Genomic DNA, 50916 nt, shown 5'->3' on the forward strand with positions numbered 1-50916 from the left:
CTGGCCAATGTAACACTTTTCGCCTGTCTTCTCCACATTAATGCGGCTAAAAAAGTAGCTTCCTTGCATTTAATGCGGCAGTTGTGGCTTCTCCCTGGACGTCTTACATTTTCCTCTTTCCTGCTGTGTGAGGCTCATCCTACTACCCACGTTTGTCTGGGATGGTTCTTCACTGTGGAGGGGGCGCACATTGGGCCCATATTTGTGTGTCCGAGGAGACATTCCTCCTCGAACGTCTTTTAAAATAAACTGGGCTCAACAGGATTGGGCCAGAAGTCTTTTGGTCTCCCTTTTCCCTTTTGGTCATGGTTGGGCTCTTTCTTTCTTGTCCGAGGAGGAAAGGCAGGATTTTGACATTCATAGGATCATTTATTGTGGATTCCTGCTTCACCCGTGTGGAGATATGCTTCTCACGTGCCTCATTAATGACGGAGGTGTTTAATGACCCATGAGGCGCTAATTATTGTTTTTAGCGGTTTTATATCTTTTCAATCCGACGGTTGGATGCTAGATCAAAGGTTGGTATCATTTCCATTTCTCTAGGCGGGAGTATGTCTGTCCAGCTTCTCCCGGATATATAAGATTTTTCAAAGGCATTTCCTTCTCATTTTTGAATAAGCACTCAAGCACTCAGAGCACTCCAGTACTTTCCCTTTCAAAGTGTTCAAGCCTTCGTAGTCGTCCCCTTGAAGATTTCCTGCAAGTTCCTCACCCGTAAGTGCACATTTCTTTTCCGTTCCCTTTTCCGGCGTTATTCTTTAAGTAAATCGTCTTCGCGTCACCTAGGATTAGGGGGATGGGTAAGCTTGAGAAAATGGTAGATTCCTAGGCCGGTATGGAGGGCTTCAGGGCTAAGTACCGTATCCCGCCGGAGGTAGGTCTAAAGTATTGTTCTCTGGAGGAAGTCTTAATCAAGAGAAGGACGGGGCAGGTTGCCATTCCAGTGATAGCCTTTGTGGAAGGAGGAATGACCATCCCTATGGGGAGGATAACTAGGGATTATTTGCGTGGTCATAGGTTGGCCCCTCACCAATGCGTCACGAATATGTTCCGGATTCTGGGGTGCGTAGACGTCTTGAACGATCAGATGAACCTTGGCCTTTCATGGCATGACGTGGTTCATCTATATGAATTGCACAGCCTCGGCGACTCATATTACTTGAAGTCCAGGTCCGATGAGGTGAGGTTGATATCCTGCCTTCCGAAGTCCAACAAAGGCTTGAAGGACAACCTTTTGATCGTCTTCGGACCATGGCACGACAGTATTCACTGCCCGGTCAGGGTAGGAAAACCAGGTGGGGCACCATAGAGTTAGATCCCTTGGAAGGGATCTTAGTTTTGATCTTTCTTTTTCTTCGTTTCCATTTTGACTTCGCTTGTTTACCTCCTCGGACTAACGTAACCTTTCTTTGGGCTTTACAGACAAGGCGCATATGACTCCTCGGCTAAGTTTGGTCAATGTCCCAGCACTCAATTTCCTTCTAAGGTCTGAAATTTATGTGAGTGCAGACGGGCCATTGCGGGCTGCACCTCTGAATTTGGACTACGAGCCCCTTTCTCGTGCTCTAGTGGACGCTGGTCAGGCAATCAGGGCTGGCAGTCCGCGATTAGCACGAATCGACGTCTCCGTACCAGGATTTCTCGCTTCGAGCAATTTACCACCCGTCCAGTTGCCTGCTCAGCGTGCTTTTCCCGCAGCAGTTGTCCCAGGAGAAGAAACCGGTTCCTCGCACTCGTCTTTGGAAGATCAGATAGACCAGTTCCATTTCGCCGAGGAGGGAGAGGTGTCGGCCAGGCCAGTAGAGCTCTCGGACTCTGATTCAGATTTAGACCGCGCCTCGACAACCCCTGATCTTGGTTTAGTAATCGCACAAGTTGATACCAGCCAAGAGGTTGAAGAAGAAGGAATGGATCTGAAATCAAGGTCTGGTCTCAAGGGCCTCCTTTCCAACAGGAACAAAGGGTAGTCCTCCAAGGATGTCTCGAAAGAACAGCCCACCTCCAAGGCTCCTCCTCCTTTTCCTTCCACATCGGATGCGGCACTGCAGCCTATACCCAATTTGAGGCGAAAAAGGCCTGTGGAAGAATTGGAAGAGGGCGAGGTTGGCCACGAAAAAGCCAAGCCTCAGAAGAAAGGCAAAGAGACCAAAGAGCCTAAGGAGAAGAGGACCAGGTCTATTGATAGCCGAGACGAGGCGGCTATTCGGAGGGAACAGCGGATATGGTCGCCACGACTTGAACTGGACGGCGCCCCAATTTCCTAGGATGCGAACCTGTGGGAATCCCAGCGAGGGCAGGCGTCATTCTTGGCTGAGGCCCTGCAGCAGCCTCTTCTTTTGCCTCGCGATATGAAGGGTCTCCGGGATACTCAGCAACCAAATCTCTTCATGTCGCTGAAGAGGGACATGGCTATGGTAAGTGAAAACTTCTCCTATCTCGTTCTCTTATTACATATCTATTTATTCAACATTCTCTTTTAATTAGGCCTTTACTTTTCTGGCGCAGGTCACTCAACAAATCTTTGTTGCTGAGGAATGGGTCAAGAAGGCTCGTGAGGACCTACACAGTGAGGCTCAGTCCCGCTGTGCTGCCGAGAAGACTGCTGGCGACCTCAGGCAGGAAAATGATCGCCTGAGCAGTAAAGTAAAGGAGGCAAAAAAGGGTCGTGTGAGCGCGGAGGCCGGCCTTAAAAATGCCACTAAGCAGGCTGAGGATCTGCGCCTACAGCTCCGCCAGTCCGAGGAAAAACTCATGACAGAGAAGCAGGCGGTTTCAGATCTCAAGGCCGAGCTTGCGAAGGTCAAGGAGGAGGCTCGCTTGGCAAGGGAGGCAGCCGAGAAAGCAGTGGCAACCTCTTATGATGGCGGAGTCAGGGACACTAAGATCAAGCTGACCGAGGAGGTGGCCGCTGTATGCAGGGATTACATCACCATGTCTTGGGGTGTAGCCTTGGATCGAGCAGCAGTCCCAACGGACTCCAATCTCCGGAAAGCTGAGAATATCTTTTTTCCGGAGGATATTCGTGAGATCCCCGACGTGGTTGCCCCTGAAGAGCCTCTCCCAACGAAGGCCTTAGCCTCGGACTCCCCTATGCCTGAAGCTGAGGATGTGCAGTCGGCCGTGAAGGACAAGTTGCCCGGGGACAGTCTTTCAATCAGGGAGGTTGTTGCACAGGCTAAGGAGACTGTTCCGGGACCTCAAGTAGTAGACGATCAACCCGGGCCTACTCAGGGTTCAGACTTGGAAAAGTAGTGCGGGATTTTATTTGTTTTACCCTTTATATTTTGTTCAGTTAATGTTTGTAAAAGGATCGCTTTTGGATTTTAAGGAAAAATGTCGTTTTCCTTTAAACCTTGTTTTACTTTCTCTTCTGTATTCATCATGAATGGATGTCTATTTTGCCATTAACTGTTGAAAACCAAGCATGAGTGAATGAATATGTGAAAAATGATAGTCGATAATTAGACAAAATGGCTGCGAGGTTAATTTCCCCCAAGTCTGTGGTCCGATGAGCCAGGCAGGGCTTGGGTTTTGTTTAACACTTAGTGAAAATAGCTGCGAGATTAATTTCTCCCAAGTTTGTGGTCCGAGGAGCCAGGAAGGACTTGGGTTCTGTTTAACACTTAGTGAAAATAGCTGCGAGGTTAATTTCCCCCAAGTCTGTGGTCCGAGGAGCCAGGCAGGACTTGGGTTCTATTTAACACTTAGTGAAAATAGCTGCGAGGTTAATTTCCCCCAAGTCTGTGGTCTGAGGAGCCAGGAAGGACTTGGGTTCTGTTTAACACTTAGTGAAAATAACTGCGAGGTTAATTTCCTCCAAGTCTGTGGTCCGAGGAGCTAGGCAGGACTTGGGTTCTGTTTAACACTTAGTGGAAATGGCTTCGAGGTTAATTTCCCTCAAGTCTGTGTTTTGAGAAGCCAGGCAGGACTTGGGTTCTATTTAACACTTAGTGAAAATAGTTTCGAGGTTAATTTCCCTCAAGTTTGTGGTCCGAGGAACCAGGCAGGACTTGGGTTCTGTTTAACACTTAGTGAAAATGGCTTCGAGCTTAATTTCCCCCAAGTCTATGGTCCGAGAAGCGAGGCAGGACTTGGGTTTTGTTTAACACTTAGTGAAAATAGCTGCGAGGTTAATTTCCCCCAAGTCTGTGGTCCGAGGAGCCAGGCAGGACTTGGGTTCTGTTTAACACTTAGTAAAAATGGTTTCGAGGTTAATTTCCCCCAAGTCTTAGTGAAAATAGCTGCGAGGTTAATTTCCCCCAAGTCTGTGGTCCGAGGAGCCAGGTAGGACTTGGGTTCTGTTTAACACTTAGTAAAAATGGTTTCGAGGTTAATTTCCCCCAAGTCTGTGGTCCAAGGAGCCAGGCAGGACTTGAGTTCTATTTAACACTTAGTGAAAATAGCTGCGAGGTTAATTTCCCCCAAGTCTGTGGTCCGAGGAGCTAGGCAGGACTTGGGTTCTGTTTAACACTTAGTGAAAATGGCTTCAAGGTTAATTTCCTCCAAGTCTGTGGTCCGAGGAGCCAGGCAGGACTTGGGTTCTGTTTAACACTTAGTGAAAATGGTTTCGAGGTTAATTTCCCCCAAGTCTGTGGTCCGAGGAGCCAAGTAGGACTTGGGTTCTGTTTAACACTTAGCCTAAGTAGCTGTACAGTAATACGGCGTCAAGAATTATGTCTTTCATTAATAACAATACCTTTTCAGGTTATTTACATTCCCAGGGCGTGGCACTACATGTTCATCCAAATCTTCCAAAAAGTAGGCTCCTATGCCGGCTACGGAAGTGATACGGTATGGGCCTTCCCAGTTTGGTCCGAGTTTTCCCCATGCAGGGTTTCTCGCGGTGCCCAGGACCTTCCTCAGTACTAGATCCCCTGGCGCCAATGGTCTTGACTTTACCTTGGCGTCATAACCCTGCTTGAGCTTTTGCTGATAGTATGCTAGGTGGACCATTGCACTTTCCCTTCTTTCCTCGATGAGGTCCAAGCTTTTTTCCAGAAGTTTGTTATTAGTAATGGGGCTGAAGGCAGTAGTCCTCTGTGTTGGGAAGTTTATCTCTAGTGGGATGACAACCTCGACTCCGTAGGTCATTGAAAAGGGGGTTTCTCCCGTGGACCTGCGAGGTGTGGTGCGGTATGTCCACAAGACATGGGCTAACTCTTCAACCCACCTCCCTTTCGCGTCGTCCAACCTCTTTTTCAGCCCATTCACTATGGTTTTATTGATGGCTTCCGCCTGTCCATTACCCTGTGGGTAAGCTGGTGTGGAGTATCGATTGATAATTCCCAGCTCATTACAGTATCTTCTGAAGGCTTTGCTGTCAAACTGGAGGCCGTTGTCCGAGATCAGGGTGTGCGGGGTCCCAAACCTAGTGATAATATTTTTCCAAACAAACTTCTTGACATCGACGTCCCTAATGTTTGCCAGTGCCTCAGCTTCGACCCACTTTGTGAAGTAATCGGTGTCGACGAGAAGAAATTTCTTGTTCCCTGCCGCTTTGAGGAATGGCCCTAGTATGTCTAGGCCCCATTGTGCGAATGGCCAAGGGCTGGACAGCGGGTTCAGTTCTCTGCCTGGCTGGTGTATGTTCGGGGCGAACCTTTGGCACTGGTCGCACTTCTTCACATATTCCAGAGCCTCTTTATGCATGCTCGGCCACCAGTAACCCAGCGTTATGACCCTGTGGGACAGGAACCTACCCCTCATACGACTTCCGCAAATTCTTTCATGTAACTCCTCCAGGATGAGTTCAGTAGCCTCTGGGTGCACACACAGCAGGTATGGCCCTGAGAACGAGCGTCTGTAAAGTTTGGAGTCCTCGGACAACCAGAATCGAGAAGCTTTCCTCCTAATTTTGTCGGTCTCAACCTTATCGTCTGGCAAGGTGTCATGCTTTAAGAACTGCACCAGAGGATCCATCCAGCTAGGTCCTGCCCTGACGTTGTGTACCCAAATTCCATTGGCCTTCTCTGTTATTGGGCGGTAGAGATCCTCTACTAAAATAACCCGAGGAAGTGGCTGAGCCGAGGAGGTGGCCAGTGTTGCGAGAGAATTAGCATGGGTGTTCCCGCTCCTGGGTACATGCGTTAAACGGAAGTGATAGAAATGGGTTTGCAGTTGCTTAGCCCGGACCAGGTACTCTTGCATTCTTTCATCCTTTGCCTCCAACTCCCCGTTTACCTGTCCCACGATGAGTCTCGAATCCGAGAACATGTTCACGAATTTTCCACCCAATTTCCTGATCATCGACATTCCCTCCAATAACGCCTCATACTCGGCTTCGTTATTCGTGGCTGAGAATCCGAGCCTCAACAACTTTTCTATGGTTATCCCTTCGGGAGAGATCAGAACGAGCCCCACCCCTGAGCCCCTTTGGTTCGCTGCACCGTCGATGTGTGCTTTCCACCAATTGTGTTCATGCTGAGAGACTGTGCTGATTAGTTTCTCATCAGCACTTAGTGATCCCGACACTTCTCTTCCTTCTAGTGTGGGCTCCGTAAATTCAGCTACTAGATCGACGAGGACCTGGCCTTTTACTGCGGTGCGAGGCATGTATCTAATGTCGAAGGCGCCCAGAATAGTTCCCCATTTTGCAATTCTACCTGTGTAGTCGGCGCTGCGGAGGACGGATTTCAACGGAAGTTGAGTTAGCACGACTACAGTGTGTGCCTGAAAATAGTGGGGGAGCTTCCGCGTGGCTTGTACGATGGCCAAGATAGCTTTTTCGAGGGGGAGATACCGGGTCTCTACCTCCTGCAATGATTTGCTCACGTAATAGACGGGTCGCTGCGTGCCGTTGTCTTCTCGGATTAGAACTAAGCTTACCGCATGAGAGGCTACTGCGATGTAGGCGAACAACACCTCGTTGGCATTGGGACTGGACATAATCGACGGTCGGGTGAGGTATTCCTTGAGCTGTTGGAAAGCTAAAGCACACTCCTCAGTCCACTCGAAACCCTTCCACTTGTCCAATAGGAGGAAGAAAGGCCTGCATCTGTCCGCTGAGCGGGAGATGAAACGGTTTAAAGTAGCTATCATGCCGGTGAGCTTCTAGACCTCTTTGGGATTCGGTGGAGGTTGCAGGCTATGAATGGCTCTTATTTGGTCAAGGTTAACTTCTATACCTCTGTGGGTCACCATATAGCCTAAGAATTTTCCTGATCCCACCCCAAATGAACATTTGGAAGCGTTTAGTCGTAGCTTGTACTTTCTCAGAATTTGAAAGACGTCGCCGAGGTCTCTGATGTGGTCGGCCAGCAATTTGCTTTTTACCACCATGTCATCTATATACACTTCAACGCTCTTACCCATTTGTTGTTCAAACATCCTAGTCATCATCCTTTGATAGGTCGACCCGGCATTCTTCAAACCGAAGGGCATCACCTTATAATGATAGTTTCCGACTGGGGTGACAAAAGCAGTTTTTTCTTGGTTTTCGGCAGCCAGGGATATCTGATGGTAGCCCTGGAAGGTGTCCAAAAAACTCATTCGGGGGTGTCTGACAGTCGAATCTACCAATCGGTCTATCCGTGGCATGGGGAAAGGATCCTTTGGGTAGGCCTTGTTTAGGTCCGTGAAGTCTATGCAGACCCACCATTTCCCGCTCTTCTTTTTTACCACAACGGTGTTGGCTAACCATTCAGGGCAGAATACTTCTTTGATAGCCCCGGCTTTCTTCAATTTTGCGACCTCTTCTCTCATAGCGTCTGCATGTTCTTTTGACGGTTGCCGAGGAGGTTGCTTCTTAGGCGTTATAGCTGGGTTAACATTAAGGTGATGACAGATGAGATCTGAGTCAACCCCGGGGGCCTCATAGGGATCCCAGGCGAATACGTCCACATTCCGTCAGAGAAAATCAATTAGTGTTGACTTCTCCTGGGGTGGTAATTATGAGCCGATCTGAAAAAACCTCTCAGGGTCTGATCCGATGAGTACTTTCTCTAGATCCTCACAGCTCACCTCTGTGGCTGGTTCTCAACCACCCACAGTTGGGACCGGGGTCATTAATTGCTATAAGCCGTTCTCGGCTGAAGTGGAAGGTTCACTATTTGGTCGTCATAAGATTGCCGACACCATGCATTGCCTAGCCATTCCTTGGTTCCCTATTATTTCTTTGACTTGACCTCCTGACGGATACTTCATTTTTTTGTGCAAGGTTGATGGCACAGCCCCTAGTGCATGAAGCCACGGTCGGGTCACAATAGTTGTGTAGGGGGAGTACGCGTCTACCACAATGAAGTTCACCTCCATCACGTCTGAGTCTGTTTGCACAGGCAGCTTAATCATGCCTTTCGGTGTGACGATTTTTCCTTCAAAGTTGACCAGAGGGGAATCGTATGGCGACAGGTCTTTTGGCTTCAAGTTCAACCCCTTATACAATTCAGGGTACATTACTTCCACGGCGCTGCCTTAATCAACTAACACCATTTTCACGTCATAACCTCTAATTCTGAGCGTGACGACTAGGGCATCATCGTGGGGTTGAAGGGTTCCTTGTTTGTCCTCCTCCGAGAACCCGATTAAGGGCGTGGCAATCACTCTGGCTCTCTTAGATTCCGTGTCGTCCGGCTCAGTTGGGAACCTGCCCACTGACATTACTCTAAAAGGACTGGAATCGGTCCTTCCAGGTGCGGCAAGAATGACATTTATTGTGCCGATGGGTGGCCTCAATGTACTTTGTCTGGTTTTGATATTCGACTGTTCCTGCCATCCTTCAGGGCAATGCAACAGATGGCTCAACTTCCCTTCTCAGACAAGCCGGTCCAAGTGGTTTTTGAGATTCCTGCAATCATCGGTGGTGTGACCTGGCTCTTGGTGGTACGCGCAATACAGATTCTGATTACGTTTCGAGGGGTCACCTGCCATCCTGTTCGGCCATTGAAAGAAAGGTTCGCACTTTACCTTCTCTAAGATCTTGTGCAATGGCTCTCGGAACACAGCATGGATTGCCTGAGCCCTAGTGGATCCAGACTGTTCCGCGTAGTCTCTTCTCGGCCTGTTACTGCTGTTAAAGCGGTCCGACCTGAAGTCCCTCCTCTCCTGAGGGACAACCTTCGCTTTACCCTTCCCTATCTGCTGGTCCTCCTCGACCTTTTTGTACTTGTCAATTCTGTCCATGAGTTGGCATACGCTGGTGACTGGCTTCCCAGTGAGGGACTTTCTTAAGCCATGCTCTGTCGACAGGCCCCTTTTGAACGTACTAATGGCGACGTCATCGTAATTTCCTTCTATCTCATTATACATTTCCCAGTACCTGTCTGAGTAGGCCTTCAGTGTCTCCCCTTCTCGCATGAACAAGGATAGGAGGGAATCTAGGGGCCGACGGACTATACTGCTAGTAATGAAGCGGGAACCAAAAGCCCGTGTCAGCTGTTTAAAGGAATCTATGGAATTTGGCTTGAGGGCATCAAACCATCTCATCGCCATAGGTCCCAAGCTAGACAGAAACACCTTACACATTAACGCCTCATCCCTGGAATGGACGGCCATCCTCTGATTAAATTGATTTACATGCTCTACTAGGTCAGTCCGACCATTGTATATGGTAAACGTTGGTTGAAGGAACCGCCGAGGAAGCTCTGCCCTCTCTATTCTACGCGTGAAAGGCGACTGGGAGATGCGATCCAGGGCTTTGCTCATGGCATCGTTGGCCAAGCCTTGGTAGGATGGGCTTTTGTGGCAACGTTTGCGAGGCTGCTCTTCCTCGTAGGAAAAAGTCTCGCTCGGTGGGGTTCTTGATCTCCGCCTGTATTCGTCATCCTCATCACTGCTAGTGTTCGAGCCGGGTGAAGGACGTTTTCGCTACGCTCAGCGCAGCTTCTTCTTCAAATCATCAATCTCTTGCTGTAGAGCCTTTCAATTGTTTTGCTTATGGGATGCATGACCTTTCCCTTTCGAGCGGCTTCTACTCGTGTGAGAGGTGTTCACACCGCCCTCTCGTTGCTTATCTTGGTCTTTCTCTCGTTCGAGATTCAAAAAATTGTCCTGCCGTTGGGAATTTGCACGTCCGGTTTGGCGCGGACCTGATCCTTCCATTTCTTACAGTTTCACTTGTCGAGACACAAGTTCTTCCCACAGACGGTGCCAATTATAGGGACGGTTTTTGGAGGCCCATGCCCAGCAAGCAAGTGGTTCTGGCCCAAAAGACCTTGGACAATGAATTTGTAGAGAGCGGGTTACAGAACTAGGGTTGGACGAAGTGAACGTTAATTAGTTATATGCCATGCAATAGTCTGAACGTGAGAATATTTAATTTATGTTCACAGGATACCGGTCCGAGGAGACGTATGAGTGCACCTCTTGCTCTGATTAAAGATTACAGAATTCTTTAATCTCTCTCTCTCTCTTTTCCCTCTAAATTTTCTGATCCCTTCTTCATGGGGATTTCCTTCTCTTATATAGCCTCCTTAAATTGATAAGAGCCTTACACTTGTTAACCATCTGGACTTTCACTTAAGTGCCTGTCCCATCGGACATCCACCTTATCTTTCTGTGAGTTGCACTGGCCAATGTAACACTGTTCGCCTGTCTTCTCCACATTAATGCGGCTGAAAAAGTAGCTTCCTTGCATTTAATGCAGCAGTTGTGGCTTCTCCCTGGACGTCTTACATTTTCCTCTTTCCTGCTGTGTGAGGCTCATCCTACTACCCACGTTTGTCTGGGATGGTTCTTCACTGTGGAGGGGGCGCACATTGGGCCCATATTTGTGTGTCCGAGGAGACATTCCTCCTCGGATGTCTTTTAAAATAAACTGGGCTTAACAGGATTGGGCCAGAAGTCTTTTGGTCTCCCTTTTCCCTTTTGGTCATGGTTGGGCTCCGTGCGGGGCCCAAGGCCCATTGTTGACTTTGGGAATTTTACCCCTACAGCATCAACTCAAAATAAACTGAAATAGACCAAAATGGATAGAATGCCAATATGTAATTAGGATAACTAAGATTGTGTTTTGATATAAATTCAAATTCTTACTTCCAAAATAATCTTCTTTTTTTATTATAAAAACTTCCAAAATAATCAAGTATTAGCTCAAATAAAAATCAAACCAAAACTCTGAGAGAGAGAGAGAGAGAGAATAACCACTTTTTCAACAAAAAATGTGAGAGAAAATAATAAAAAGTTTATAGAAAATAATATGAGAAGAAAAAAAAAAGTAAAAAAAAAAAAGTAATAAACACCAAATTATCCAACTCATGTTATGTTATGTAATAAAATAATATTATATTCTTATATACTATTTTTATAATGTAATAGGATAACATCTATGAAATTTAAGAGAAGAAAAAAGTTAACAACTTAATCATCAACCCAAAATAGAGTTCCAAATAATACAAAAATTCATCAACCTAAAGTAGAGATGCAAGAAAAAAAAATCTACCAAAAAATGGAGAAAATGTTTTGACAAAGAGAGAGAGAAATAACCTTTTGTGTGTGCATGAGAAAAATATGTATAGAATGAGAGAGAGAAAATTGTAAATTTATAGTAAGAGGAGGGGAATAAGAAAAAAAAAAAGGAAAATAAGTGGATAGAGACCAGAAAAAGTGATATTAAGGTAGATGGTAGTGGGGAAATGAAAAGGTAAAAGGAATGAGAAAAGTTTGAGAAAGTATAATAATAAAATTGTAAATTGATAAAAAAATTAAAAAATAAGAGAAAGAATATTGAAAATGGGTGGATGATGTGGCCACTGATGTGGCTCAATAGTAGTGTAGCAACAATAATTGTTATCCTTTAGCTTTTAGATATATCTAAATTTGATTTACAAATTTTTAGTTATTACATTTGCCCAAAGTTTGGATTAAAATTAAATCAGTAGGGTTCTGCCAAATAAACAGTATCTCACTTGTGTGGGGTATTTTTTTTTTTTTCTCTATAGATTTTTCTTCCTCCATTTTTCTTGTACGGATGCTGAGAAACTACAAGAAGAAACCCAAGAAGACATACTCTTTATTCTCAAATTTGTAAAGGAAATTAACCAATTTCGTAAGATAAGGTAAAAATTAAAAAGGTTAAAAAAGTTTTTGATCGAAACGTACTGACCAAAAATGAACGCTTCAAGTTTCAATCTCAACCCCATAAAGAGGAGAATTGCATGGGAGGAAGATTGATGGGAAATCTAGGTAACTAATTTAATTTTCCCAACTATTTAGTTAGTAGTTAAGTTTGAAAACTATATTTTTTACTAGCATCTCGAGTCTAAAAGACTCGATTTAGAGCCTATAAATCGAGTTTTTGGGACTCGATTTCTATTGATTGATCATGCTCGATGTGGATTTTTTTTCACGTGGCGCCTACTTGGAAATAGAGTCTCCAAGACTTGATTTCTAACCCAAAATTTTTTAAAAAAATTTTAAGTCTCATGGACAAGCTGAAATGCCCAAAAACAAATTTAAGAAATCTCAAACACATCAATCCCAAAGACTTAGATCAGAGGGAGACAAAGAGCTTAGAGGCAGAGAAAGACTCAGATCAGAGGGAGATAAAGAGCTCAGAGGCAAAGAAAGACTCAGATCAGAGGGAGAGAAAGAGTTGGCTCGCGCTGCCTGGGTTGTGTGTGGCCTGGGCTCGCGCTGCATGGGCTCGCGCGGCCTGGGTCTGCCTGGGTCGCGCACGGTGGTCTGAAGCCGATCTGAAGCCACCCACTTCGATCTCGATCTCTCTTTCTGTTTCTGGTTTTTTTTTTTTTTTTTCTCTACTTTCTTCTTTGATGTTCTGGTGTTCCTCTGTGATTTGTTTTTATTTATAAGGGTTAGAAATCGAGTCTTAGAGACTCAATTTCCATGTAACCATGTGGAAAAATATGCCACATCGGAAGTAATTAGAGCATAGAAATCGAGTTTTTGATGTTCAATTTATAGGCTAAAATCGAGTCTAAAAGACTCGAGATGCTAGTAAATAATATAGTTTTGTAACTAAAATTACTAACTTAATGGTTGGAAAATTATGACTAATTATCCATTTCGTCCAAGATTGACCATCTTTGCCGCCTTTCTGTTGCAATTTCCACCTCATCTGTCCCATTATGAAACTTGTTTGACTTTTTGGTCTTGTCTCAATCTATAATAAATGACTCGTATGCTTTTCTCAATCACGGAAATATGGGACCTGTGCAGGTAATGCAGCTTTTATCTTTCTTTGTAATATGTTTCTCAAAATTATACCCAAAAAAAAAAAAAAAACTTTCTTTGTAATCTCCATTGCCACCATCCATCGTTGACTATGAGTTGTGACTCATTGGTTCCATCATCCATGCAGCATGTCTTTGATCAATTCTACTTTTAATTTTTATTTCAGCAAGTCATGTTTTCAATGTTTTTGTTATTGTTTTGACCAAAGTTTTTGTTCCTAACAACATAAATTTATATATAAATTACAATTCATAATTTATGCAATAATAATTAATATAATGATATTTCACTAAATTTTTATTTACCATAAAATTAATGAACAAGTTAAAAGTTATTACCTCATTAATACTTCAAAGTAATTTTATATCATGAGAGATAAATTATCGTCAATTTCTTGAGTCTGAGGTATAAAAGATCCTTGTTAAATCCACCAAAGTGAGCCAATAAAAAAATAAAAAAATTAGGTGGTACAAAAATTATAAATTTTTAGGAATTGTTAATACCACCATAATCTAGACCTTTTGCCAAGTTGTGTATGAGAAGAAAAAAATTACTTTAGTCAAAGGTTTAGATAAACATCGAGAGGGATGAGACAAATAAACCGTCTGAGGATACCCACTTAGGGCTTGGAGGTCCCAAAAGCTAGGTTCAAAGGAAAGAACTAATTATAAGTTTGAATAAAATGCACTAATTAAATTTATTTTTGAGTACAAGTACTCTGGTCCCTCCCTATGGTGTAAGTGCAAGTATCTCATAGCGTTATATAAGACGAATTTTTTATTAAAAACTCTCAATGTGGTCTATAGCTCTTATGCGAGGGATGTTAAAGTTAGGAGAGCATACTTGATAAACACACCTAAGTGAACATGGAAGTGAGTCCGCTTCCTATGAGAATATGGCTAATTATTTAAGTTGCTCATGAAAACTAGGATCAAGCACAAGGCTGTAATGTGCTGGCTTGAAAACTCGTGATAGAGTATTGAAATATTATGTGTATGATGAAAAGTCATAGTTCCAGACATTGTTCATTATTGACTTAATTTGGAACAATATTGCTAAAACACTAAATTAGGGTTCAAGCTATTGGCACCCTCATTATGTATGGTATTCTATCTTACCCAAAAAGGTCTTATATGTACTTAACTATAATTTTATAAAAATAATTGGGGGATTGTTGGACTATTTTTATAAAATGTATTTTAATTATTGATTAAATATTCATTTAAGTGATTTTTAATGTCAGATAATGCCATGTATTATAACAAATGGTATTCATATACGTTATTTGTAACTAGTTATTAATTATATAGTGGGTTTCAGTTAGTTCAATTGGTAAAGTTTCTGATGGTTGTATAAGAGATTTGGAGTTCAATCCCAGCCTATACCAAAAACTAATTAGTGTCTTGATCTGATGATAAAGAGCTATTATTAGGAGCGTACGCTATAAGTTGAAACTCTTTAAAAAAAAAGCTATTAACTATATAATTATTTCTTTATATAAAAAAAAAACTATATAATTATTGGCTTACCGTTGGTGTATTACAATGACTTACCATGACAATTTACTATTAAATTGATTAATCAAAGCTACTAAAAGGAAAAGTAAATTATATATAGTAATTTCCAATCAAACAAGATATTAAATGGATGGATTTACTAGTCCATATAAGGCCTATATTTCCGATCATAATGAGATCTTCTAATTGTTTCATCTCACACTTCTATGTGATAGAAAAATTTGTCTAAATACTTTGCTCAATCAAATTTTCTCTCCTCTCTTGGAAAAATATATTTTCCTTTATATTATATTTCTGCGTTAAGAAAATATTATATTTTAGAACTTCTTAGCTTACAAGTGGTGTATTTGTTAGGATATATAGCTTGGTAGTTAGGTTTGTTGTATTCTGAGAACAGCACACAAAATTATATTGTCTTGAGAGAGTGATTTGGTTCGCCCCTCAACTCTGCCACCTTAAACTCATGAAATTGGCGGTAATTTTGTTATATTTCTATGAGATGATTTTGAAGTGAGGTAACATCTCAACTTGCTTTCTAATTTTATGGTAAATACAATTTTAGTGAAATATGATTATATAAATTATTAATTGTAATTTATTTATTAATTTATGTTATTAGGAACAACTTAAAAACTCTGAGAAAAATTCTTTGTAAGAAATCTCTGTACATTTTTAAATCTTATTGATTGACGAAAGATAAACCAAACCTAATTGGCCTCTATTCCTCTAATTATTTTTTAAAACACATTTCCTTCAATTTTCATTTTCTCTATTCATTAAGATTGTCTTTCTAGGAAATCTCTGCATTTTTTTTCCTTACAATTAGTGAAGGAAGAAAGATTCGAACACAAGTTCTTAGCAATGTTACTGAGTTACGTTATTCTTGACAAGTTCTAACTTCTAATAAACTCTAAGTTGCATTGCATAAATAGCAATGTTACTGAGTTACACTATTCTTGACAAGTTGTTCTAACTTCTAATACACTCTAAGTTGCATTGCATAAAAAAAGTGCACAATTACAAAGCTGCGGTGGAATAAAAGGAAGGTATTACTCTCAGTTCTTCTGGCCCGCGAACATCTTTCCAGTGAGACCACAGGTAAGACCCTCATTAGGTATCGTACTCAAACGATCAACTCCTTCAGCAAAGACCACACCCATACCCATATGCAAATGAGGTTCAATGTGGCAATGGAAGGCCCATACTCCTGGATTATCAGCCACAAATCTTAAAGCTGTCCATCCATATGGGAAAATGATTGCAGAGTTCCTCAACGGTGGATTCTTCAAGTTCAGTTTCTTCTCATCCTTGTCTGCAGAAAATTTCCCATCACCATACCCCAACACCCAAAAATCATGACCATGCAAGTGCCAGGGGTGTATTTCACTAACATTGGCATTCAATGCATTGGCATTTTGAAGTATCACGTCCACTGTAGTATTGAAACCTAGCATGTAAACCCCATTTCCATAAGTTGAGTTAGGATTCACTGGTGGTTTCGTCACATCATAATTAATGCTATCAAAGTTCTCTGGTGGGTTCTTTTGGTCAAAAGCATTTTTAAAACCATATTTTATGGAGCCCAAGTAAGGTGTAGGTGGTAAGACTAAGGACACATTGTTTAGTGCCCACTTGGTATATCCATTGATTTTGTTTTGAGTGTTGAGGAGGATGATCCTACGGTCATGGTTTACAGGAGGCTTTGGGGTCCCCATGTGAGCAAGAATTTTGTTGGTGAAGGCTTTGCTGTGGTTATAATCATTCCATACAGGAGTGATTGGAGGTGCAGAAATGGGAAGCTTTGAGGCTGAATTCGGTTTGTAATTTAGGATGGTAAGGCCTTGAGGGGTTTGAGGAAGCCTTCCTCTTACACCTATCGAAAGCCAGTAGTTATTGGAAGGGTCTTGGTTTGTGGTTAATAGGACTGAGTAGCTCTCGCCGGAGTATATGTCTAAGTCATCAACCTCAAATGGTTGGACGTAGTTCCCGTCGGCTTCCACCACCAGCATTTTGTGATTCTAGATGCAACAATGAACAAAAATGTGTAAGTTTTTTTGTTAGAGCTGAGAAAGTTTACAGTTTAACAGTAAAGAGATTGAAAAGCCAGGAAAATACATACAATAATATTGTGTGTCTAAGTCTAGGAAGTAGAGAGAATTGTTTTTTACGATAAAAATGATAATAAATATTGATTTCATATGAAAATAATGTTATTCAAATTATAATTTGTCACGTCTGTTATGAAAATAATTATAAAAATGATTGTCCTTGTCTTTTTATCTTCGCTCATCTAACCAATAGTTTAGCTAAGTCTCTCCCAAAACTAATAAACGGCAGGTTATCTTGAATTGGGGATGTGCTAGCTATGTCTGCCCTTTCATCTAAAAAATTACTAGTCACAATTAAACACATCAATATAATTCTTTATATAGTCCATCTAAACTTAATACATGTATGATATAGACCTAAGATATGTATTCGAACAATACCTTCATTGCCTAAATCCAAATACGATATATATATATATATATATGAGCAATTACAAGTCATTCATCTATCAAGTGGCTGTTAATTCTTTTCTTAGAAACATATCATAATTTCTCCAATTGATTAAATAATATTCCCTAAATTATTAAAGTTTGGATTCTCTACATAATATATATTCCAAGGCATGTTTTGGAGGTATTTTCGTAGTTAGAAGATTGACGGTATCTTCTGATTATTGTAAAGGGTTTCAAGGGTATTTTAGAGATTTTGGGAAAGTTTTTGATTATTCTGTAGGCTTTGAGATATTAATTTTGATTATTTTAGAAGTTTTAAAAGTACTTTAGTTATTTTGTAAGTTTTAAGGGGAAATCCTTGAAGGTTGTTTGGTTGGTTGATATGAAATTATGAATAATAATTAGTTTTTTTTTTTTAGTTCGCCGAGGGGAAGTTTAGATACTCGATGTCTCGATTGGAAAAATTAAAATATGTCAATTGAGTGAGATTTACAAATCTCTTAACAACAATAGTTAGTTAAACGAGTATATACTCCGACCAAACCACATCTATACCCTACTTATTTTGCCACCCCGACTATTCCCAATAATCCTATTCTTTGTGCATTTTATGTTGCTTCATGGGAAAGCATCTAGTATTGATGCAAAGCAGGCATGCACTAAAATATTCCTGGTACGAACATTAAGCAACCACATGCATTTTCTTTTTCTTTTTGCTACAGAGGTAGCACACATTTTCAGAGTTGTATAGGACTCAAATGCATTCAAATTTTGAGACATGCCAAAGTAGTATAAGCCAATTTTCGACACCTACTCCACGATTATTTGCCCCCACCCACTCCACATTCCAAATCCTTTTAAACAAGCCATGTGTTCACCAAAATAAAAATTGAAAGGAATGGAAAAAAAAAACACTTAAAAATTATAATTAAGTGATCATTAAATTCATCATATATATATATATATTTCTAAACTTTTTAGATAATTAATAAGTTATCATAATATTAAAATAAATGATAGTTTTAAAAATTAAGGCGTTAGGTATTAAAATTAATAGTTTAAGACAGATATGTAATTTCATGCAAAAAAGATATCTATTATGTAAAACACAGGTGTTATATATTTTGACACCTAAATGATTGGAAAACAATTTATGCTTTCAGAAATCTTAATAGATAGGCATGGCTTAATGAAATGTTTTTGTTTTGTGGGTTGTTTACATAAAATACTAGTTGGTGTTCATATGAATTTGTAGAACCTAATTAGGTCTAAGTACATCCTATATGGGTTTCTCAATGACAGAGTCAAAGATTTTAGTGTAGACGACAACTATACAAGACTAAATAAAAATTTGGTAACATATTTTATCACTACAAAGCATACTCTATTTAGGTTTGGCCGTTTTTGGTGGGGGTCAAGGGGCAATTTTGGTCAACCTATTGTTATGTGAAACTATAGGGATACATTCATCCCTTGTTTTAAGAGCATTTTAAAGGATTCCAAAATTTGGTGCACATAAAAGTTGTATAAAATTTATGGTAGACTATATATTCTAGTTAGTTTAATTAGTGAATCTTTTGTTATTAAATAGGAGATTCAAAAAAAAAAAAAAAATTGATGTACTCATACATCTATTAAAAATAAATTTCATCGTATTAAAAAACAACAAAAGTAAATAATTAAGAAAAAAGCTATATCTATAACATTAATTTTATAATATTTTCACAACACTGTTGTTATTGGTTCTAATTTGATTTTACAATTTAAATTATTTTTTTGTCCACCTATAACAATTAATAATAACTTACCACCTATTATTTGTTGTAAAAGTGTTATAAAAATATTATAAATATAACATTTCTCAATAATTCATTTTAAAATTTTTTTATAAAAAATTGAAAAAACTGTCTAAAAAATTAATCAATTTTTTCCTTTTCCATAAAAAATCTACTAAACTGGTTTACTAAGCTATATGATAAGTTAGTAAATATTAATCCGGCCCGATAAACAAACATTTTCTAGCGTTCCTTTCACTTTTTGACCTATTTTAACTAGTGGAGTCGGTTTGGTGGTGCAGTTGCAACATGACTTCGTTATCACCTTGTCGTTTCATTTATTATTATTCTTTGTTTGTTTTATTTTATTTTGGGACTCAGGAGTAAGTGACCATTTCATTTCAGGGGAAGCTATCAGTGGGTTGTGGGTTGTGAGTTGTGAACCATATATCAATGCCAATGACATGCAAAGGAAATGACAAATGCGCATCTGGTCCAGTAGTACACTGCGAAAGTGATAAGACACACGGTATGTGTCACCTCTGCAAAGCCAACAAGCTAGCATGTCATCGGCTAAAATGGCTGTACTCACTTCACATGTATTCTGCCACAAATACCAAGCTTCCACCACCACTGATGATTACACCAAATCACCAATAGAGATTTGGATACAACTAATTGATGTAAAAAAACAGTTGCATGGGTCCCTAGCATTATATACTATTATTACACTTCCACTCAAAAGCAATATAATATAAGATTTGTTTTTTAATTACTCCATTTTTTTTTACTACTTTGGTAATAGTAGGACACACTCCGTCTAATTCCCAAATTTATATTCCCAAATTTATATTTTGTTTATTTGTTAACTCTTGATTGAATTTTAACTCTTTTAAGTATATAGGGTGGACTCACGTAAAAAATGTTAAAATTTAATTAAGAGTTGATGTATAAATATGACGCGGGTTGGGGTGTGTTCTTAGCATTACTATTGCATATTTTACTTCTCTATATTATAATTATCTTTTGATTACCATAATTTTTTTTTGATTAAATTATTACTTAAATGCTTTGATGATTTTGTTGTTGAAATTAATGCTTTGATTTTTTTTTTTTTTTTTTATACAAGATAAAAAATTTACTCTAACTTAATCTAAGTGTATATATGTGTGAAGTTTTCTTTTAGATATTTGAATCTCGCCCCTTAACTCCACACTTCATAAATACTTACACTTATGAAGTAACTATGGCACTAAAAGTATGGGATGGTTAATTATTATGTATATTCCAATTTGAGCCTTTTAACTATTAATTACTTCAAAACCACTACTTAAATTTTATTGGAAAAGAGCATCGGAATTATTCCTTCTATAATGATTTAAGCCACTTTTGACAACTTGTCTGTCTTTTATTTATTTATGAAGACTACTTGTCTGTCTCACCCTTTGTCAGTGGCGACAATGAAATATAACAAGTGTGGTATGACATAACACTACGTTTTAAAATATTCTCATCTGTCAACCAAATTAAAAGGTTTCTAGTCTCTACCATATAAATATATATATATATATATATATATATATATAAATATTTATATGTATGTGAAAGCGAATTGAATAATAATATTCTGTAGTTTTACTATTTTAGCACATAAAAAATGCATGCGCAAAGATGCAAGATATAGTGGCAATGCAAAAATATTACCCCAATGGCCAAGTTGAGTGAAGCTAATGAAGTGGCACTGGCAAGTCTTAGCCTGTAAGTCTTATCTGGGAGCACATGTAGAATCTTGGGTGCGCATTGTTCAGTTCCTCTTAATTTGCACTGGCTAATGGATGTATTACTACTGAACTTTGCTGCCAAGGAACAATTGTACTGCCCCCTTCCATTGATCAGCAAGCTCTGCATGGTAATTGGATTCAATAAAAAGGAAAATAATGCATAATAAAAGTTATTTATATGCTATGAGTCTGATAAAAGAATCCTAATCCTATACACTAATGATCTTTTGTGACTTTAACGGGGTGATATTAAATGTATCCGATGCATGATAAAATTAATCTAATTTAACTCACTCTCGTTAACAATATAATAAAATACAATCAATGCACAGTTAAATCAACAGATAAAAGGCAATTAATGTATGATTAATTGAAGGGTACATACATTAAATTAAAGAAGAAGATACATTTACTAATAATTCATTAGCTTACATATGATCAGATTCATTATGATAATGTATGTATTTTTTAGATATATGTATTTAGTTTGATTTTTTTTAAATACATAAAAATATTGTTTAACAGATCATTAAATGCATCTTAACTAGGGAGAGAAAATGAGTTGTCATTCTTGGTGGTGTTTTATGAAATCTTGCACAAAACCAATTTTCACTAAAAATAGAATATCAAAATACCAGTTGCTGGTGAAATGTAAGCATTGTGGTAACATCTTTCGTAAAAAAAGAGACTTGTATGAAAGTTTTAGAAAAAAAAAAAAAAAAAAATCAGCCATAACAGATTCATAAACAAGTTTTACCTGGGATTCACCAACCCAACGAAATGGGTTGGTGAAGAGGCCAATCTCTTGGTCATGAGTATTTTTGTGCCACCAGTCACTCAACAATAGATTGAGCTCACCATCATAATAGAATGGCTCTTTCTCTCCTTCTGCCAAGTCCACTATCAGAGACCCATACAACCCTGCTGATCTCTGCATGCCCAAGTGCCCATGGTAAAAGTATGTTCCTGGCTGCATGCACCAATATATTTTATAAATAAATTGAACATCATAATTTATTTCCAATCCAAGAGAGCAAAGAAAACAGAAGTAGAATACGTTTTTAATTACCTTATCAACTTTAAACCGATAATTATAGGTCTCTCCAGGGTTGATAGCACACTGTGAAATGGAAGCAGTTCCATCTGCCCAAGGTGTTCCAATCTGAAAACAAGAATTAATATATTCAGATAAATAAATAACTATAGCCTTAATCCCATACTTCATGCTTTTAACAAAGTAGTGTATTATGATTGACATATAATAAAAATGAACGAAAGTGATACTGTTCTAATTACAACCCTCCTAGCTCATATATCGTGAAAAAACAGTGAAATTTGTTGTGTACGTAAAATTGTGAAGAAAGTGAGAGCAAAACCTGATGGATTCCATGCCAGTGAATTACAACTCCTTCAGTGGAGAGTTTGTTAGTGAGTTCAACACTAATGGTATCTCCAACTTTTGCCCGGATCGTCGGACCGGGAAATTGGCCATTGATTGCCATCACGATATTCTCTATGCAATCAGGAGACCAATACTTATACTCCACTTCCCATTTGAAGTGCCTGGTTTTGGCTCCCAAAGATAACTGTATACAAGGTAACAAAATGAAACAAATAACAAGGGCCCTCACATATCTATAAATTGGGTCAATCGTTAAACCACAAGTTGTACCCATTTTCTGCTAGAGGGGTGCTAAAAAAGATTTTAGTGATTGAAGAAGAAGGAAAATATATTTTAAAAACAAGCAAAGTCAAGCTATGGCTAGTGGAAGGTTGTGTGGGTCATGAAACTCTTCGTAGTTTTGAAAGGTAGAGGTTTGCTTTGGACAAGGACGATTGCAGTATTGGTTCGATATATATAGGGAATCAACATAAGACTAATAATCTTACAGTGCCGAATTTGGGGTAGAGAGGAGAGAATTAGGGGGAGAATGGAGAGAAATGACGATGCAGACCATTTTTTTTCAGGTTTTGAGAAAAAATGGGCCAGTTGAAAATTATTATTGACTTCCTTTATTTAGTATGACTAAAGATAAAATTGTTTTCCACTTAAAATTTTCTAAAAAACAATTTCATTATACACCAAATTAAATAAGGTAGTTTTCCAACTCATTTTAAGGTTGCTATTAAATATAAGAAAATAAGATAATTATTTTTTAAAATTCTTTATGAAAAATGATTCTAATTGAGTTGTAGAATTCCTCTTGACAGTTATTCATTTTCCATAGAATAAACTATTTACTCTTGAACTACAGGAATTGACCGTTTTCTCATTTTATGTTTTAATTTAGTAAAAAGGGAAAACATTAGTAAATTTTAGTAACCCTGATTAAAAAAGTATCAAGTAAAATTTAAATAATTTTCAAACATATTATATGAGTTAAACAAAAAAAAAAAGTTAAAATGAAATTTTATTTATTTTACTGATAAATTATTCTATGAATTTCAAATATGACACAATTGCATAAACAAACAAATAATGTCAAAATTTAGGAAAAAATATATATATATACTTTATTTTGAGAGAAGAATAATTACAATAAAAGTTTAAAAAATTATATATTTTATTGATATATGTTAATTGACACTTTCTAATGGTTACGATGGAGATGTTCAAAGTTTAGATCCACCATCTCGGGTTGTCATAATTATCGATTCAATTCTATGGTTTATTGTTACTATGGGCAAAAGAAAAGGTGCTGAATTTCCTCTCACCTCTTAATGCCCTCTCCTTTAAGTTAGAAAGTGATACTTGGTATAAATTTTGTTAGGGCATGTTTAGTATTCTAATGTGGATTATGATAGGAATGATAATCTTTATTACTAGGAATAAATGTGTTATAATGGAATAACTAAATATAGTCATGAGTTTAGTTGTGAGTTGTAACATTAGAATAAAAATTAAGATCTATTTTATGAAATATCTTACTCATACAAATATATTTCCCAAAAAAAATAATTTTAAATTTGAGATAGAGATGAGTTATTTTTTGAAGATTCTTTATTTTTATAATTGTTACGTGGATATGAAAAGTTTGTTTATTTGAAAACATATTAATGTTAGAAATTATTATAGATACTAAGGAATAATTATTATAACCATTTTAGAGAGAAATATTTATTCCTCATCTTAAAGAATAATTATTCATAAAAAAATGACTATTTCTTATAATAAAAACATAACCAAACTACTGAATAACTAAACCATAGAAATGTTGAGTTTTGTGGAGTCTAATTGTGTTTGATCCGAATTATAACCCAACCTGAAATAATATTGTTTATGGTTTTTAATGAGAGATTTTCTGAAACTTAGTCCAAGGAGCGGAGGATATAAAAACTGTCGTTTTGGAGATTAGGGTTTTATGTTGTTTTTGAGAGAGAAAACTGTACTGTCGTATCCTGTATTTTTCCTTAAGAATAGTGAAATCCTTGTAACTTCGTTAACGTAGACAATTTGCCGAACCACATAAATACTGTCTTGTGTGTGATTATTTTTTTTTGGCGTATATTTTTCTTTATTTTTGCATCTCACTGGTTTGGGAATTTCGTACATATTCCCATTAAGAAATAGCTATTACATTACAATGCTTATTACAGTGTACCAAACGTGCCCCTAATATTATTCCTCACGACCGCATTTGGTACTTTGGTTTATTAAATTTTTTTTTTATAGTGTGACAATACAGTTATAGCTAGAAAGATCCGGAGGTTTAAAAGTTGTATATAATAAATATGGGGGATAACTTTTATTTTAAATCATCCAAAGAATTTAATAATTTTTCATTGGATGAATATTTTGGAAATCTATTGTCGGATTATGTTGTTTTCTTAGTCCCTTTCTACTTACAATTAAAAATGTCAATATATATGATTAAAGATTAGTAACAATTACATCAATAAAATGTCCAAATTCAAATTGTTTGTATTTTAAAAAGATACAAACATATGAGTAAAGGAATTAGACTTATAATTAAAAATGTCAATATATATGATTAAAGATTAGTAACAATAACATCAATAAAATGTCCAAATTCAAATTGTTTGTATTTTAAAAAGATACAAACTTGAGTAAACGAATTAGATAGTAAAATACATATGATTGATATAAATTTTGATACATGAATGTTATGTATGGGAAGAATATATTATGCAATGTTTATAGTGTGAAAGATATTAATCTAATTTATAGTTATTGAAAGGTGCAACTGTAACTTGGACCTGTCTATCATATATAAGCTAGTATATTTCTCAAAAAAAAAAATATATATATATATATATATATATATATATTTATATTTATATTTAAGCTAGTATTGTATATGTTCATGTCAGGTACCAAAAAAAAAAAAAAAAAACCTTAAATTTGAATACTTAAGTAATTCATGAACAACTCAAGCTTGTTGGTCATGATAATGTACCAAACTTAAACATGTAATTTAATTTGGTAATAATCTTGAGCTTGGTTTATATTTGAAATAAATTTAAATGAAAAATCTTGATCTTAATTTGAATACTCGGCTTAGCCTGTTTACGGCCCTAATTGGTATCTTGACATGGTTTAAATGATGGACGCACATAGATAGGGGTGGGGACAGTGGCGGTGCCACATTGACTTGAGGAGGTTCAATTGAACCCCCCTGACTTGGGACAAAAAAAAAAGATATAATAATTTTATAATTTGTTGGTTATGACCACCCTAAAATAAAAATTTGAACTCCCTAAAAGAAGCCTAATAACAAACCAATTCAACATCAACCTTTATCTTGACAATTAAACAAAAATAAAATATCCAACAACAAACCAATTTGATTTAAAATTTGGGAGGAAAAAAGAAGAAGAAGCAAGTCCAACAACAAAAATTAGTAATTTGTTGATCTTAAATCTCAAAAAAAGATAATTAAGTGAACAGTAAAGTGTAAACACTAAAAAACAATTAAGTGTGAAGTAGTAGAAGTAAGGTGTGGGACAGTGGGGAGTGAAGACATTTTTTTTTTATTTAATGATTGCATTGTTGTGTTGAATTTTTAATAGAGTAATATAAAAGATATAACAAAAATTATTCCTAATGAATTACAAAGACCAATAAATTTTCAAAGTTGAGTTGAGTTGTTATATAAAAGAATTGAAAAGAGTAAAGATGAAAGCTAATAAATATTAAACTAAAGTATTTGAAGCAACAATAATTAAAGTTCACTTAACAAAAATAATTAATAACTTTATTATAGTACTTTATAGTAAGGATTTTCAAGATTTAATCTTAGAAATAGTAATTAATTTTTTAATAAGGAAATCACATGTTTTCACAATATTCATCTCCTACCTACTTAAGATTTATCTTCTAAGAGAACTTTGTGTTGACTTGAAAAATTCTACTTCGGATCATGGGTTATGACTTACGAGTAAAGGTCTATCTTATATTATCCTAATAATCATGATGAAAAAAGAAAATACTATTTACAAAAGAGTTATTTTCAACCTCTTCAACGCAAATTTAAATGAACCTCCTAAAAAAAATTCCTAGGCATGTTTGGTAGACTGTAATATGTGCTGTAATGTAATAGTTATTCCTATGGTTTAGTTAGTCTTTAGTTTGACTATGGTTTTATTACAAGAAATAGTCATTCCTTATGAATAGCTATTCTTCAAAATGAGAAATAACTATTCATCTTTAAAATGTTGTATTAGCTATTCCTTAGTAAGTGTAATATTGTCAAAACTTAATATATTTTCAAATAAACAAACTTTTCATATACATCTAACAATTATAAAAATAAAAAATCATAAAAAATAACACATATCTCTCTTAAATTTAAAAATAACAATTTTTAAAGAGATATAATTGTATAAGTAAAATATTTTCTAAAATAAATGTTAAGTTTCATTCTAATGTTATAACTTACAACCAAACTAATGAATGAGTTTAGTTATTACGTACATTACAATATATTTTATTTCTAGTAATAAAGATTACAATTCCATTTGTAATTCTTATTCAATGTACCAAACGTACCCCTAAAATTGGCACTGGATGGGGAGGTGGACGCAAACCATGTGTAGGTTTCTTGATGATAACGCAAAACTCACATGAAAAATGTATGTTATAACTGTACGGGCGGACCTAATTAAGCTTGCTAAGATATTGCACCTCTCATTCTGTCTCAGCATTTCTTCAATGTTTTGATGTTTGGAATAAGATCTAATTTAAGATTTATTTATAAATTTGAATTTCAAACTTGCATTTAATTACAACTTTTTAATGTACCCCCTTTCGCTTTATGCTACTATGTGCCTTCAACTCCCTTGTAATATATATAGTTTTGGGTGTGTGATGAGGACAACTCAAATGATTTTTGATCCAAATTCCAATCACACTGACTTGGATTTTGTTAACTGAGATCAACCATTGATCAATCAAACAACACTCACACTCTACAATTTAATTCAATCCAGGATATCGATGGGAAGCTACACCTACATTAGGGATTTGAACCTGAATTAATTTATCTGCATAATGGGTTGCATAGAAAGTTTCCAATCATTTGATTTGCCCCTGTAAGAATCATATTTAATGTAAGATATTTGCCTTTTCTTTTTTCTTTTTTCTTTTTTTCTTCTGTGTGGGAGTCGTAGACACCTAGACACCTAGGCGTATGAAAAATAAACATGAGTCAAATGACTTTGCAAGCATTATCTTTGATTTAGCCTTAGGGATCGATGCTTTTATGGTGGGACATATATAAGCTGCAATGGTCATTTTCTTAGAATATTGGTCTCTTCATTTCCTTTATGTTTATTTTTAATTTCATGTTCTCTGTGAGGCCAACGAAGCAGCACATCATCTTGCTAGCTAGTTGGGCCTTCTCGATCTTATAAACAAAGTTGGAACCATCACCATCTCCCCTATTCCTTCTCATGTGTTAAACACTTTTTCTTTTTCTTTTTTTCTTTTTTTTTGGGGTCAAAAGGGAAAAGCATTAGATTAATTAGCCATAAAAGGCGAATTAGTGGCTGAAAGCCTTAGTGAATACAGATCATGAGTGTCAGAGTTCACTATTACATCTAAAATAACAAAATCAGCTGCTAAGAAACATGCTCCTGTGTGTTAAGCACTTGATGAATATGGGAACGGTTCCTCTTTTTTAGTATATTAATATAATTATTATAATTTTCCACGAAATATATATATATATATGAGGTGCAATGTTCCACTATATTCTATAATTGCCATCGGAGTTAGCAAGTCGTCCTAAGCAAAGGATATTTGCATGGCTGTGAGGTATCTATTCTTGGCATCTAGTAAAGCAAAAGGTTCATTTTTCTTTTTTGATGGAACAAAAGGGTCACTTTTTTGATGAAATACCATTGGAAGGTTCTCAAAAATATACCATTGGATTATTCGTTATTTTTATTTTGGATACATACATTCAGATTCTTGTCAGTCCAATCTTATTTATTATTTCATCCATAAAATTATTACTCAAAATTATATATACAGTTTATGTATAAAAAAAAAAAAAAAAACTAGAAAACAAAGTCCTATATATAATTTAGGCAAAAATACAATCTATTCTCTATAAGTTTGTGATTGTTAGTTTAGTCTACTAAATTTAAATTTTGTTATTTTTGTCCATTAAATTTGACAATTTTGTCATTTTGTTCATTTCTATTTGGAAGATGCTATTAACTTATTTAAAACGTCATTTCATGTTTGTAACATTAAAAGAATGATTTTAAAATAGTGTCTTTTTAATAGAGTTAATGAATTTTTTCAAATAGCAATGAATAGAAAGATTAGAATAACAATTGACAACGTTATTAAAGTTAACGGACTAAAATAACAAAATTTAAACATTTTTTATAATGAAATTTAGACTTATATGGTAAATTAAAATGGAAATCACCAAACTTATAGGGTGTAAATTGTATTAATTTTTTCTTGTAATTTAAAATAAATAAATAAATAAATAAAACATAAAATATTTGATAGATAGGAAGGTTATTGATCTCTAATTGTGATGATTTTCTCAATCATAGATGGTGTAAAGAAACAAGTAATCTCAAGGTAGATTTCCCAAAAAAATCATCTTACAAAATTAATAAATGACATTACATTAGCAAAAATTACATCTACTTGTAACAAAAAATGGGTAGAGGGGGGCGATTTGAGTTAGCGTCATTCACTTGGGCATGACCATAGTAACACTCTACCCACTGAACTTGGGATTGCAGGAGCAGAAGATTCAGATGAGTCATGATTGTGCACGCAGCCCCATCAAGGATGCTAGTGTGCATGAGTCAAGAGCATGGAGTAAGAGAGTATAATTATGTTTAGAATTCTCAATCATAGATGGTATGAACTTAATTGTTTATATGTCGATAAGGTCTTACCCATTTTCATCAATAACATTGTGATTATATTTAGGCTAATTTGGCCTTTTTTTTCCCTTCGGCCTATCATGTTTTTCTCATAAAAGCAAAAAAGTTCAACAAGAGTGTCCATCTCCATTTTAAGCCTCCTTAGAGTGAACAATGCCCAAAAAAAAAAAAAAAAAAAAATACGTCCTACTAAGATTTTTGTAACTCAATTGGTTGTTAGAGATATCCAGAATTTAAATATTTCATCCCTCATTGTAATTATCCAATTATCCCATCCCAGTCACAATTTTGGACCTGTAGCCAGTCAACCAGATAGCCCACCTATGTGCTATTTTTCACTTTTTTGACCCAAAAATTTAGGGATTTTAGTTAATGGGCCTTAGACAAAGGCTTAAATGGGCCCAAGCCAGGCCTGGAGACTCCTTGTCGAAAAAGGAAAAGTATCGGTACAATTTAACCACTCCATGAATGAACGAGTAGCTGCCGCACGTCCACAAGGCTTGTAAAGTTAAGAGTACCAAGAAGAGCACAGACCTACTCTTATTTTCTTGGTAAGTCTTCTTCTTCTTCTTCTTCTTCAGATAAAAACACTACTCTTCTCTTATTATTTTCATTGATGTGCCTTTTCTTTCATTAATCAGTAATCACCCGTGTATATATCTTCGAGACCTTTGCACCTTTGGGTAGCGGATGCATTAAAATTTTATTTTTATTTTTATTTTTTTCCATGCAACGTATATATAATGTATGTATATTGAGTAGTACTAATTAAAATCATGTCCGTGGTTCTCTCTCTCGCAAGACTCTTCTTCAAGCCCTAAGCAATTTATTCTGGCTTCGTCTGATAATTTTTTTTATGAATGTTAATTCCTTTTGTACTTTCTATTCCCAATTTGAATTATCTGTTGGTGTGTGTGTGTGTGTGTGTTTAACCCTGTATTTATCTCATAAATGAGCTAGAAAACATTAATTATTTGTTGTTTTAAATAACTAATTGTAGTTTAGTCACTGTCATAATTGAGCTAGCTAGAATATGGGCCCCAATATAACATGCATGTTCTGCTTGGTTTATTGACTTTATTCCATTGAAAGTTCAAAACCTATTTATGATTAGAAAACCAACTTTTTTGTTTGGTTTGCATTGAATGTTTGAAACCCATCTAAGTAAAAGAAAAGGACTTAATTCATTGCCCATGTGCTCTGTAACATAAGATACCATAATTTGAGTTTTAAGTTCATCAGGAAAATAGTTCATAATGATTAGAAATTATTCTTCTTTGATGTGTAAATTAACATTCTGCTTTTGAGCAGGATTACATAATTAACTTTCATACTTGTGTGTCCACCAATGGCTCCACCTCCAGTCTGCTGGTCTGACCTCCCAGAAGACCTGCTGGAGCTAATCCTCAAGCAAGTAATGGACATTGCTGATCTTTACCAATGTCGCAACACTTGTCATTTATGGCGGTCTCTTGCAAAGAAACTATTAGCATTGTCACCTCCACAGCTACTTGGTACAAGAGACCTCTACAATAATAAAAACCATAACCGTATAAAGTTATCGGACTATTTCACCGGCAATTCCACTTTTTTTGAAACTCCCAAGTTCAAGAGTCATGATGGTTGTACATATGTCCCCAACCATGTCCACTCCTCGCGTGGTTGGCTAGTAATACATTACACCAAATCATCCAGCTCTCCAAATCAATGTATCTATCTCTATAACCCATTGTCAGGAATGGGGTTTTGGCTCTCAATTTTCCTACGTGACAATTCTAACAATCCATATAGCTTACCAATCCAGCCAGAAAATGTGGTTTTTCCACCAATCAAGTTATATTTATCATCTAAAAAACCAACAAGTATAAGTTGCATTATTTTCAATCTTGGTCCTGGAATTTATGCTGCGTGGGAGAGGAAGTTTTGGAGACCAGGAGACAAGAAGCGGATACCCATCCTTCGTTCCGGCTTCTGTATTAATAGTATCATACACTACAAGGATGAATTTTATGGAATTGACCCTTTCCCTCACCATAGCTATGTCAATGGAGAAATAGAACAATTCTTTGTACAATTGGAGTTCATGGGTTCCTCCCCTGGTGTCAAAAGAATTCCCACTAAAATCAATAGACCACAGTATATGTCAACAAACCATGCCTCTCAATTTCTGGTGGAATCATTGTGTGGGAGCTTGTTGTTGGTTTGTAAAACTTGGATACATATTGATAGCATCTGGAGGTTCGAGGTGTACAAATTGGATTGGGGGAAGAGTGAGTGGGAGAAGATCACAAGTTTAGGGGATCAAGCAATTTTCTTGGAAGAAGATTCTATATGCATACAAGCTAGTGCCTCTACAAAATACAAAAAGAATTGCATCTATTTCATGGATTGGGATTTGAGACACCTAGTTGCAATATATGACATGGGAAATCAGACTGTGTCTCAGCCTCTTTTTCCTCTCCCTGATTTTGATTGGAGATACCCCAGTTGGTTTAGACCAGAAATATAATCAAATGTCATTCGAAGACACACCTCAGCGCAAGACTCTTCTTCAAGCCTAAAGCAATTTATTCCCTCATTTATTCTTGCTTCTAATGATTTTTTTAATGTTAATTCCTTTGTACTTTCTAATCCCGTTCTGAGATATATGTTGGTGTGTGTAAAAATCCTGTATTTTTATCTCAAAAATGAGCTAGAAAGCATTAGTTGTTGTGGATAATAATTGTAGTTTTAGTCACTGTCAATCTGTCATGTTCACCTGCTACTGGCTATGACCAGGGAAAGAAAACCAATTTGTTATGATCACTATGGGGGCTATGTAACATGTTCTGTTTGGTTTATTGCATTGAAAGTTTTTTTTTTTTTTTTTTTTTGAGAAATATTGCGTTGAAAGTTCAAAACCTATGTAAGATAAGAAAACCAATTTTTTTGTTTGGTTTGCAATTTGCATTGAAAGTTTGAAACCAATCTAAGGATAAATATAAAGAAAAGGGCTTAATTCATTGCCCACATGCACTGTAACATAAGATACCATAATTTGAGTTTTTATTCAAGAAACCATTTATTGTTGAAAACTAAAAATACTGTAGTAAAATAATTTTTAAATGTGTGAATAGTAATATGAGACCCATTTTTAATGAAAATTTTGCTAAAAAAAGAGGTTTATAGGTCCCGTGAACAGTACACAGGACCCACACACAAAACATTTAACACTTACTACTATCCAAACGTTCACTTAATGATTAGAAATTATTCTTCCTCGATGTGTATGAAGGGAAAATTCACGGTTCGCACAGTGCCTATAAAATTGCTTTGGCTTAGTCCATGAATAGCTGTGTGGGAGAACCTTCAAATGGTGATAAAAACACAAATTTTTGGAGAACAATTTTGGGTTTGAATATGCCAAATAAGTTCTAGTCTTTTGCCTGGAGAGTGCCGAAATATAAAAGCAAATCTGTGCCATCAGGGGGTTATTAACAATAATGTTTATGAAGCTTGTGGATTGGGTATAGAATCTAGTGGGCATCCGATTTGGGAATGTGAAAAAGCTCGTGAGGTTTCAGTCAGTGTGTCCAGCTTCCCATCCCATGGGATGAGCTTGGGTTTCAAAACCTGTTGGGGGGCAAGGTCTCCCCTCTTGTAGCCAATAAAGAAAAAAAGAAAAGAAAAAGAAAAAGTGAGCTTATGTGCCTTTGGATGAAGTTCATTCTACTTGATTCTCCCAACCAAAATGAAGGCTTACATATATGAACTAGAGAAAAGAAACATAACCATTGCACGCATGCACAATAGTTCCTGTTAGGAACCACCCAAGTAAACTAATGTTTAATACCTTGCAGTCCAGAAATGGCACACATCAAACTTATTTTCAATCAGTATTCCCGAAAATTTTGAAGCTGGAAAGAGAACTAACAGAAGTATATGAGCTTGTATAAAAATCATTAGTAATAATTAGGACAAAGTAAGAGAGATGAAGTCAGACCAAATCAACTATTTGCTCGATAGGGAAACCCTTTTCTAGTATTACATTAATACATATTAATGTCTTGAACATATTATGAGCAAAACAGTCAACCAAATCAACCATTCGCATGGTAGGTAAACCCTTTTCTAGTATTTCATCAATACATATTAATGTATTTAACATCTTCGAAAGAGCACAACAGTATAGTAAAATTTACAAATAGTTATATATGAGGGATTGAATTTACCACCAATCCCACTACTCTGTAGGTAACACACTTCCAATTTCTGAAATACATATCTATTCAATACAAAGTTGAGTTTTGCGGCATCATTCATCTTCATGAGCAGTTAGTGTCATAACTTGCAAGTCCTAGCAACTCTGGACCTTCTAGCCGGGGATTATTCTCAAAGCTACACCATTGGAACAAAATAAAGATAAATTCCTTTGGCCACTGGTTTAAACAGACCTCAAAAAAAAAAGAACAATTGGTAGCAATGACATAAAATATATGGCAAAGCTTTGGTTATGGTGCAAGCCCTGCAGTGCAGACGCAGCCACCACATGGATATTGAACAAATGACTACTAAACCAGTAAATTTGCCACTAAAATCCTAGTAACTGATCTGATTGCACAAAAGTGAACTATAGGACAATCTGGATTGATCCTTGAATTTATCATAGTACAATCCTACAATCTGGAATATGATTAGTTCGAGACCCAGCTTTAAGAGATGGAGCATTAGAATCTTTTCAACTAAAAGGGGAAAACAATTGTAGATACCAAACATACAGCCAATTTCTCATTCTCAAAAAGACACAGAAAAGGTAAGAAGAGATTCAACGGGATTCCCACAAAAGCATCATCAGAATGGGTGAAAGGATACAGTTCAATGTCTCAAAAAGGCACATAGAGAAGGCAAGAAGAGATTCAACAGGATTCCCACAAAAGCATCATCAGAATGGGTTGAAAGGATACAGTTCAATGTCTCAAAAAGGCACATAGAGAAGGCAAGAAGAGATTCAAAGGGTTCCCCATTCGGCATGGTGGAAAGGAACCTAGTTCATTGTATGTAACATTTTTCACCAATCTAACAATGTATGTGAAATCTTTTTTTCTCTAACAAGTTACACATGCACCCAATGGATCTTGAACCACAACTTCACCCTCCACCTTGCTCTTACAAGGAAAAAAATTGTCATTTGAGCTAGAGGTCATTGCTGAAACCTTGTTGTGATACACCATATATGAATTTTCAGCAAATAGAAATATGTGAAAAGTGCTCAAACCACCATACTTAGCCATACAAACTGTATAAAAGTAAGATACTTTCTTAACTCTCAAATTTTCATACAGAAGTCAAGTCTCAGTGTAACAGCAACATATAGGAACTTTCACAAAACAAGTTATTCAGCATCCAAAAGATCCACAGTCAAACAATGTTTGGGTTAATCATTTTCCATTCCCCCTCTTAGGTAATTCAGATTTGTTCTGGGACTGATTGCCAGTAAATACTTTTATAATAAAGAGATTATTGTAGCCACTCCAAATCATATGTTTGAAACCACTTGAAAACATATGTTACAAAATAGCATGAAAAGTATACTTGCCTATTGCCATGTACAAAACCCCAGTGGTTATCATTTTCCAACAGCTGGGAAATGCTATTCATATTATACACTATGAAGCATGGCTGCGTTTCCGGATTTGGGTGCAGGTGCGGGTGCGGGACTCAACAATTTTTTAAAAAGTAGGGTGCGGGTGCGGTGATTAAAAAATTATTAAAAATATTTTTATTTATATTTTCTATATATTACTAAGCATACTTTTTCGTATAATTGTAAGTATATATCAAATAATACAAAGTATTTAGTCATTACATAAAAAGATTTATAACAAATCATTGTTCATAACAAGACTTAACAGAGTATATATATATTATTTCTACCAAAAAAAAATATACATATATATTATTCTCTCTTTATTCCACTCTAAAACCGGCCCCACCTACCAATTCTTTTATTTCTCTATCTTCTCTTTCTTACGTATTCCCTTATCTTCCTTTTTGTCCTATCTCTAACAAATCCCAATATTCCCACATCCCAATTCCCAAATCCCATCTCAGCCATGTATTCAAAATTTTCTTTGAAGTTCCCTTCTTCTTTTTAGCTTTTTAGTTCTCTAAACAGTCTAGACTCTCCCGTTATAGTCAGCTCCAAAGAGTGCCTCTACTTGTGCTGCAGAATTCTCTTCAATAAACACTTGAGCTAATCTCTTTTCCAGAAGCTTTCAGAGACAAGGATAAAGCTAAAGGAGAGACAGTGGCTTTGAGGATCGAAAAAAAAAAATGGCGAGTTGGCACGTCGGAGGAGCGTCGCCGTGTCGCCGCGAGTCCGGTGCGGGTGCAGCGGCCCTGCTGCCGCACCTGTGCTTTCTAGATTATACATCTCCAATTCCTAGGCTCAAGGCAGAAAATAAACGACTACACACACTTTTATATTATAGACATTACACATCATACATCATAATTCAATATAAACTCTTGTATGGCATAGCAGAGAAAAGGACTCAGAAAGAGAGAAACATGATTAATTCACATCTACAAATAAGAAGAGGAACTAAATACACCTTAAGGTCTATGGGCAGTGTCACACAGGTCAAACCAACATAAATTCTGACAGGATGCATAAAAGGGTGTCAGTGGTAGAAGTAAAACAATTTTCCAAAAAATTTAGTACCTATTCTTGAAGATAATAGAAAACACACTAAGATGGATAATGAACAAAGAAAAACCTACTTGTTCAAAGGAATGTGCTCAAATGGTCCACTGGTAGGAATAGTTCCACACAAATCATTGTTTGAGACATCCCTGAAAAGACAGGCAAAGTTTTTAGAACTTTCAGTATGTGTGCTACTCTACAAAATACTACTATCCACCCAAAAAGGAGTTGAAATGACTTACACAACTTTAAGGCTTGAAATACCAGTGAGTTCCCTGGGGACTGGCCCAGTTAATCTGTTATCATTAAGCCGTCTGCCAAACCAAATATTAATGAGAAAGAATATTTAATGGATGTTTCCATGTTATAGAATCATAATTAGAACCATTAATAATTTGTTCAGGGCCCATTAGATAATAATAATATTGGTAAATATTAGCTAACCAGCAACATTGATAACATGTTCACTTGGCATCCTAAATTTTTGCTCTTAGTTGATTCAACGATCTGCCTCACTTATTATTTACAGATCATATTGAGAGAAAAATATAGGTGCAAATAAATTACTCAGCTCTAATCCAAGAAGATAATTGAGAGAAATCAAAATTAAGGCATCAGAAAGAAAACTCTAGTCATGCATGACAAGATGAGTACTAAGTTCGATCAAACTTACAAAAAAACAAGAAACTTCAATTTCCCTAATGAAGGAGGAATTGTTCCAGAGATGTTGTTATTGTATAAGTCCAAGCTGATGAGGCTTTTCAGGTTACCAAGCTCTGCAGGGATAGTTCCTTGGATGTTGTTTTTATATAGCTCCCTAATGCAAACAAAGTGAAAAGTGTTTGAAGAGATTAAGATAATACCCACATATAATAGCATGCTGAACTTTATTGCATGGCAATCAAAACTGTACACAATTGCCTTTTAGATATCAAATACATGATCATTTTGCACTCAACAATAACTCAAACGGGCAACTACTTGTGTTCATGCCTACTATCAAAATAAAATTAACCCAAAAAAATAAACAAATAATATGCATACAAATACTGTAGATGCTCTAGCTTTCCAAGTTCAGGTACCAGATGCCCAGATAAATTTGAATTACCAAGATCCCTGCAGTATGAGAACATAACATTAATAATCTTCTTGAGAGACAAAGAACATTAAGTGTTTTTATAACTTAAAATCTACATCTGTGTAATATAATAACCACATAATGGGACATGCAATTGCCACCCATACATGATAGAAAATTACAACCGTACATCATGTATGAGAGCACAGAGACATTTCAGTCAATAGTTGAAACAACAAGTCATCACAAGACAAAGCACTAGGTTGCCAAAGCACCAATACCATCAGAATAGCATAGTCGAATTCAATGATTTTATGGAAAGTCATCTATTTTGTAGACCATATAAAATGAAACAGAATGCTTTATTATTTTTCCACTTTAGATCTATACTATAATTTTTCTTCTTCTTTTGTTTTGGCAATAGGAGGGAAAATGAGGTTCCCATTATGCAAGATAAATGAAAGAACAGTATGTAATATGTTAGTTATTTTTAACAGATACAAATATAGTCCAAAAACAGATTATAAGGCAACAATTCCAAATCAAAGAGATCATATTTTTCAACTAATGAGATCACAGTTAACTAAAAAGCCAGCTTCCCCACCCACTAATTAGCAGAAAACTGCAGACAGATTGGATAGATACAATGTTCAAGAGACAGCAGTCTCCCCAACTGCAAAAATTCATTTTTTTGAGCATCAAATAGCATTAAGGTTATGTCCTTAAATCTACATGGAGTTCTTTAATTTGGAGATTCATCACCGAGCTTTAAATATATAGTGGACATTGTGGAATGCATATTTTTCAGATTAAACCAAAAATACAATTCTAGAGACAATCATCATATTGGTTTTAAACCTCTCAGGCTACTTTTAAAAGTCAGATCAAAACAGTGGACTATGAATCCATCATGTACAGGTCCATTCCCCTTCATTTGCTCATAATAAATGGACCTTCCGTTACAAAGCCATAGAACAAAGCTAATGAGTTGTACTACAAAACTGTGATGATTATAAAGGACTGTGGAGACAGTGTTAGTATACAGGCTGTATACTAAAATAGCTCAGTAGCTGCTATAGATAACTAATTCAAAGAATCCAAGAAGTTTAAAATACTAGAAGGTCTACACCCATCTAAAGACACTCAATAAGATAAGGGGTTGACAAACATCAACTTAATTTTCTCAACTGAAAAGCTCTTCCCCCTCTAAATCTGAAAGATTTAGGTCTCCTTCTCCAACATTGAAGCAACTCTTGGACCGAATTAGACACCACCCATTTAACTCCAAGCAGCAAAAATACAAAAGCCCAGTAGTCCATAGCACTAGAGTAGTGTATTAATAGATGGTCCACGGTATCACCACTATGTTTACACATACAATACCACTCCACCATAAATGTAATATTTGATGGTGTCTTCAGTCTCCAAATAGCTTTCCTATGAAAGGCAGATGTATCAGTCCTTTTCAAAGCCCATAATGGGTAGGAACAATAAATTGTACGTTCCACTTTAACTTCTAACAATACCCTGTCTTCCATCCCAAATTGAGCTTTTAGCATGAGATAGTAGATCAAAAAGAGCACTAAATGAATCCACATCCCAATCCTAAACTCGCCCCATGAATATTGGATTCCTCTGCACTACTCCCCCGTAACCTCCATGTAGGTGCACAATTCTGGAGCTTTGTTAGCTCCAATCTGGAAAAATTCCAAGTGTAAAAACCACAAAGCCTCATCCACATGCACACAATGTGTCATGCCAAAAACTAAGTTTCCCACTATCTCTAATACTAAATCTCAAATACCCTTTACATATATAGAGCCAAGTTCCTATACCTAAAGCTTTAAAAAAGAGCTTCTTAAACTAATAATTAAAGTTAGATAAAAAAATAAAACCCCTAGAATGTTCTTTAGTCGCGAGCTACAGAAACCTAAGGCGATGAAGCAACCTTCCCAACTTCCATAATGTTAGGAACATCCATAAAGAAAGTACACCCATGGAGACACAAATGGCGTTTTAGGCCCCCTTAAGGTGGCTCAATATCCAACCTTCCATCCCCAATACCTCAAACTACAACAATAATCTAGAAAGCACGGACACGGGTATAATATAGGAACACGAGCAATTTTTGAAAAATTATAACATGAAACAGCTGATTCGGCCCTCTAAATAAAGAGGCCATAGTTCCAAAATTATCGGGTCAACTATGAATCTTCAATAGATTAGTCAGAATCGGTCATATGTATTCTTTTTCATTTCTACCATTCTAATCTATCAAATAGCCCAATAGCTCAAGCTATAAAATATTAATAAAAAAAAGTTAAATTAATAGTAGTACTTATTATGTTTTAAGCAAAGCAAGCAAATCCATAATTCAAGAACTAAAATATAAAAAGAAAAGAAAAATCAATCAGATCAATTATAAGGAACAAAGAGAGAGAGAGAGAGAGAGAGAGAGAAAGATAAACAGACACGCGGGTGACGCGGTTAACTTGGTTACAGGTGATATGGAACCAAGTACAGGGGTTAACGAGAGTTGGATCCCAGCTCTGGAGAGCGTTGTCTGGATCTGATAAGCTCCGCCTCAGGGTGTACAGTGCGTCCCCTTCTGTGTTTCCTTTCACTTTTAACGGAATTATTCCTACACTTAATATAACTGTCACTGCTATAACTCTAATTACCCACTTCCACGTCGTCGTCATCATCATCATCTGCTCCTTCTCCTATGCCTGTTTCTTGATTCGATTCAGATTCAGATTCACCAAATCTCTCTAGGGTTTGTATTTACTCCTTGAACAAAAAAAAACTTTACTATTGTTATTGTTATGTCAATAATATTTGTGTGTCTAACTATGTTTTGCCTACTACTACTATCTATGTTTGTGGATACTGTTGTCAAAGAAAGGAAAGAAGGAGTCAAAGATTCTAAAAGAAAAGTGTGGACATTGCGGATCGGCTTTGGGAATATCTAAGACTAATTGGAGTAAAACATGGTTTGGTGACTTTTTCACTTGCTTACTTTTCTATTATATTTTATTGTATATTTTGTGTTTTTTTTTTTTTTCTTTTTCAAAATCATTTCGGTGTTTGATTTGTTTCTCAAAAAAAAAATTTGGTGTTTGATTTTCTTTGGTGAGCGTTTGTCTGGTGAAGTTTACACTAGTTTAGTGCTTTTTATAGTGCTCAACAAGTACGGAAATGTCCAAAGATAGAAGATTATGATTGTTTTTATCTTTTTTTTTTTTTTTGGGATAAAACAACGGCGCAAATAAGTCTATTACAAAAAAAATTCAATTTTATTTGAAGCTAGTAAGTTCTCCACTACTTACGGTGGGTTATCAAAAAGAACAAAGTTAGAAGATTGGTTAGCTCCTAACTTAACAAGTGTATTTGGTATTCTGGTTAGCCTTCCTATAAGCATGCTGAACTTTAGATTTGCGGAAGTTGCTCAATAGGGTCTTGCAATCATTAAGTAAAGGCTTCATCATAAGATTATTCAAGGAAGGGTTGTTAAACAATAATCTCAGCGTCTAATTCCACATAAATAGAATTAATTCCAAGATGGGATGCTAAATTAAGACCATCCTTCAAGGCCCACAGCTCGGCCAAGCCACCGGCCCTGAAATCTAGCCCCAATCAAATTTACTTTACACCTTATAACTTTTTTCAATTGTCATTTTAGTTCATTAAGTTTAAAAATTATTATTTTAGTCCATTAACTTTGATCAATTATCATCTTAATCCAGTAAGTTTAAAAATTATCATTTTAGCTTATTAACTTTAAACAATTGTCATTTTTGCTTGCTAAGTTTGAAAAATTATCATTTTAGCCAATTAACTTGATGAATTTTTTTTCTTATAAAAGTTAAATAACGTCATTTTAAGGGTGCTAACCAAATTTATTTAAATGGCAATGAATGGAATGACTAAAATGATCTCATTATCAACGTGGGAGGGAGGGACCCAAACAAAAAATAAGCTCATAGGTCCAGTACAAGGAAAGGCAAAGGCCCATTCAAGTGCCAATCAAAGCTTGACATGTAGACGGAGTCCGAGGAAGTCAAACATGAAGACAACGTTAGTTCAGGCTAAATACGTGAGCAGAGGTCTGAGGACGGGATACGGGCGGACCCATTGTCTGAGGAGCTCGAAAAACGATAGCACCTGGGGATGCCCTAGTTGTCCACCTGACCCCACAAGCAAGACACCATGGAAGACATCAGAGACGTGAAAATAGAGAAGAGAGGAAATATTTGTAGAAAGTAACCATCACCTCCACATTCAATGCTCTACACCTACTGAGCTACTGAGTTGGCCGCATTTATGAGGAAAAGACACCTAAACAATGATTTCACAACTCACAACACTCTTTACCACCTCCAAAAGGGTCTTGATGGGACAAACATCCAAATTATTCCCTTGAAATGTACAGGTGGAGGGCTGAGATGCAATAGAAAAGACTATATAAGGAAAGGAACCCCTCTAGAAAAAATGATTAGCAAGTAGAAACTTGAGAAGTGAGAATTAAGGGTCCGTTTGAATATAGCTTATTTTGCTGAAAACTGAAAACACTGTAGCAAAATAATTTTTAAATGTGTAAATAGTGTTGTGGGACCCATTTTTAATATAATTTTTTAATAAAGTGGTTGTGGGTCTCGTGAATAGTGTATGAACAGTGCATGAACAGTACTCAACAATGCATGAACAATGCTAATTGTCCCCTCTGAAATGCGTGGAAAAAAAAAAAAAAAAAAAAGAAGAAGAAGAAAACGCAAAACGCCAGACGTGAAATAAGCCCAATCCAAACACATACTAAGTGTAAAATTGTAGAGACAAACATTGACTTTTTATGATCCATCTTCGGACAAGCCCAAGGAAGAGTTTATACTAAATTTGTGCTTCATCTGTTCATATTAAAAGTCTTATTCTTTTAACATCAAGCTTGGATCTTACTTAACATTGCAATTGACTCGGAAAACCCACTCTCTTACAAATTAATTGCGTTGGGCTCAAAATACTGGATACCACTATTCTAAGTGGGCTTAGACCATCTTTTGAGCCACTACAATCAAAGTTAGTGGATTAAAATAACAATTTTTAATTTTAGGGGACAAAAATAACTATTTTGTGTGTTTTCCCTATAATGAATTTTGTGTGTGTTTGTTTTAAGTCTTTTTTTCCTTTTTTTAATAATTTGTTTGTTTCAAGTTTAACAGATGAGAAAAATGAATTTATGAAACTACTACTATTGAGATTCTTATCGCTATTCTAGAAGATGCAAACTGGGTTACTTATAAAATCAGGTAACATTTTTCAAAGTCCACATAGAGTAAGCTTTCCAATCTGATAAAACGAACTATGATTAACTATATGAAAGGGTAGGATTAACTATTGCTGTTAAGGAGTTAAAAAGATTGAACAACAATAATAATAATTGAGTAACAAGAAAAGTCTCTCATTCACACTTTTATTGCTTCAAACCTTCCAAGAAAGAGGGCACAATCTACAAAAATAGAAGGCAAGAAGAACATGACAGGTCAGTTACAACTTTGGATCCAAAGAAAGAAATGTAAACAAATTACCTATGGAAGAAAAATACCAGTCCCAAAAACAGATATTCAACGTGACACCAAACTTAAAGGTGGAAATTTACGACACAATCTCTAATAAAATAAAATATAGATATAGATGAGTTTGACAACTTTTTGCTTTTTGTCTCAGCTTTATTTAAGATAATCTCACTTTTAACTTTTTGTCTCACATTATGGATCTGTTTGTATACCGCTTATTTTGCTGAAAATTGAAAACAATAAAAAAAATAATAAAAAATTTATTATTCACTCTTTTTTTACTGTTCATATATTTGGTGCACTGTTCATGTCCCATGAGCAGTGCACCAAGCGCTGGTCTTAAAAATAAAAAAAATAAATAAAAATGTAAACACAGTCGTGGGAAGCGCAAAATGCGCTTCCCAAACACACCCTATGCAACTAAGCTAATGAGAATAAGTTGTTTCTAAACAGACAAATACGTACAGATTACCGATACAACTGCCCTTTACAATCAGCCAAACCTAATAATAAAGTATAAACTAGGAAATTTTGAAACCAAAAGGCTTGATTTGAATACAATTAAGTCTGTTTTCCACAGGCCTAAGAAAATGCCTGAATATGGTTCAATCTGTACAGTTTGTCTTGCTGCTAATTGACTAATTCTCATACCCCATCATAAAGAAGCAAAATGTCAGAAACATGCAGGTACAAATTAGCTTGATGTGATAACATCTGACCACCCATTTTGAACACCCTCTCTTTGATGCATTCTGAGAAACAAGAGACATACAGCCACGGTATAGTTCAGGGTTCAGGCTCCATTTTGATGACTTTAGGAGCTTTATGCAGCCCTTCCTAGTTAACAACATTAATCCATTACCTAGGCAAATCAACTCTGCTGACTTGCTTCTTTCATAATGCTTGAAGGGAGTGTAAATTTAGAATTGACTTCAGCACCATTTTCACAATCTTATGTATTGCAAATTTGCAAGTTTCATTCCTAAATCTTAATCCACTAGAAGGAGAAGGGCTATATCAACTTATGCTTGGTCTTGCCAATATTATTCTTTTCCTTGAAAGATATGATGTAAGGCTGCAATGCATATGTCCACAGGAAAATGATACCAGATAACAAGATAACAAAGCCTAAACCTTGATTTCATTTCCACCATATACACCTACTAACTAAATACCTCTGCCAAAAAAAAAAAAAAAAAAACTGTTCTAGATCCACAGCTAAGAGAGGATGTGTAATTGCAAACAAAAACTGACGACTCTTTTAAGCCTTCAGAGTCTTTCAAGTTTTCTCTGTTCACTAAACATGTCATCAATCAATAAATAATTCTGAATAATACACCACACGAACATGGACCAACCTTTAAGTAATGTGAAATTGAGTTCGATTAGAATAGTCATTATGCATAACCCTTGTCGGTGTGGACTAGCTATAATTAACAACATATTCTAACACTGAAAGGTAAAGCTGGTGAAACATCCAGAAAAGCCAAAACATATAATGGCCTTAAACCTCTTAATATGTAGCATGCCTGGGAGAAACTGTATACGATGGCATTTACTCTGACTCTGCCTTGAGCAAGCAACAAGTATATCACAATTAACCAGTATGCTAAAAAACTATGATAATTTCCCTTTAAAAGTACATGCAACAACAGTGTTTACAATTGTCAACTTATCAGAATTCTAGGAGAGAAAATAATTTATCAATCCAGTACAAAGAGTGCACATAAACAGAACATTTGTTTTGTCTGGTGAAAAGTTCCATCAGCTTTCAGCTAAAAAATCACAATTGATCGGGAGCACAGATGAGACAGCTGGTATAGTGAACTTATCTGTGGAGAAAAGGCTACCTTACTCAATTTACTTCATTTGTTTCATCAACTAATTCGTCAAGCTCGTTATATAGCTGTAAGAGAGATATTCAGAAAATCTTCAAATCGGATGTCATTCAGTTAATCTAACTGTAATTATTATACTAATTGATGAATACATTGTGAAACATTACAAAGTGCTTTTGAATTTAATGATTCACCTCCTAACCATAAAGGAGGCCCCATATAAAGTATAGAGAATATACATATATCTTCAACAGCTTGTGAATTGTTTCAATTATGAATACTAAACCATGCCAACCCAACGCTCTAGATTTAGCAAAATAAGTACAGCCTCAAACCCAACTATTTCTCATTGCTTGTTCAACGTGCTAAAATTTGATAAGCTATCAATTGGTTTTTATTGCTTCACCTGTACACCATGAGAAAATAAAATGATTAGACTGCTAGAATTCACTTAACAAGGATCTTCCCTGTAAATTTTCAGCCTTGGAGCTGAGAGACAACATAGTCTCATTTAATGGTGAAGATTTGATTATCCCTTGCAGCCAACTAATATCAATTTGAGAAGTGTCTACATCCTTAAGAATAGCTGATAGATCATTCACTTTGGACTTTGTCAGCTGCATAACTGAAGTGGATTGTAACTCCTTAACCACAAAGCACACACACTCTAGATAATTAGAGTATGGCAATTTAATTCTAAGTAACAACTTGCTGCTATGTCTCGATACAATTCTAAGCCAATTTTAATATAACCTTTTGTTTTTTTTTGAGAAACAATTTTAATATAACCTGAATGTAATACTTTAACTGGAAAAATAGGAGAGGCATCAGTTCTCCTAGTGATGATTTTCCAACAACAATAGAGCTCTTACTTTTTACCTAGCAGACCCAAAAGGCCACATTGCTGATGAGTTATGACTAGAAAAAATACCACATCTTCGATTCCAAGAAGTAATCAAAATAAAAACTATTATAAGTAGAATGTGATCAGAATTATAAGCTAGCCAATACATTTGATTACCTTTCAGTCTACCCTACTTGTATCCAAATTAAATAACAGTACTAAAGCTTGCAACTTACATTAAAAGGGGAACCACATAATAACTTGTCAACTATAAACAGAGGGTAATTTATTTTGCCAGCAGGGGCCGTGAACATTTTACATTCAGTGGACAAAAACCATAACTCCAAAAGGAACTTAAGAAACCAGCGAGGAACAAAAGCAACACAAAACACACAAATGAAGTGAAAATTTTGTTCTTTACTAATTCAAACTGTTTCCCCAACTACCAAACAGACCAAACAGATAATTGAAAATCTGAGAAGTGAGTAAGATGTAGATCAAAGTTCTGAACCTCACCATGTTAGAATAAATAGAGTACCTTGAAAAAACATAGTTGACAGATGTGAAATTGGGTCAAGAAAAATGATTATTTTGAGCAACAAATCGCAGGTACAGGGACACAACTTAATGATATATAATTTTTCTTTGTGGGGGAGGGGTTAATACCAACAAAGTAATCTATAAAACATAATGTCAACATTGTAGAACAAGAAAAAGGAAGAGAGAGTAACTTGAATCAGCTTGTTGTGGAAATACAGAATGTACCATGCTCACTTTTCAGTGAAATTAAGGTTTTGTCCGTTTGATCATTACCTTAAACAATAATCAAAACGACTTTGATCCGTTAAGAAACCTACAGTGGTGGTGAAACTGAAATGAGATTGACAGGCATATGAGAAGAAACAATCTGTTTTAAAACAGAAACTTAAATTAATGGTCAGGATTAAAACATCACTAAGTTTATAGTTAAAGAATTGCGCGTGAATTACACAAGGTACACTTTCGTCCCCTGTGACATAGACATAGTCAAAAAAATTAAATGAAACAATAAGAGGAAGGGCGCAATGTAAGGGGCAAGAAAGAGGGAGAGCTATGAGACAATAACGGTATGTTCCAATGGTTAAAAAATAGCCACTGACAAATATAAAAAGAGAAGGGATTGGAGTGCCATGAGGACGGTAGAAGAACTCTCTTCTTCCACTTTTAAGGACATGTAAAGAATTGCCCTAGAAGGAAAAAGATTAATTTCAAAGAGAGAGAGAGAGAGAAAGACACAGACAGACAGAGAGAGAGAGAGAGACATGGGACCCTTGAGGTTTATGTTTCTGCTGTGCCTCTCGGCTGCAGCGATGTCTATGGTCCGGAGTGAAGACCCTTATCTCTTCTTCACGTGGAATGTCACCTATGGCACCATTTCTCCACTTGGAGTCCCCCAACAAGCCATTTTCATCAACGGTGAATTTCCAGGACCCAATATCAACTCCACCACCAACAACAACATTGTCATCAACGTCCACAACAACCTTGATGAGCCATTCCTGGTGACATGGTATTCATTCTCTTCTTTTTCTAACGTGGATATGAATACGATAGTTGGATTTCAAAAACATAATAATAAATGAATGTCCTGAATGTGTTTTTTTTTTTTTTTTTAATGATTGGTGACACATTAATTTGTAAAGGTTATGTCATCAATCATATATGTTAATGTTTTCGACTTGGTTAATTTGGCATCTAGGCACGGCATCCAACATAGGAAGAACTCGTGGCAAGATGGAGTGTTGGGAACCATGTGCCCCATTCCCCCTGGCACGAACTACACATATCACTTCCAAGTTAAGGACCAGATTGGGAGCTACATCTACTATCCCACAACTGCCATGCATCGTGCAGCTGGTGGCTTTGGCGGCCTCCGCGTGAATAGCCGGTTGCTCATTCCCGTCCCATATGCCGACCCTGAGGATGACTACACTGTACTCATTGGTGACTGGTACAGCAAGAGTCACTCAACTCTCAAGAAGTTCTTGGACAGTGGCCGCTCCCTTGGTAGGCCAGATGGTGTCCTCATCAATGGAAAATCCCCTAAGGGTGACGGCAAGGAAGAGCCTTTGTTCACCATGAAGCCTGGCAAAACCTACAAATACAGAATCTGCAATGTTGGGATTAAGAATTCCTTGAACTTTAGGATCCAAGGCCACCCAATGACGCTTGTGGAGATGGAGGGATCCCACACTGTGCAAAACACATATGAGTCCCTTGATGTTCATGTAGGGCAATGCTTTGGGGTTCTTGTCACAGCTGATAAAGAGCCCAAGGACTACTACATTGTGGCCTCCACACGATTCACCAAGACCGTCCTCACTACCAAGGGAATCGTCCGCTACACCAATGGAAAAGGTCCAGCCTCACCTGAGATCCCTGAGGCTCCTGTTGGTTGGGCTTGGTCACTTAATCAATTCCGTACCTTCCGTTGGAACCTTACTGCTAGTGCTGCTAGGCCTAACCCTCAGGGCTCCTATCACTATGGTTCTATTAACATTACCCGTACCATCAAGCTCATCAACTCAGCAACCAAGGTAGATGGCAAGCTTCGATATGCTATCAATGGTGTATCCCATGTCGACCCTCCTACACCTTTGAAGCTCGCTGAGTATTATGGAGTCCCAGACAAGGTCTTCAAATACGACATCATATCTGATGACCCACCAGCTGACGCTGTAGATAAAGTCACCTTGGCACCCAATGTCATGAACATGACATTCCGCAACTTCATAGAGATCATCTTTGAGAACCACGAGAAGAGCATCCAGTCATGGCATGTGGATGGATACTCCTTCTTCGCAGTCTCGTAAGTTTTATTAAATTTACCATTTCCTATCAAAGCAAGTAGTCCTGAGTTCGAATCCTATAAAAAAAATGTGAGATTCTTGACGCGGAAATTGACTATTTTATGTGTTTGTTGATAACAGTGCTGAGCCTGGGAGGTGGACTCCAGATCGCAGAAGGAACTACAATCTTCTTGACGCTGTAAGCAGGCACACAATCCAGGTGTTTCCCAAATCCTTTGCAGCTATCCTCTTGACATTTGACAATGCTGGCATGTGGAACATAAGGTCTGAGTTGACTGAGAGGCGCTACCTTGGGCAAGAGCTCTATTCTAGCGTTCTCTCTCCTGCACGATCCCTCAGGGACGAGTACAACATGCCTGACAACTCCTTGCTCTGTGGCATAGTCAAAGGTTTGCCCAAGCCCCCACCATACGAAATCTAAAGATGATCCACATACCTCTTTGCCATGTCGCCACTTCATACAATGAGGGGGAGAGAGAGATGGAAGGGAGAGAACCAGATATACATCGTGTGTAATAGATGAGAGACAATTATGTAATTGTATGCATTTTTTATGCAAAGAGTGTAGAAGATGGCAAAGAATAACAATGATTGAAAAAACACAGAGTTACTGTTATATATAACCTTTTAAACACGACATTAAATTTTTGTACCATTCATTTTAATATAACTATTTTTTATAGTTCTTGTTCTTTTGAGTAAAACTTTGTAAATTATTTTGCTTCTGTATAATTTTTCTTTGCTGCTGCTTTTAATTTTCTGCCAAATTATAAAAATGGCTATGGTCCAATTTGAACTCCAAGCACAATCCGTTGGAGGCCACCACTCCTAAAAAAAAATGTATTAGTTCAAAAATCTTCCCATTCCCTTCTCCTTAGAGCCTAACTCTTTTTTATATGTTTTTTTTAATTAAAAAAAAATATTGCCATGGCATCCCTCAAAGAGCATTGTGAAAGTGAAACATATAAGTGGTTACCTATGAATCGATATGGCTATCTTGTAATAAGAAATCATGATAAGACCTCTTCAAAGACTTACCACCCCTGCAAAGAGTAAAGATCCTCTTGGTACAATTCCTTCAAAAATTTATGCTGGGTTGGTTGGTAAACATCTTGCAAAGAAATTAGAGGTGACTCGGTCAATAAATGGGCAGATTAAAAAAAACAAATCCATACCATGGATCTCAAATTTATACATGGAGTAAACATTATGATTAGCTCTCAATTTGAGCATATCCAATGATTACAACAATCATTTCTTAGAAATTTAAAATTACTACTTGTCTTTACTTTATATTTTCACTCACTTAAGAATGTTAGTTTCTTTTGCTAGTGAATGGTGAATCCATTCTTGGCAAAAGGTATGTGGGCATGCTGGGATGCCCAAAGGAGGTTATTTGGGTAACTCCTTTTATTAGTGGTTTTCATGTGAATGTAACTCGTTCATTGTTAGGTTCCTATGGTTATGGAAAAATGAATTAGTTCTAACTGAAGGCAAAAATAAACTTTATAATGGTTTGATGGTCAGTCATATAAATATACTTCATAATCTGCAATAGCTGATGAGTTAAAAAACTGAAACTTTCTACCAATACAAACTTTGGAACCTAAAGGCTAAAAAATAAAATAGATCTAAGGAAAGATTTCCTATTATGAAGATGATTGTCATTCTCTATAATGACATGGATGTCATTGCTCCTTATACTGCTAATTAATGACTGTTTTTTCCCCCCCTCGATCGATATATCACATGTTACCAAATGATTTGAAAACAATATATCTAACCTATTACTTACCAATAAAAAGTTACACCTTTATATTCAAAGTTAAAATCCTTCTTTGTCAATTATATTAACACCATCATATTTTTATTAATCAATATTGGAAATAAGCCAAAAATAGAACTATAAAAAAACAAAATTTAAATGAAATGTTAGGTTTTGTAATGGCTTTAAAGATTTAAAACTGCTAATGATTATAATTGTCATCTAGTCATCATAAGCATCCCATCATTTTCTCAATCAAGCAAGAAACAGTTGTAGTCATGATCATAAACATTTTTTTGGCTTGCAATCATGATCATAAACTTGAAACAAAATTGTACAATAAAACTAACTTTTTGGATGAATAAATAAATGATTTTTTTTAGTCATGACACGTAAATTCAAACTGGAGATCAAGTTACCAATTACCATGGAAGCCAATAGGATATGAGAGTACTAGCATTAGGTGTGGCACACTAAACACCAAAAACCCACCTATATCAAATGTCTCAAATTTAAAATTTTTTTGCATTTAGCTACAGTGACATTCTAAATTTGAGAGGGTACGGAAAAATTTGTCAAAGTTTTATTTATTTTTTTATTCAAGTCTTTCTCCTTTCCACTAACTCTCTCTTTTTTCTTGGTGTTCTCTCTCTTCTCTCAAAACTCGCTGCTTTCATGGCTCTTCATCTCTCTCTACACTGAACCTCCATCACTCCACCACATAGACCACCGTAAGCCACCCTTTGAGATTCTCCCTCATTGGCTTCTATCTCTTCTCACACAAGCGCAACCATGGCCTAAGCCATATGGCCAACGCCATCATTGAGGTGGTCATCATCCCCCCCCCCCCCCCTCTCTCTCTCTCTCTCTCATTTTTCCCTTATTTTTCTGTTTTGTTTTTGGCTGAAAATTGCCTTCTTTTCCCATTTTGATTTTGTGTGGGTTTGGGGATTTGTTGGATTGGTAGTTGTTTAGGGTTTGAAAGGAATGGATTTTGGGGGGTTTATTATTTAGGTTTGTGGATTTGGGTTCTTTGGTTTGGCTTTGAGGGTTTGTGTTGATTTTTGGTTGGTTGATTAGATTCATCTCTCTCTCTTTCTTTCTTTTTTTTTTTTTTTTTGGTAGTTTTGGGTGGTGGCCACCACTAGGTTTGACTAGTTTTTACTTAATATTATTTTAATGTGATGTAAATATTATTTTAATGTATTGAAT

The 50916-nt window shown here is 36.5% G+C and overlaps 4 protein-coding genes across 4 annotated transcripts; 2 read left to right on the top strand and 2 right to left on the bottom strand.

Moving 5' to 3' along the window:
* Positions 1-15540: 15540 nt before the first annotated feature.
* LOC126718981 (L-ascorbate oxidase-like) lies at positions 15541-22677 on the bottom strand. Its single transcript, XM_050421444.1, has 5 exons — positions 22076-22677; positions 21769-21861; positions 21457-21669; positions 20623-20820; positions 15541-16660 (listed from the first exon to the last, which is right to left on the bottom strand). Exons 1-5 carry the CDS (start codon positions 22373-22375, stop codon positions 15698-15700), a joined length of 1767 nt encoding a protein of 588 aa, XP_050277401.1. The 5' UTR covers positions 22376-22677; the 3' UTR covers positions 15541-15697.
* Positions 22678-30423: 7746 nt separating this feature from the next.
* Positions 30424-31584, top strand: LOC126713021 (putative F-box protein At5g66830). The gene has a single exon (XM_050412657.1). The coding sequence runs from the start codon at positions 30424-30426 to the stop codon at positions 31582-31584; it is 1161 nt and encodes a 386-aa protein (XP_050268614.1).
* Positions 31585-33051: 1467 nt separating this feature from the next.
* On the bottom strand, positions 33052-39811 carry LOC126719010 (leucine-rich repeat protein 1-like). Its single transcript, XM_050421486.1, has 6 exons — positions 39311-39811; positions 36805-36876; positions 36434-36577; positions 36003-36074; positions 35838-35909; positions 33052-33452 (listed from the first exon to the last, which is right to left on the bottom strand). The coding sequence occupies exons 1-6, from the start codon at positions 39547-39549 to the stop codon at positions 33380-33382; spliced, it is 672 nt and encodes a 223-aa protein (XP_050277443.1). The 5' UTR covers positions 39550-39811; the 3' UTR covers positions 33052-33379.
* Positions 39812-46283: 6472 nt separating this feature from the next.
* Positions 46284-48537, top strand: LOC126719017 (L-ascorbate oxidase homolog). Its single transcript, XM_050421499.1, has 3 exons — positions 46284-46639; positions 46829-47938; positions 48060-48537. The coding sequence occupies exons 1-3, from the start codon at positions 46392-46394 to the stop codon at positions 48358-48360; spliced, it is 1659 nt and encodes a 552-aa protein (XP_050277456.1). The 5' UTR covers positions 46284-46391; the 3' UTR covers positions 48361-48537.
* The last annotated feature ends 2379 nt before the right edge of the window (positions 48538-50916 follow it).

The sequence above is a fragment of the Quercus robur genome, chromosome 1 (genome assembly GCF_932294415.1).
Source record: "Quercus robur chromosome 1, dhQueRobu3.1, whole genome shotgun sequence".
In the NCBI taxonomy this organism is placed as follows: Eukaryota; Viridiplantae; Streptophyta; class Magnoliopsida; order Fagales; family Fagaceae; genus Quercus; species Quercus robur.

Coding starts and splice junctions, on each gene's coding strand:
- LOC126713021 (XM_050412657.1), top strand. CDS start 30,424: ATGGCTCCACCTCCAGTCTGCTGGTCTGACCTCCCAGAAGACCTGCTG.
- LOC126719010 (XM_050421486.1), bottom strand. CDS start 39,549: ATGATGATGATGACGACGACGTGGAAGTGGGTAATTAGAGTTATAGCA. Junction 36,877..39,310: donor GTTAACCGCGTCACCCGCGT/GTCTGTTTATCT, acceptor CTCATACTGCAG/GGATCTTGGTAATTCAAATT. Junction 36,578..36,804: donor CTAGAGCATCTACAGTATTT/GTATGCATATTA, acceptor TGTTTGCATTAG/GGAGCTATATAAAAACAACA.
- LOC126719017 (XM_050421499.1), top strand. CDS start 46,392: ATGGGACCCTTGAGGTTTATGTTTCTGCTGTGCCTCTCGGCTGCAGCG. Junction 46,640..46,828: donor GAGCCATTCCTGGTGACATG/GTATTCATTCTC, acceptor TTTGGCATCTAG/GCACGGCATCCAACATAGGA. Junction 47,939..48,059: donor TACTCCTTCTTCGCAGTCTC/GTAAGTTTTATT, acceptor TGTTGATAACAG/TGCTGAGCCTGGGAGGTGGA.
- LOC126718981 (XM_050421444.1), bottom strand. CDS start 22,375: ATGGGTACAACTTGTGGTTTAACGATTGACCCAATTTATAGATATGTG. Junction 21,670..21,768: donor ATCGGTTTAAAGTTGATAAG/GTAATTAAAAAC, acceptor TGGTGCATGCAG/CCAGGAACATACTTTTACCA. Junction 16,661..20,622: donor CACTCAACTTGGCCATTGGG/GTAATATTTTTG, acceptor TGTTGCATCTAG/AATCACAAAATGCTGGTGGT.